This window comes from Bacillus rossius, chromosome 7 (assembly GCF_032445375.1).
Source record: "Bacillus rossius redtenbacheri isolate Brsri chromosome 7, Brsri_v3, whole genome shotgun sequence".
Classification (NCBI taxonomy): Eukaryota; Metazoa; Arthropoda; class Insecta; order Phasmatodea; family Bacillidae; genus Bacillus; species Bacillus rossius.
This window is the reverse complement of record NC_086335.1, coordinates 71,787,393-71,859,481: the sequence shown is the minus strand read 5'-3', so window position 1 is coordinate 71,859,481 and position 72,089 is coordinate 71,787,393. Positions and strand designations below refer to the sequence as shown.

The window sequence follows — 72,089 nt, the reverse complement described above, 5'->3', positions numbered from 1 at the left end:
GCCGGCAGAGTGGGGCCTCAGCGCCAAGCCTCGCCTGCTGGAGATGTCTGCGGAGGAGAACAGCGAGGTGAGTCCCCCTTCTCCCTTCTACAGGCTTCCTCGGGCTTACTTAGCTGCTTTGGGCTGTTCGTTTAAGGTCCAGACACACAGCATGAACCTTGTTGAGATCTAATGAGACCGACCAACTTGCGGTAGTTGTAACTTTGGGAATAAATAATTCCTTTTTTTCACTAATGTGTTCAAAAACTACCTAGAACTCCTTATCTAGGAGCTCACCTCGGCGGACATCTTGCTGAGCAAGTTTTATTTTATAACAAAAGTAGGTGAAGTCAAATAAAAACAAACATCGAACGCCCTTTTGCCGTTAGAAGCTCACCTCCTGTCTGGAACTGACCGCTATGCAGCAGCATAAACATATTTACAAAAATAAATTCCTATTTTCTTATATTTCACCCAAAGTAGGTTATTTATTATTTTTAATTCTTTTAGTGAGTACTCCTCTGTATCTCCTCTGTTTTAAAACAGAACACAAAAAATTAGAAGGCTAAATTATTATCTTGTGGTCTATGGCGCTCTTGTTACATTGTCAGATTGTATCAAGTGTCCGTAGCTACACAGTTTTCAGCTGCTTTCTCGTGGGATTCCTCACACCTCACGGGAAGCTTCTACGTTGTACGTGGCACAGTATTGCATCTGGAATTGTGAGAATCTCTGTGTGGCTGTTACGGAAGCACCAAGCGAAACAGCGGCTCAGTTCTGAACCACTTTGGGCCCAGCTGAGTAGTCGCATTGAACTTGATTCATCTGCGCCAGGCGTGCGGCCCACATCAAGCATTACACCTCATCTGAACCAGACATTTATTTGTATAATAATGTTATAATTTTTACTTTATTTGGTTTTCGACTGAACACACGCGTGTTTTAAATCACTCTCACCCACACATTGCTGAGAGTGTTCCACTGATGCTTGGTTTAGATACCGCTGTCGGTGTGTGGCTGAGCTGGTCTCTCCTCCACTCTGACCGAGCAGCAAGAGGCTCGGGACGTCCTCGTAGCCAGAGAGTCTGCAGGTTTATATAATTGCGATTATACGTGTTTCACTGTCTAGACTCGCAGGTAACCGCAGCAGATGTGACTGATGTTCCAGCGGCTTGGCCAGTGTGTGGTAGTTGCTTGCTGCTCTCCAGTAGACGTAGTCGCCTGACAACTTGCTAGATCCTCCCAGTAGCACCCACGAGCAGCTTAGCGACGCGTTTGTACTCAGTTTGAAGGTACACAGCGAGCCCACGCGCCTGGACTGTACAGAAGCGATGACGTTCATGTGGTTAGTGATGGATCTGTGCGCGACTACAATGTCTTGCAGACCTGGGACTGAGGGACTGAGGGCGCCCCTCTTCACGCTTTGCGGTAGAGGGTGTAGAGGCGTTCCTTGGTTCGATCCTTGCTTGATGCAATAAAAGATAATTTAATTAAAATTACCAGAAAATGCCAGGTTCGAGAAAAATAACAATACAATTACAAATAAAAAATGTATTACAGAAATTTTGCAAGTACAAAAAACAAACAAAGTTCTCGATGTCTAAAGTCTTCTTAGAAGGCGAAGCGAGTCCTCTGCATGCCTTGACATGTGTTTTCAGCGCATTCCCACATGTAAGTCGATTAACCAGCTACGTCCAGTCGGTGACCATGAACAGCTGTCAGTTGGCCAGTCACGCACGACCAGGTGGTGGCAAGGTACGCCCAGTCGGTGGCCAGACTCATCTGTTCAGTAGCAGCATTTCCAGTAGGTGGACCGCCACGTCCAGTTGGTTGTCTAGGAACGTCAGATAGGTTCGTCAGACGCACGTCCAGTCGGTTGGTCAGGCTAACACCTCTAGTCGGTGGCAATTAGCCCAGTCGGTATCCACACACATCCACTCAATGGTCAGGAATGAATGTCCAATGGGCGGCCAGCCACATCTATTTGGTCGCCAGGTGCATCCAGTAGGTGGTCAAAAACATCCAAGATCCAATCCCAACAATCCATCCTCTCTGATTTTGAATAGATTGGATTAAATTAAAACATTAATCTGTCTACAATCTTTGGTTCGTTTGCTTAGTTTTACAACACAATTATCTATTTATTTTTATATTCATACCTTTATTAACTCTTTGCAACTTTATTTCCCCTCATTTCCACTTAGACCATTATGAAGTGTCGCCACTCAACATGTGTGTATATGAGTACTGAATGAAGCGGGCAGCGGACGATTCCTGCCCTAACTCTACCTTTTATATTTAAATATTAATGGAGTTGATATTGTGTTTTGTAAAGTTATGTATGTTTGCATATTTTCCCGAGACACGTCGTTGGGTTTTCTGCACACACTTGTAAGCGCACTAGCTGCAAGGCTGGCAGCTTGCTGGTGTCGCCATCTAGCCGTGGAAGCAGGCGAGCATGTCCCACTACCCTCGTCATTCCGGACTGTGAGCGTGTTCGCATTTGTTTCGCAACAATTCCGACATCGTATCGCTTCGTGTTTTATTTAGCAGCATTTGTTTTATGGGCGAGTTAGAGACGCTACTTGTACTTCCTTATTTGCTCGGAATGTGTTGCGTATGCAATACTGTAACTTCTAGCTCGATATTTGAACATATACGTGTTAAATATGTTAGATTTAGTTTCGCGAGCAACAATGAGACGCATTAGAAAAGCATATGGTTTCTCTAAATACGCAATATGTCTGTCTTCAGCGCTTGTGTTTCTGACGGGCTACAGAGCAGCTTCCTTCTTGAACATCACTTCAGGCAGTCCCAGTTCTCTACAGCTGAGAGTTGTGTCCCTTTACAAAAATGTCCGTCAAACAAATGTCTTTTGTGCCAAAACCAAAGTTCCCACAACATGAGTCGACCTTTCCCTCGTTTTCTACTGTGAGCTGGTGCATGGCTTTTTTCCTATTTAACTCACAGAATATCTTTATAACTCCATTTTCCCATTTCTACAAACTTCAACACCATTCCGACCCTAAATCCACATCCACCTGCCCCGGGCTGGTGGCGCGACAAACTATGTTCAAGTCGCCATTTTAGTTGTATGCCTAGAAACTTTTTACTAAAATAGTATTGCTGTTTTCTCTTTTTACTGTTTCATATCATGTTTCACCTTTGTTTAACCGCACGAAATTAGCATAGGTTTTCGCTTAGAATCTATTTTATTCTACTAGAAATATTGTAGTTTTATACTTACTACTAGTTTCCTTAAATCACAATACTTCTAAATAGTTCGCAGTATGGTAGTTATGAAATTTTATAAATAGTATAATCAATATTATCTATGGTTAGCAGTGCTAAGATATTGAAAAATTTTCATTGAACAAAATGTGTATGCTAAAATAAATTACAACGATATTGAAACTTCATAGTTATTTATGCAATAAATGACATGTGTTTGTCTCGCTGTGGAAGGATGCACACAGCGGTGGTCTCCATGAGGTGCTGTGCCGCGGTGAGCTGCCCAAGCCAGTCAGGAGCACGGGCCGGCTGCGGGCCATCGGGCACCAGATCAGGTGCGTGCCAGGCAGCTGTCCAGCACTGCCTCGTGCCTTATTGCATGCTCCAGTATAACACCATGCACACAGCGGTAGTCTCCATGAGGTGCTGTGCCGCGGTGAGCTGCCCAAGCCAGTCAGGAGCACGGGCCGGCTGCGGGCCATCGGGCACCAGATCAGGTGCGTGCCAGGCAGCTGTCCAGCACTGCCTCGTGCCTTATTGCATGCTCCAGTATAACACCATGCACACAGCGGTAGTCTCCATGAGGTGCTGTGCCGCGGTGATCTGCCCAAGCCAGTCAGGAGCACGGGCCGCCTGCGGGCCATCGGGCACCAGATCAGGTGCGTACCAGGCAGCTGTCCAGCACTGCCTCGTGCCTTATTGGGGACAGATCCTTAGGCACACCATGACATCCAAGATGGAGTACTTAATCCATCATGGCAGGTGAACTTCTTGTGCATGAGAAGGAATCAGCCCCAGCATATGAGAAACACATTTAAGATGCCGGAGATACTGAATCCCATATGGCGGGGATGTTTTAGACTTTGCTTTTAATTTAAGTGTCCCGTAACCTCTAGCATATGACTCTTGAACAAAATTGGTGGCTCTATATGCTAACTAATTTTGAAATTAAAACTTGGCACTCTTTGGTTGAATTGCTTTGAACTAAATATGGTCGACAGTGGCATCCTATATGAAATTGAACAGGAATTAAAAATTGCGCCCTTAAATGTCCTTTTAATGTATCACCTGTCAGTATTTTTATCTCTGGTATTAAAATTTCATGCCCACCGAGATAAAACTTCTTTGAATCCATATATACTTTATTTTCTCACTTCACAGCTGTCCTGTTGGTCTAGGGAATTGTGGTGCATGATTCCTAACCTTATGATGCCTACTGCTGCATCCCTCTGTTCGGGACTTAGCCACTTCTTACCAGATATTTTTTGTACAATATAAAATAAAATACTACCAGCGATACCAACTTCTAAGCTTTGGATATATGAAGCCCTTCACCAGCAGACAAAAAACAAGATGGATGCAGACCAAATCAAATTGATGAGCAGAATTAGATAATAATTAAATACAGTTTTTTTATTAGATTGTTAAAGAGGTAATTCATTAATTTGCGGAAAGCTTGTAATCACCAATTAGCATATTATCTACCTATTTTGCATTTTTATTACACATTGTGCATTCTATAATTCCAATGTCCCTACTGCTATATGCAATTATAATAATCTAATTATGTCATTGTTCCATATATAGGTTACAAAGCAATACAAAAGTAACTTTCGTGGTTGTCAGTTGAAATATATTGTAGGTGAAAGAGTCTAAATGTTTTAGTTATTGAATTATCCTATATAGTTCGCAATTTGTTTATTTGCCAGTGGGTCATATATTCGGCTCTCCACCCATGTCACTAGCATAAGAACAGGAGGTGCTCCCAACTCATCAATCCAGCTTTTCGCTTGCTCACTTCCAGCTAGCAACCTTTCCTGTAAGCATCATACACAAGTGTCATTTTTTACGTCACTGATGCCAGAGTATTATTATTCCCACTCATTAGTGCTGCTGGTCATGTGCCTGCCTGCTGCTATCAACCTTTCCTTTGTGAATAGTGTTAACACTACCTGATGGTTTATCTCAAGTTACTTTCATTACCGTAACATTGAAGTAAGTTTTTGTTTAACAAGTCTGGTTTTATTTTCCAGCCAGGGGTAATATTAGAACCTCTGGGTCCTATATGATACATATGATACAACACTACCCTTTGGTGCAGCCCTACTTGGTAATTCTTTATCCATCCGCAACCGCAGGTTCCTGAGACGGCTGCAGCAGGGTCTGCGGCAGCGAGAAGCGTTGGCGAGTCCCTCCGACAGCGTGGACAGCTGCGCCGACGAAGAAGACGACGACGAGGAAGGTTCATCACCCGTGCTCTCGCCGCTGCTGCCCCAGGTGACCAAGAGTCAGTCGAGGCTGCGAGGCCCCACGCGGCACCGCGTCCCCCAGGGCTGGCAGGTTCTGCCCCAGGAGGACCACTACGTGTAGGCGCCACGCCACGTGGCTCTAGCCATCACAGTGTGCCATGCTGGCTGATACCCGTGCATCTTGCTGGCTGCCCCAGGTGACCAAGAGTCAGTCGAGGCTGCGAGGCCCCACGCGGCACCGCGCCCCCCAGGGCTGGCAGGTTCTGCCCCAGGAGGACCACTACGTGTAGGCGCCACGCCACGTGGCTCTGGCCATAACAGTGTGCCATGCTGGCTGATACCCGTGCATCTTGCTGGCTGCCCCAGGTGATCAAGAGTCAGTCGAGGCTGCGAGGCCCCATGCGGCACCGCGCCCCCCAGGGCTGCCAGGTTCTGCCCCAGGAGGACCACTACGTGTAGGCGCCACGCCACGTGGCTCTGGCCAGCACAGTGTGCCATGCTGGCTGATACCCGTGCATCTTGCTGGCTGCCCCAGGTGACCAAGAGTCAGTCGAGGCTGCGAGGCCCCATGCGGCACCGCACCCCCCAGGGCTGGCAGGTCCTGCCCTAGGAGGACCACTACGTGTAGGCGCCACGCCACGTGGCTCTGGCCAGCACAGCGTGCCATGCTGGCTGATACCCGTGCATCTTGCTGGCTGCCCCAGGTGACCAAGAGTCAGTCGAGGCTGCGAGGCCCCACGCGGCACCGCGCCCCCCAGGGCTGGCAGGTCCTGCCCCAGGAGGACCACTACGTGTAGGCGCCACGCCACGTGGCTCTGGCCAGCACAGTGTGCCATGCTGGCTGATACCCGTGCATCTTGCTGGCTGCCCCAGGTGACCAAGAGTCAGTCGAGGCTGCGAGGCCCCATGCGGCACCGCGCCCCCCAGGGCTGGCAGGTTCTGCCCCAGGAGGACCACTACGTGTAGGCGCCACGCCACGTGGCTCTGGCCATAACAGTGTGCCATGCTGGCTGATACCCGTGCATCTTGCTGGCTGCCCCAGGTGACCAAGAGTCAGTCGAGGCTGCGAGGCCCCACGCGGCACCGCGCCCCCCAGGGCTGCCAGGTTCTGCCCCAGGAGGACCACTACGTGTAGGCGCCACGCCACGTGGCTCTGGCCATAACAGTGTGCCATGCTGGCTGATACCCGTGCATCTTGCTGGCTGCCCCAGGTGACCAAGAGTCAGTCGAGGCTGCGAGGCCCCATGCGGCACCGCGCCCCCCAGGGCTGGCAGGTTCTGCCCCAGGAGGACCACTACGTGTAGGCGCCACGCCACGTGGCTCTGGCCATAACAGTGTGCCATGCTGGCTGATACCCGTGCATCTTGCTGGCTGCCCCAGGTGACCAAGAGTCAGTCGAGGCTGCGAGGCCCCACGCGGCACCGCGCCCCCCAGGGCTGCCAGGTTCTGCCCCAGGAGGACCACTACGTGTAGGCGCCACGCCACGTGGCTCTGGCCAGCACAGTGTGCCATGCTGGCTGATACCCGTGCATCTTGCTGGCTCCCTGGGGCATGTTGGCTGCCCCATCAAGACCACATGGTTGATATCCATGTGAAGTCTAGCGTGCTCGCTGATGGACCGACTGTTCTGCGTGAGCTCTGCACACTCTGTCCTGGTTGACTGGCAACCCTGAGGTCTTCTTGAGCTCAACTCTGCTCATTTGGCCGTTGTTCTTCGAATAGTGTTTTGTTATTTGCTGTCCAATCATTAAAGTACGCCAAATAATGTATTCGGTTTTTAGTGAATATTATAAAGTTATTTTATGAATACAATTTTAGCACAGAAGTCTCGTCCATGAACTAGTTAAAGTAACCTAAACAGGAATAATGTTTTGGCTTGGTGCTTTATAACGATGATCCAAAGATTAAAATATTTTTAATGTGTTCAAGTGTAGAATGTACAAGATATATTTTAAAATCTTACTAAATAGCACTGATTTCATCATGGTTTATGGAAATCTCGTAAGGAATGATATTCAACTTTTTTTCATTATATAGTGCAGTTGAATGGCTTGCCATTTTATAAAAAAAAATAGAGCTGTCTTTACATTATGAATATCAGAAACATTCCCTTACATTCAGAGAAGAATACTGGCACAGTGAGTCTTATCCCGTTCAGGAAGAATACTGACACAGTGGATCTTATCCAGCTCAGGAAGAGTCCAGGCCACCCTGCAGTGGAACTGCAAGTTCATGTATCTTCAAGCTACCAACATAACAGCAATCTCCATCAAACAGTGGCAAATACACAATACTCTTATTCTAGCTTTTCTGATAAAAATTTGATGATCTTCATTGTTGTGTTCACGAAAGGCCGTGGTACATTATATTGTACGTAATAGTGACTTGTTTTTCTTTAAATATGAATGTTTTATATTTGTTCTTGGGCATAACATTCTAAAAATAGTGAAGTACATAATAAGAATATTAATCACATGTAGAGGAATCTGAGCAATAACAGGGGGAGAGTAGTGCAGTGTCCATCTAGAAGTAGAGTGATCACAGGAGTAGCGAGTGGGTATGGGATGTCAGATGCTATGTAAAACTGTCGTTCATAATACAACAGTCCAAACAATTTCACACATTGTATGGCGATGAACGTATAACTACAGACTCGTCACAAGAGATAACTATGTTGTTTTTTTATTAGATAATTAGACACTGGCTAGATTCAATCTCTTCCTATTTGTATTCAAACAAGTCATTGATAGTCTCCTATTAAACTCCAACTGCATTCATATATCAACTAAATTAAGGTATAAATGTAAATCATAAACGAAAAAAAATCTATGTTTTGGATTCATTACTAGGTTTTGATTCCCATGTAATGCCTTTCACAGTTACACAAGTCATCGATTATGCCATCTTCAGTCATGCCTGTTGTTAAAAGTGAGAATTGTTGATTGAATAATTGAAAATTGTTGTAGCTATACTGAGATGTGTTATTCAAAATAAAATGAGCATCCCAATATAGTTAACTTGTAAATGTATTGTAGGAGATTAGATTGTTTCATTTAATATAAATTGTTTTTTATTGCCAAGGCTTACGGCGTCCATCTAATTGAAACAATTTGTTCTTGAAATCGTTGACTCTTGAAGTGGTTTGCTCTTGAAGCAGTTGGCTTTTGAGGAAGTTGGCTCTCGAAGCTACTATCTATACAGCTGTACAGCTACCTACTCGTATACACGAGTTTTATTTTCTATCATGTTTATTGGCTTAGAAAAATAAAAGTTGACAGAAAGATACTGTGAAAATATATATATATCGGTCATCTGTGTATTAAATTCATGAGAAGATTAACTGAAAAGACAGTTCATATGACACCCTTGTATCTATTTCCAACCATTTACAAACATTCACCTATTCAGTGGACGGAGCTGAGTTGTACATTACAGGAAGTTTATCAGTTTTGCTGTGAGATGATTTTTTTTTTAAATTCTATATGTTGTTATCATTTCTAGCAAAGTTATTATTTTATTGTTTTAATTATTATATTTGTACCTATAAATATGCACAGCCCGTAGAAGCAAATATCATGCAAGTTACCAATTTTCAACTCACAATCATAACTATGTGTATTCAGCGTTTTCTGAATAATGCAAATATTTTAGATAGCAGATTTCAACTATTTAGTGCCAAGAATTTATCATGTAAATGTTATTGCATAAACTATGTAGATCAGCTTGTGCAATTAAGTTTATAAAGTGTTTAAATCTTTTTGTTACCATTAATGTATTTCATAATTCATAAAACATTAAAATGTATATAAATTGTTTATAATGTTGTTCACTGGCAATTTTGTCATACGTTATGTGTTGTGACGTAAAAGAACCGACCGGAAATTGATGTTTGAGCACTTTGCACGTGTATGTAAATCTTGATCCATGGAATAATTATTTGTATGTAATGTGCTTCTCCAATTGCCAATCGCTATTTTATTGATGGTGCCTTTATCGAACATTTTAACTAATCATGCCTACCATTCCTGAAAAAATAATAAAACATTTATTAGAGGCAGATTATTATTTCAATTTCATCAAGATTCCGCTTTCTCTTTACACACTAAATTATCACTGGCTAGTTTAAAATCTTTCTTTTTTTTGCGCAAAAGACCGATCACTAGAAGACAAAGGACTACTGTCAAACTATGAGGGGGTCTGTCTGCTCAATGTGAGATGGGCCTGTCTGCTCACTGTGAGAGGGCCTGTCTGCTCACTGGAGAGGGTCTGTCTTCTCACTGTGAGAGGGGTCTGTCTGCTCACTGTGAGAGGGCCTGTCTGCTCACTGAAAAGGGTCTGTCTGCTCACTGTTAGAGGGTTTGTCTGCTCATTGTGAGAGGGTCTGCTCACTGTGAGAGGGTCTGTCTGCTCACTGTGAGAAGGTCTGTCTGCTCACTGTGAGAGGGGTCTGTCTGCTCACTGTGAGAGAGGTCTGTCTGCTCACTGTGAGAGGGCCTGTCTGCTCACTGTGAGATGAGTCTGTCTGCTCACTGTGAGAGGAGTCTGTCTGCTCACTGTGAGAGGGCCTGTCTGCTCACTGTGAGAGGGGTCTGTCTGCTCACTGTGAGAGGGGTCTGTCTGCTCACTGTGAGAGGGCCTGTCTGCTCACTGTGAGAGGGGTCTGTCTGCTCACTGTGAGAGGGGTCTGTCTACTCACTGTGAGAGGGGTCTGTTTGCTCACTGTGAGAGGGGTCTGTCTGCTCACTGTGAGAGGGGTCTGTCTGCTCACTGTGAGAGGGGTCTGTCTGCTCACTGTGAGAGGGGTCTGTCTGCTCACTGTGAGAGGAGTCTGTCTGCTCACTGTGAGAGGGCCTGTCTGCTCACTGTGAGAGGGGTCTGTCTGCTCACTGTGAGAGGGCCTGTCTGCTCACTGTGAGAGGGGTCTGTCTGCTCACTGTGAGAGGGGTCTGTCTGCTCACTGTGAGAGGGGTCTGTCTACTCACTGTGAGAGGGGTCTGTCTGCTCACTGTGAGAGGGGTCTGTCTGCTCACTGTGAGATGAGTCTGTCTGCTCACTGTGAGAGGGGTCTGTCTTCTCACTGTTCGAGGGTCTGTCTGCTCACTGTGAGAGGGCCTGTCTGCTCACTGTGAGAGGAGTCTGTCTGCTCACTGTGAGAGGGGTCTGTCTTCTCACTGTTCGAGGGTCTGTCTGCTCACTGTGAGAGGGCCTGTCTGCTCACTGTGAGAGGGGTCTGTCTGCTCACTGTGAGAGAGGTCTGTCTGCTCACTGTGAGAGGGTCTGTCTGCTCACTGTGAGAGGGTCTGTCTGCTCACTGTGAGAGGGCCTGTCTGCTCACTGTGAGAGGGCCTGTCTGCTCACTATGAGAGGGCCTGTCTGCTCACTGTGATTGTACCTGATACAAAGTGTTAATTAAACTTATTTGGCGGGGAGCCTTAATCTTCCGCAGTCGAGAAGTTACAAACGTTTTAAAAGCTTAAAATTATAATATTTCAGTGAAAAATATGTGTATGTAATGTTTGATTATGATTTAATTTATAGTAAGTGAAAGTGTAAATCTTTAAAAACTGAGCATTGAAGTTTGCTCAGAGTATTTTGGATTGATGGCTGCCCACACAATACTGACTCTTGTAACGACCTGTGCAAGCCAAAATGAACTGTAGCTTGTTTTCCTGCACGCCTTGGAGGGAACGTGGCACAGAATCACAGCAGTAACTCTGTCGGCCGGACACAGAGGCGACCATCTGGACTGTGTGACTGTCGCAGTTACGTCCAAGTGTGCTCGCGACTATAGTCTGTCTTACGCTTGAATTGTAGCACAGAGTAAATGGCTAACACTGTTCCCAGATCGATAATACCCGCTTGTTAATGTTAACAACACGTATTTTTAATCATAATAAGTTTAAAATTTTACTGTTTTCTGATATTTCTAAGACCATAAAATAATGTATACTGCTAATATTATTATAGTTGTAATTATTCTGACAAAAAATAATTAAATGCAAAATACCAATTAATATTTCACTGGAAAAACTATTGGTATTTTTGGTAGCAGTAATTCACTATTAATAACATGGCATTCCACGAGAGTATGTGCACTCAGGCAATACAGGCAACACAGGCCACTCAGGGCACTCAGGCCACTCAGGGCACTCAGGGCACTCAGGCAACACAGGCCACTCAGGGCACTCAGGCCACTCAGGCAACACAGGCCACTCAGGGCACTCAGGCCACTCAGGGCACTCAGGGCACTCAGGCAACACAGGCCACTCAGGGCACTCAGGCCACTCAGGGCACTCAGGCAACACAGGCCACTCAGGCAACACAGACAACACAGGTCACACACCACACAGGCCAATCAGACCACTCAGGCCACTCAGGCAACACAGACAACACAGGTCACACACCACACAGGCCACACAGGCCACTCAGGCAACACAGGCCACTCAGGCAACACAGGCCACACAGGCCACACAGGCCACACAGGCCACACAGGCCACTCAGGGCACTCAGGCCACTCAGGGCACTCAGGGCACTCAGGGCACTCAGGCAACACAGGCCACACAGGCCACACAGGCCACACAGGCCACACAGGCCACACAGGCCACTCAGGGCACTCAGGCCACTCAGGGCACTCAGGGCACTCAGGCAACACAGGCCATTCAGGCAACACAGACAACACAGGTCACACAGGCCACACAGGCCACTCAGGGCACTCAGGCCACTCAGGCCACTCAGGGCACTCAGGGCACTCAGGCAACACAGGCCACTCAGGCAACACAGACAACACAGGTCACACAGGCCACACAGGCCACTCAGGGCACTCAGGGCACTCAGGGCACTCAGGGCACTCAGGCAACACAGGCCACTCAGGCAACACAGACAACACAGGTCACACAGGCCACACAGGTCACACAGGCCACACAGGCCACACAAGCCACACAGGCCACTCAGGGCACTCAGGCCACTCAGGGCACTCAGGGCACTCAGGCAACACAGGCCACTCAGGCAACACAGACAACACAGGTCACACAGGCCACACAGGCCACTCAGGGCACTCAGGGCACTCAGGCAACACAGGCCACTCAGGCAACACAGACAACACAGGTCACACACCACACAGGCCACTCAGACCACTCAGGCCACACAGGCCACACATGCCACTCAGGGCACTCAGGCCACTCAGGGCACTCAGGGCACTCAGGCAACACAGGCCACTCAGGCAACACAGACAACACAGGTCACACACCACACAGGCCACTCAGACCACTCAGGCCACACAGACCACTCAGGCCACACAGACCACTCAGGGCACTCAGGCCACTCAGGGCACTCAGGCAACACAGGCCACTCAGGCAACACAGACAACACAGGTCACACACCACACAGGCCACTCAGACCACTCAGGCCACTCAGGCAACACAGGCAACACAGGCCACACAGACCACTCAGACAACTAAGGCCACTCAGGCCACACAGGGCACTCAGGCCACTCAGGCAACACAGACAACACAGGTCACACACCACACAGGCCACTCAGACCACTCAGGCCACTCAGGCAACACATGCCACACAGGCCACTCAGGGCACTCAGGGCACTCAGGGCACTCAGGCAACACAGGCCACTCAGGCAACACAGGCCACTCAGGGCACTCAGGGCACTCAGGCCACTCAGGCAACACATGCCACACAGGCCACTCAGGGCACTCAGGGCACTCAGGGCACTCAGGGCACTCAGGCCACACAGGGCACTCAGGCCACTCAGGCAACACAGACAACACAGGTCACACACCACACAGGCCACTCAGACCACTCAGGCCACTCAGGCAACACATGCCACACAGGCCACTCAGGGCACTCAGGGCACTCAGGGCACTCAGGCAACACAGGCCACTCAGGGCACTCAGGGCACTCAGGCAACACAGGCCACTCAGGCAACACAGACAACACAGGTCACACACCACACAGGCCACTCAGACCACTCAGGCCACTCAGGCAACACAGGCCACACAGACCACTCAGACAACTAAGGCCACTCAGGCCACACAGGGCACTCAGGCCACTCAGGCAACACAGACAACACAGGTCACACACCACACAGGCCACTCAGACCACTCAGGCCACTCAGGCAACACAGGCCACACAGACCACTCAGACAACTAAGGCCACTCAGGCCACACAGGGCACTCAGGCCACACAGGCCACTCAGGCAACACAGGCCACTCAGGCAACACAGACAACACAGGTCACTCACACCACACAGGCCACTCAGACCACTCAGGCCACTCAGGCAACACAGGCCACACAGACCACTCAGACAACTAAGGCCACTCAGGCCACACAGTGCGCCTCGGGTATGGTCACAGCATGCCTTGGGAAGGTCACAGCCCACCTCAGGGAAAGTCACAATCGATATCGTTCCATCATATGCTTGCAGTCACAAGTTTTGCTTAAAGTAGCTTTCACATGCATGCTTAGCTAGCTTCTTGCAAGGTTATTTTTACGTCTCGGTGACATATAAACCTCTTGGTAACCTCGATTCACTTCAAGGATTGCTGTTACACCCACACCCTAACTAAACTGCCTTAAATCTGTTTTTTTTTATTAATTGCGTTAGTAATTGGTATGATGTTACAAAGTACCGGAAACCCATTAATATATTATTGTTTTTTGTTTATTTTGCCTAGTTGAAAAGAACCAGAATTTTGTGTCACGTTAACTTCAATGCGTAGAGTTAGTTCCATGAGATAAATTCTTCAATAGTTTGGATTTGTACATTTCTTTTTTTTTAATATTATTCTGTTAATTATTTCGGTGTTTCGTTGGGGGAGATGTATTCACCTGAAAAATTCTATATGTAATGTTATGTTACTGACCATAATATTATGAATTATATTGAGTAAATCAATTGAGTTATATCCAAATTTACGATTTGAAAGAAAGTTTTATGCCATCACTTATGTTTGTATTCAGAATAATTTTTAAATATTTTTTATTTACAGAAATATTTTCTTTAAATAAAATTTCCCCTTATATTCGGGATGTATTATCTGAAGTTCATTTATATATGCCAGTGCCATGAACAAAGTATATTTTTGTGAATATGTATATATAATATTAAATAATTTATGTGGCTTGCTATGTGTAATGGTTCAGCTATTTGTCAGAAGTTTTGTGATGTCTTCGAAGTTTTTCTAAAGCAATATTAAGTGCACTATAGAAAATTCCTGGACCAATCTGTTTTCTTATACGCCTGTATACTATAGAGTTTTCTACACTATAATAAATTAGGTTTAATTTGAATGGCATGGAAACTCGTTAAATGTGTGGTGTTGCGGTAGGGATACAATGCTGCATATTAGATAGTGCGTAATATTATAGGACATAGTTTACTCTTGGTCAAATATTTTCTTCTCTACTTGAAAAAATACGGGTATGGTTGAGCAATGACTTGTAAACTTCGTAAAGATAATCAATTATTATTTACTCTGATGAATAATTCCAAGCTTCAAATCTGTACAATCATGCGCTGAATCACTTCGACATTCAGCACATTCATGGGGTCTGTGATAAAAGCACAAATAAGAATATGTAAAAAAAAAAAAAAAACTTTTGCCATACTTTTAAGTCTTCGTAAATTTTTGTAATTACTGTATTTACACATAATGTAAGTAATTAGTTACACTGTCCCTTCAGTATGTTTCATAGTTTTGAATTACATTTACTTTGAAATTCAAATTAAAAATATGGATCTTACTTCCTCGCATATCTATTGACTAAAAATTCCCTTTATTTCTAATTAAAAGCTTTTCCATTGCTGACAAAAATGTCTCGATAAATTTATACGTAAATTCCTATTATTAGTAATGTTAAAAAAAACTTTTATTGTACTTTTTACTGTTTAAAATATCTGACACTGTCACAGGAAACTGCATAAGTCCTGTAATTTAGAGGTTTTTTTACGGAAACATGTTCAGAATTGGCTAGCCTGCACGTTGGCACAGACTGAGCCGCCATTTTGTTGCGATCTGATTGTTGGCGAAGCTGGTTCCGTTAGAATTTTCTTTGAGAAAAATTGATGAAGTATTTCAGTGTATACAGTCATGTGCGTTATTGTTTGATGTAATTTTGATATGTATTTTTGTTCAACGTTTAAAAAATAAAGTTATATTTGCACTGCAATAACAGGTGTGTGTTTGTTACAACCCACATTCATCCCCATTGGTGCTCGCGCGTGATGGGTGGCGACCCTGGAGTTACGTCACGTCAGCTGGCCAGTGGCTGGGCTCGGTGTTTGGGGTGAAGACCCACGTGGTCATAAGGAAGACCGGACACTTCCCATGTGGTGAACCCAGACTCCTGTGGTGAATGGTCGCGCAGAGCCGGCGTCCAAATGGCTGAGTCACAAGAAGCTATCCCGAGATGGAGTGGAACTGGTAGGACTGCGATGGTATTCGTGGCAATAAAGTATTCTCGAGTTGTTAGTTGTACCAGCAGAAAGTATGAGTTTCCCTTCCAAGTGAATACTGCCTTGGAGGCTGCCAATTCGTAGACTCTTCGTCAGTCGCTCTTCCACTTGATGGAGGAGACTGCGTGACAAAAAAATTCTCACGAATATGGTTGTCACTTCCATGTGTGAGTGATATAGAAAATAATTCTAAGACGAAAGTTCATATTGGTGAAATGTGAGTAAAATGCATTGTTTGATCGGATATACCTTAATTTAAGATATCATTTATTTTAGGTTTTTGTGATATTAACATCTGGGCATTAATCTATGGTGCATCCCTGATTCCTTCACCGGTCATATAGTAAGGTGGTCAGGGTCCAATATGTTCAGTCACCTTTCTCCACACAACTCCCCAAACATCTGACTTAACAAATTGGTGATTATTTCTATTCGAAGAAGGGTAGAGTTTTGAAATATCCTAAATGCCACTACTTTCGTGATTTAGTTATTAGTCCTTGTTCTTTTTAGGATTGAAAACATCATTTGGTGATCTATGTGGAATCTGGGTTCTTTGAAGTCATTCAACATCAGATTAACCGAAACTAATGACTAGGCAGTCAGTGATTAAGTGTGTTCGTGCTGGGAGACAGAAAGCATTTGTTGGTGGATAAACGGTAGACCCAACTTCAAATTCTTTGCATGCTGAAGAATTTGTTTTATTCTGTGATTGCTTTCATAGTGATGGGCCAATCCCACACTGCGCGGTTTGTCTTGGAACCAGCACTCTGTCCTGCGGGGCAACAGAAGGCCATACTGGGCCCTGGACTCTACTGCTCCTACAGTTGTAGGATTCCCGCAGATAATGAGGGGAAGATGAGATAAGTTGAATGAGACTACGAATAAATGCCGACGACATATTTAGAAATATAGCACAAAATTAACTTTATTCTGCCTTGAAATATATAATACATGTATATATGTATAAATAATAAAAACACAACACAAATCATAAGAAAACATTAATTACTCCTATTTTATGTTAAGACACTTGTCTACCTGGAATAAGTAAATCACTACAATATAAACAGTTCAGGTTTTCAGAGTAAACTATTACACATTTTCACTCTTTTGACTCCTTGGAAAGACAATATACTAACTATATCGCATGTTTGACATTCAAAAATGTGAAACATTGTATTTTAGACTAGTTTTTATTAAATTATTTTAAGTGTCCACGAAAATTTCAAATAGAACTTTACTGAAATTCACTCTATTCTAAAACAAAACCACAGGACCACTACGCAACATCCAAATGATGGCATGTCATTCCAGTGCCTTGAATGTGGTTATTTAATTGATACCGTCATCCTTGCCGAATTCTTCTTATTTTGTTTCTTCATTAGAACTCACAAAATAGATGCAGGTGGGCACCTTAATAAAATAATAGTAATTTAAAGTCTTATTCATACAGCTACAATGTTTTGTACTTTCGTTTTTTTTTTATTAGTTGCGTGATTACTTTATTCTATAGATATGCTTTAAAGTTCAAGTGCATTGAAATATATTTTTAAGGAGACAGCTCTTATTCTTGCGCTCAAAATTAAATTATTTTTAGTCATGAAAATATCACACTCCTGAATTCTCCCCAACACCCTTTTTTTCCCGAGCCCCAACGCTTCCATATTCATTCGTTGTACTTGGTAACATTGAGACAATATTAATGGAATCTAAATTTTTAAAAAAATACTGAGAAAATGTTATTGTGGTTTGACGAACAATAATTGAATCAACTAACATATAACAAACCTCAAAAATCAGTATAGCTGCTGTTGGCACCCTCAAACAATCGTTCGTATTGCCCTATTCATTAAGTGGATAAACTAACACAAGTAGTCAAATAAACCAATGTCTCATTTGTAATGTTCCTGTTATTCACAGGCTACATTAGTAAAGGGGGAGCCAACTATTTGTAACAGATAGTTAAACATTGCTGAAGTAGCTGTAAACGCTATGAGACGATGGAATGCTTTTCCGGCCAGGGGCCTCTAGGTGAGTTCATTCACATGATTATGTGAAAACTTCAGGGAGCAAACCTGACAATGGTTTCACTCCAAAATAACTCACTGCAAAATGTACCATAAACAAATAGTAGGCTTGTATATTATGCTATGAAGCCATCCAGGGTCTTCTAAATGAGTCCTGCATAAGCATTATGTTATAAATATTTTCCTCAGTTCCTTGGTGGGCTGCGACACTAACAAGAAAGTGTCATTTAAAACTATGCCAGGAGCAGTGAGTATTGCCCTGCAAAGCACACTTCGTTTTGACTCACGGCACTTTATAAAAGTGTGTAAACTACACTTACTTTGAAAATTTAATTAACTTTATCTTGATTATCATTGTTCATTGCAGGACTTGCCATGTGGTGTAGCTAGTAGTGTGCACATGGTCGCCCCTGAGCTGCTCCGTGGGCAATCTGCTGGGCTTATCTCTCCCGCCACAAGGGGCTCGGCTGCCAGTCGCACGCTAGCTCGACTACAATGATGAACTTGCACTCGAGACAACCCCAACCCCCCGGCTGAGTTGCCACGATGGAACATGACTTTCCCTATAAGATACCATTTATCCTTTGCCGAAATGAAAATATCGCATGTAGCTCGTGGTCGCCACGGCAGTTTTGTTGTCATATTGTGGCTAAGCCATTCTACCATGAGGCGGCCAATGAGAGACTTGCCCGCTTGTTGCCCGCTGGTGTTGCTCAGCACATGGCCCTGCATGTTCACTGCTACCATGCTCTTCTTATGCAAGAAATGTGATTGTAATGTTCTTAGAATTCTCGCTGCAAATCAAATAAAAGTCAATCAAACTATCAAGGTTTCGAAACCAGATTCGTTAAACATATTCAGAGAGGGAAAAGTGCTGAAGCGACAGAGAGTATTTACGCTACTAGCCATATTTCAATTTATTCCTTTGCAGGTTAGTTCAGGGACATTCAATATTGCTGTGAGAATGAGCATGCGAGGAGCTAGGCTGGAGGCAGGTCTTTAGCCCTCGGGTGTAGAGGGTGATGCGCGGCCACTGACATCACGCATACCTCTTGTGATTACCAAGGTCCTTCACACCCCCTCTCCCCGCGGGCTACCGACCTACAGGTGCCTGGAGTGGAGTGGTGCAGACTGGGTCCACTGTTCTAGGGGCTTCGGGCATTTCTATTAATTTGGCTTTAATCAGCAGCATTAGTGCACGATACCTCATGCCAGATGGTAAACCCGACTGGAGCAGACAAGTGGAATTTCATTACGAATGCTCATCGCACACAACTCGACTATAATGGTTACAGCAACCCAAAACTGTTTTCCATTCGAGATGATACCACCTGAGTTCCGACTGCATGCGTTAAACTCAAACGTAGGGCCCTTGGTCGTGTGTGAGGTAAGTAGCCCCTGGAGTAGTGGTTGTTCTGTCTGAGCCGATGTGTGGGAAATGCAGGTGCTTGCATGAGGGAGGAGGAGGGAAAGAAACAGGTCCTCACGCCTGGTCGTGAGTGAGGCTAATGGTCTCCATGAGGTCGCCCCTGGAGCGACGGTGGTTCTGCCCCGTGACTGCACTGAGCAGTCGCTCGGTGACGCTCCGTGGTCGGGGCTCCGTGGGCGTCTGTGGCTGGCTGCCTCCAGCACTTGTCTCCAAGATCGTCGGCAGCCCCAGCGCCTGCTGGTTACTCTCGGAGCCGATGGTACTCTGTGGTTCACCACCTGCAACGTTTCGTCCCTTAACGTTCCAAACCACCACGCCCACGGGGATCTTGCTAAGGTATGGAGTTCACTCTTATGGCACGATTAATACCCACTAAATGTTTCCAGTTATTTAGGCAATAATCGTGTAAACCTGTAAGGCCAGAACCTGTGAAATCATTTTCTAATAATTAACATAAATAGAGTACAAGGTAGATATTCACCAGCTCACTGCAACATTTAAAATGATATCCACATACAGATACATTTATTATAATTAACTGGGATTGGAACCTGGATAGCCTTTGTAAGAACGAAATGACCTAATCACTACAACACAGTAACTCCTTGGTCGATTCAATAATAACTTGAGATCCATCAGAGATATTACTGAAAAGTTAATCTATCAGTTGAGACACAGGATTGTTGTAACCCAGGTTCAAAACATTTTGACTAGACTATGTGTTTTCGTCATTAGAGTATATTTAAAATACCATTATCCATTATGGAGAACCAAAGAAATCTGAAACAATACACACAGTTCAGTTTAATAAATACTAAGCAAAACTCTAATATTTTTAGGTACCTAATGGTTTTAAGTGCTGGATGCAAGGCCGGTAATATGGGGGTCAGACCACTACACATCATCCATGTTGCTTTGGGCTCTATCCCCGCTGGAGTGAGATTCGGGCTTCCATGCATAGTAAACAAGGTGGTTGTGTCTATGTGCTGTGAGGTTCATCGGGACGATCCCATTCCTACACCCAAATGTGTCATGCCTGCTACACTGTAAGGTGTTAATGCAAAGACTGTGGTCATCTAACATGCCCAGACAAGGTTTGTACCCTAAGGGATAGTGAGTGCCCCACACTATGGACATGGGAGAGCTACCTCACCTCGGCAGCCAGGAGTTCCTGGCGGACCGGGTAGATCCATGACGCGTGTATCATGGCGGACAAGGAAGCGCTCCTGTGCTACAGACCTGAGAGAGAGGCAGGCAGATGGGCAATGTGCGTGTGCCTCACCCTGGTTGTCCTCCCCCTTGATGTCGGCGAGGTGCGGCAGCCAGGAGTTCCTGGCGGACCGGGTAGATCCATGACGCGTGTATCATGGCGGACAAGGAAGCGCTCCTGTGCTACAGACCTGAGAGAGAGGCAGGCAGATGGGCAATGTGCGTGTGCCTCACCCTGGTTGTCCTCCCCCTTGATGTCGGCGAGGTGCGGCAGCCAGGAGTTCCTGGCGGACCGGGTAGATCCATGACGCGTGTATCATGGCGGACAAGGAAGCGCTCCTGTGCTACAGACCTGAGAGAGAGGCAGGCAGATGGGCAATGTGCGTGTGCCTCACCCTGGTTGTCCTCCCCCTTGATGTCGGCGAGGTGTGGCAGCCAGGAGTTCCTGGCGGACCGGGTGGATCCATGACGCGCGGACCGGGTAGATCCTTGACGCGTGGACCGCGACAGCGGGTGCAGGCGGCTGAGTCGGGAGGAAGGCTTGCGCTGTAGCGCGGCCTGCTGCTGCTTCTGGAAGCCCATGAGTGCCTGGATCACCTGGTCCAGCGCGCTGGGGTCTGCGAGGGGCGCGAGCACGGCCTCGGGCCCCGCTGGCTTGCTAGGCCCGGCGCCCAGGCCCAGCGTGTGCAGCACCTGCAGTGAGAACACGTGTTAGGTGCGAATACATCTGGCCACAGGTACGGCAGTCACTAGCGACCAAACATGTCTGGAAGTAGTTCATCGTCGTTTCTAAAACACGACATCACTATGCCTAAAAGTTATGACCTCCCTCAATGAGAAACAAAAATTACAAATATTGAATTAGTGTTGTTTATCTACATAAATATTGCCAGACAACAAATCCCTAGTGTTCTTAAGTGAACGTGGAGTTGTGCTCACGACCTTGCAGAATATGTAGCAGAATAATGTGAGATACTTATGTCTGTGGAGTTGAGCGTGTAGGTTATGGAAGACATGGGCTGCTCACGTCTGTGGAGTTGTGCGCGTAGCTGCACCTCTTGACCTTGCGGAAGGTATCGTCGTCCACGGCCTCTCTGACGGCGGCCTCCAGGGTCTCCCCCAGGTCCTCGGGGGGAATCTGCCGCAGCTCCTGCATCATCCTGCGACAAACACACCAACACTGGCACACAATTCCCATTAGCCTTCTTCCCCGTTATATTTCTCGCTATGTAATCAATACATCCCATAATATACTCAGATATCTGCTTTTATTTTAAACTTCATACATCCTCTGCCTGACTTATGTGTATATGCTGGATCACACCTAATACCTATGAACACCAGGGCCACAACACTATATGCTGACAAAGCTCCGTGAAACTGAGGTCAGCATGCTAACCTGATACCACGATCATGTAAACTCAGGTGATGCTCAGACCCTTGTACAATGATGTGAGAAACCTGCCGACAGTGGCTTTGGGCAGTTGGTTTTCTTGTAGTTATCCTGTTTTGCAACAATACATTCCAAAACTGCTGCAAGGCAGAAGCTCGTATAATGTGACATCTGTGACAGACAGGCATCTGGAGAGTCCACCGTTAGCAGGCCAATATTTTTATGTAAAAAATGTCAGTAATAAATAATAATATATTAATTTTTTTAGATATATTGACCAAACTTAATTGGGTTAATATGTAGAAGAAACAAACACTGCATGTTCCCCAATAGTATAAATTGTGACAAATGGAATCAAAGTTATTCTTGGGCTTTTTATCAAAGTAATAAAATATATAATGTTCTATGCTCTTTCTTTTATATCTAAATTAAGGCAAGAACAATGCCACAGTAAGAATGTTGTGGTATCGCCCACTCGGCGGGCCACTCTGGCAGAGGGTGAGTGTGGCCCTGGTGCCCTACTTACTAAATAGCATTTCGGTAATATTTTTATCTAGCGGCTTTTCCGTAAAATAATAATAAAACTCCGAAATAAAAACTAAAGATGTTTCTGTATTCACAATGAAAACAGCACCTTTTATATTTCTTCTTGTTTCTGATAAATCACCATTTATAGCTTACAATACAATACCTACCGGTAACTATGCAGTGACTCAAACATCGCCAAATTTTTTTTAACGTTCTTATATATGTAGAAATACAAGATAAGCAAACCTAACATTCACAAAATGCCATTCCGAGGCCGCATTTGTGCATGTTAGGTATAAATATTACAAATTTGTTACATAGTGAGAATGGTCATTTAGATTAGGTTAGCTCATATAAAATTACTTTCAAGTATTGTATATGGTTGGTTTCATTAGTAAAGCTACAATAAAAAACTGTAAAATATTTTTAATGGTTGCTTAGGAATTTGCAACGCAGCATAGCAACCAGTTCACACAAGTCCATTCCGAGTCACGAACTGTTCCGAAGTTCACCTAAGGTTACCGCAATTCGCACTTCGCACGAGCAAATTTAGTAATGGATAGAAGAGTGCATAAAGATGTTCATATCGTCTTCCATATACTTATGTGATGGATAAATTATAGAATTGTTGAGCTACAGTTAAAATACTTTTAAAAATGTAGACGGTTGATTAGATTAGGTTAGCTACCTACATTAAAAATACTGTGAAACTGTGTGAACTGTTGGTTGGATCATGAAAGCTACATCTTAAATTGGTAATTCATAAGCAATCATTAAAAATATTCAACAGTATATTTTATATAGCTTTACTAAACTAACCAACATTCCACAATGATTCAAAGTATTTGTAACTTAGCAAACCTAGCCTAATCAACCATTTTCACGAGCATTCTCCAAAACATAAACACACAAAAATACACAGGAAAGCAAAAAATGGCAGCACAAATATATAGGTATTGTAATGAAAACTATAGTTATTTCTTGGAAACCAATAGGAATTTATCAATGCTGTACACAGTGTAAATACATTAATGTATTTAGTTTCAAAAAATATATTTTTGGAATTTTAATCATTTTCGGAAAAGCCGCGATGTAAGAATAATACCCACAAGTCTCCAACCTGGAGAGACATTACGTCCCTCTGTGAGACAAAAAACCAGTGGTCGACTAGTTGCCGACAGAGAGTTTCTGTTGACATTCCCGAGCGCCATAAGCTCCTGCCCACCACTGAGTCCAGCACCTCCAGTGACTGTTCAGGAGCTCCGGCCACCACTGAGTCCAGCACCTCCAGGGCCACAGTGCACGGCAGAGGGGAGGTACTCACGCCTTGCTGGTGCGACCACCCACGCCCTGCAGAGTGCTCCTGTTGTCGTCGCGGGCCACCCGGATGTCGTACTCCCAGAAGCGGCGCAGGTCGGGGCTGGACGTGTAGGGCGCCGCCACTTCCTTGATCTGCAACAAGCCACCCTCTTGCAGGAGTTCCTTAGCACAATCAAGCATGATGATTCTGTGTCTTTACCAGTCATTGAGTGCGATCTACATGGTTGGCTTCTTAAACGACCAGCAATCTCGATGATTGTTTGTAAAGCGCAGCGGAATAATCGGACAATCTTTTTGCAGAACATTTTCGAGGGTACTATAAACTTTCTGTGCCTTTTTACCAACATATATTAATGTTTTGCTGGAATTAATCTTGGATTGACGTAGCGCCAACTGTTTGCGGGAAAATACCACTTTAAAATAACGGAGTTAGTTGATCGTTTGAGATGGACTTAGGGTTCAAGTTTAAATCCAGTTGATATCGCATGAAAGGCCCACCTTGAGCACGACGATGGCTGTGATGAAGATGCAGCAGATGTTGACCAGCGTGAGGCAGAAGCTGATGATGCCCATTGCAGCCAGCTCGTTGGGCAGGTGGTCCGAGTACATCATCTTGAAGGACGATGTGGCATTCAAGGGCTCGCCCTTGACGTAGGGTAGCTTGTAGTCCGGGTAGATGTGCACGATGGTGGCCAGCCCCCACATCATGCCCTGCGCCATTACAACAGATACTAGCACCTCCTCACCAGCTAGCCACCGCTGTCACCTCCAGAGCTGCTACACCCCATTTCAGTATTATCTCATTCTTGCTCGTTATCCAAGATTAAATTAAACATAGTTATAAAATCGCATTTAACTTTTTAATGACTATTAATAATTTTACATTTTTCATTTTTTTAATAACCTTCATCGGGTGTGAAGCCTGGAGTATAAATTAATGAATATGTAGACTTTTTAAATATTTTATATAAGCTTAACATCTCATTAAGGCTTGGGGCGTTTGAGATGGTTACAGCTATCTGGTTGGTCCGGAAGAGTACTTATGTTAAGGATACATTCAAGCATTTGCCATGAATGGTTTTGTAGATGTCTGGAATATTTAAATCATGAAAGTAGTATTGTGAATTGTACTCGGTTTTTTCTGTATAGCAAGTTGTCTATTTCACTACTGTGTCAGTTAGCTCTGTTTGGTAGTGTGAAACTATTTCTAGAAACATTTCTGCAGTTACATTTTTGACGCTTAGTTGCATTTTTATGACCATTCAAGTAAATGAGAAATATTATAATACCACATTTTAGTTTCTTGATTCTTACAGAAAGACTTTTCCTATAGTTAAGAATTTAAGATGTTCTGTTAAAAGGATGACGTGTCTTAATTATTCAAAATTTATTTTATAGGTTATTACAATAGGATTTTTTCTATGGTAAGGTAATTATAATAAATTAATATTTTAATGAGTGCTGAAGGAGTTTGCAACTAGGACATGAGAACTGCCATGCCATAGACCGGTGTATTTGCTCCCTACAAGCCGTTTGTTCAGATGAGTTGGCTGATGTTTCCATCAGCATTGCAGTGCCCATCTTCAGGGCTGGTATATTGGGGTTGGTTCATCTTCTTTCATGTTAAGTATGCTTGTATGAGAGTGATGCCCCCGAACTGAGCATCTGTGTTCAATTGCTCTCAAGGGATTATAACAGTTTACCATTTTAGTAACATATAAGGTGAATAACGTTTCGAAAGGCCTAAGATATGGAAAAGGAAGGTAACATATAAGGAAAGAGGAAAGACAGCTAGGAGGAATAGCCATGTAATGACGAGGAGATAGTACTAGGGACACAGGAGGTGAGGACTGCAGTGACTCACGCAGTTGACGGCAGGCGGCAGCAGCGACGCGGAGATGGCGACGCCGATGAGGGGACCCGCGGAACCCTGGAGGAGCGCCAGGGCCACGCCCGTGCCCGAGGGTAGCGCCCACAAGATCCCGATCCACAGTGAGCGAGCCTGTCCCCTGCAACACCCTGCCCTTCAGTCCCGGAGCCGGCTATCCCCTACAACACCCTGCCCTTCAGTCCCGGAGCCGGCTATCCCCTGCAACACCCTGCCCTTCAGTCCCGGAGCCGGCTATCCCCTGCAACACCCTGCCCTTCAGTCCCGGAGCCGGCTATCCCCTGCAACACCCTGCCCTTCAGTCCCGGAGCCGGCTATCCCCTGCAACACCCTGCCCTTCAGTCCCGGAGCCGGCTATCCTCTGCAACACCCTGCCCTTCAGTCCCGGAGCCGGCTATCCCCTGCAACACCCTGCCCTTCAGTCCCGGAGCCGGCTATCCCCTGCAACACCCTGCCCTTCAGTCCCGGAGCCGGCTATCCCCTGCAACACCCTGCCCTTCAGTCCCGGAGCCGGCTATCCCCTGCAACACCCTGCCCTTCAGTCCCGGAGCCGGCTATCCCCTGCAACACCCTGCCCTTCAGTCCCGGAGCCGGCTATCCTCTGCAACACCCTGCCCTTCAGTCCCGGAGCCGGCTATCCCCTGCAGCACCCTGCCCTTCAGTCCCGGAGCCGGCTATCCCCTGCAACACCCTGCCCTTCAGTCCCGGAGCCGGCTATCCCCTGCAACACCCTGCCCTTCAGTCCCGGAGCCGGCTATCCCCTGCAACACCCTGCCCTTCAGTCCCGGAGCCGGCTATCCCCTGCAACACCCTGCCCTTCAGTCCCGGAGCCGGCTATCCCCTGCAACACCCTGTCCTTCAGTCCCGGAGCCGGCTATCCCCTGCAACACCCTGCTTGTGGCCCGTTTGTGTACATGCACCTTCAGTCCTATGGGTGAGGACTTCCACATAATGTTAGCGAGTGTTTGATGTTGTGCCGCCAATTAGCATTTTTGGCACAGTTCTAAATTTGAATTTTGAAAAATAATTTTACCAGTCATTCTTGCTGCTAAAACTTAAACTTTTTCCGCTCTCTGTACACTCCCATTTAATCTATGTCAGGCCAGTCTCCCCAATCCTGTTCCCAGCACCAGATCTGATTTTTGCGAGTCAGCAGGTGAGCTCATTTTATCCTGCTTTGTCGCACGGCCGTCGCCTGTATTTCTCCTCCGAGCCGTGACAAGAACTGCTAGTCCTGTAAGCTCTCAGAATGTGTAATATCTCTACTCTCTGCATGTGTAATTAATTGAAAATGGAACAGAAGTCGCAAGAAGCTGAGTTGTGTCTTCACGGTGGCCACCGCTGGCAGATGGCACAGCATTCTCACAATAATGGAGAATCTGCGTGATATAACAGTTTATATTGATATCGTTAAATTCGGACCATTTACACAGCGCAGAGAAATTAAAAATAAAAATTTATAATATTACAGCGGTACTTTAATGCTTTATGTTATAGTATATAATCAAAAAATATTGACAACTTAAAAAAAAGATGTCAGAATTTTGGTATTACAACATTAAGTTGGCATTGTACTGTGTAAACAGCACAACGTTCATCATACTGAATAGACACTAAAAAATTTAACCTACATAATTCGATGCCATGATATATAAAACAATTTTGTGTTAAAAATTGTCCTTTTAAATATTTAACATTGAACCAGCCCAAAACAGTTAAGGTTTCATTTTAGGTAGGTAGTATTTAGTACTTTCTGATTTAAGTCTTTTAATCAAAAACAAGTATTCATACACATATTAATGTTATAACATGTGTTTTAAAACGTTTAATGTTCATATTTTAGTAATGACATAGATTTTATCTTTTAATGTGTGTATCAATACAGACTCTCTCTTTCTTTAAAGAAATTTTACATTAAATTTCGTGTCTGAGTTTCGTATTATAAGTGTATTTGCAACATGAGAACACATGAATTTGCTAGTTAGCGAGTTTAGGTGTAACACATCTCTGGCGAGAACTGAAAGACTTGTTTGTTGCTGATCTTATTTAGTGACACGAGTTCCCCGGGAGGCGGTGCTAGGGACAGACCTGCCCTTCATCTCCTCCGTGGGCCAGTCGCCATTGCCCCACGGGTCCTCAGTGCAGCCAACCAGGCAGCCGAAAATGTACCCGAAAACCAAAGAGATCATCAAGCCAATGAACTCGCTGCGCAAGCCAATCTTCTGCAGCTTCCTGTCGGAGATTATCGTTCCAAATGTTACTGCCATTATGGGACCCTGGAAAAACAGAGGGAATGCTTAAATAACTATCAAACAACGTAACTAAGACAACATTACAAATAAAAAAACTGAAAATAAATTAAACAAGTGTGATGTGAATACGAGTGCCACTGATCTTCATAATTTCTCCAGTGAGTAGTTAATAGTTAAGACCTTGCTGATTGATGCTGTCCTCCAGTGAATCGCACTGCTCTGGGCTCAGATACGTCTCAGTGCCAGGCACCAGTGGCTGGCCTGTCTTGTTCGTTCCGCACGGGCGTCCACGCTAGGTCAGCCCCCCTTTCCTGACCTTGCAGCCGGCATCTGGTCGCTGGGTTATCTCGGGGTTCTCCTCACGACACTGGCTGGCTTCAAGGTGTGTTCATTCAAAACCATCGAACCTTTAAATTAATGAGGTCGATGTTTTGAAAATGACAACCTGGTCACCCACGCCTGACCGTACAGCATATCTTTACATTAGTAATAACGTTTTTTTTTTCATTAACAAAGCATCATGGGTACACCAATAGCTTATGTGACCAGTGTTTGATAATGTTTATTGTATTGTCTTCCGAGTATGGTAAATTATGTTAACTATCATGGCCAGCATTCACATAGCTAGCAATTTAGTTCCTAATTTACCATACTCTAAAAGCTTACTAAATTCCATTACATCACAATAAAGACGTCTGATTTTTTTTCCTCCTTCGACTTTGACTCTCTGTCGAGTAGTCACTTCGAGCAGTTCAGTGAGACTGACACAATGTCGACTGGTAACGAATAAGCTGCAAACATCATCAGCAAATACAGTAAACATTTAGACCAATTTAAACAGAATTGAGAACTTTCTCATCGCACATTTGGATAGCACTGTAAAAATTATATTAGACCAAACTATATTTTGTTATGGTAAATAAAATTTCATAGTTTAGGCCTATTGTTTTAAATTTTCGATGTTTGTAATTATAAAAGTGTAAACTAAGAAACGTTTGTGAAAACTGAATTTAATTAAAATTATTGTTCATTCTTAGACCACATCTACTCTGAATCCACTAATATTGTGTGTTTCAATTCACTTCCTCAAGGGACGCAGCTTGCAGTGACAAGCATGAGACATGAGCTGTCACTGCTAGTGAGCAGGCTATGCAACTGCAAGGATGAGAGTCTTACCATGAGAGGCGATATAAGCATAGCAGCGACGATGTTCACCGAGTTGTTCTCGACCAGGCCCACTGCTGCCACCATGCTGCAAAGCATTTGGAACACAACACTTCACTGTGATTCGACAACATAATCCAATTAAGAGTCCAAACTCGGGCTACGATTGGTCTAATTTCTCATTAATGAACAGTACCCCAATCAGACTATTATTTGTCTAATTCACCACAATCTTGGAGGAGTGGTCAAACAGAATTATAGATGTCATGCATTCATCATAATAAACAACGACAAAAGAAAAATAAAATTACTTTTAAAACATTTTTTTATTAATAGTTGGTGAGAATAAATTATAAATTTTCTCAAGCATTTTCTAGCTCCTTCTTTAGTTTTATTTTTTCCACTTCAGAAGGGGCGCAGCTGTCTCCCTTGCAACCCCCCTCCCCCTCCTTCTCCTTGTATACCCTCTTCACTAGGGACTAACATAAGTTTCGCGATATATTTTATCGTCAAGCTCGACTTTGCTATTCTACAAGTATCTTGGAACCTGTCAGAGCGTCACTACGTCACTACGTCACTACGTCACTACGTCACTGCTGTCTCCTCTGTCGCTCGACAGGCGGTATGGGACAGCTCTAATGCTACATGTCTCTCATTGGCTCGGGCTATCAGGATATCGATGGTTCAATCACGCACTGGAAGAACATGCAATGTTTTGAGTATAGCCTTCAGGTAAAATATACCACGCTTGTATATATTTATATCAATAACCTGTAATTAAAACTTTAATGAGTACCTGCACACTGCTTTGAAATAAAGTTTGCTAATGTTTGTTCCTAAAAACTAACTCGTCTTCTAATCAGTTGCGAAATTAATACATGTTGCGAATCCTCAGTCAATGCAAGTCGATTTTGTTCTAGTTCAAAACTGTTCCAGCCTTTCTGATGCAGGTTTACCATGATTTTCCTAAATCTCCCTGACAAAAAAAAATATGGTTCCTGGAGCTTACAAAGAATTTCATTTCGGATGGAGGGGGGTTGGGGAGGGGAAGAGCGAGTGGAACCCCTTTGCCCACTGTTTACTTTCAAATAATTTTTTTTAATGGGAATGGTAGATTTTTATAATTTTTTTTTTTAGGATTATGGTTTTTATAGGGGGGGAGAGGTTGATATATCCTCGAATCCTTGGGTTTGACCCTCAATGGTTCCTCACTACACGCCGTCGTGAGCGACTGTTTCCCGATCACCTACTCGGTCTCAGTGCATGTGTCCGTCTGCGACTATCTGCATGTCGACGAGATGTGCACTATGCACTATAGTGTTCAGCAAGTACACCATTATATGTGCTTGCCAAGTACAGAGCCACCAGGGGTCATTCCATACTATGAATGGGACAACTCTGACATACACTGATGAACAGTCCAGTCCAGTCCACAGTGTTATCAATGATGGTCCAGATCCATAGTTCTCCATTTTGCTCTCGGTAGTACTATCACACTATGCACTCAATGGTTACACCCCAACTAGAATACCACTTCGGGGGGTGCCGGCAGCATTCATCAGTCTAGCTGCAACCACCAGAGATCCACAAACTAATTTTAACGAGATTGCTGAAGTCTGCGCAAGAGCTTTCAAGTAACAACCCCAGAGAAGTGTATACCTTGCACTTTGAATTTCTGACCATGACCTCGAGTATGCCCCTGCGACCTTGCCCAACTAGCCACCCCGCCATGCCTCGGTGTTTCCGGCCCATGCCCGGTGGAGGGGGGAGGGGGGGGGGACTCTGCTGCTGCCTACAGCAGACTACCGCAGCGATGGTAACAGCTGCAGCAGAGAAGACAGTTCCACCGGGTCGCTCGGAGCATGCACGTGTACTGCCTCGAGTCCACTTCTTCAGTCTGGTTGTGAGCGACCACCATTCTAGCCCTAGACCTTGTTCCTGGATGGCGATCAGAACAGCGCCTCGCATCCCTCTGAAACCGTGCCCGTGGTACAGCCGGGAGTGGCTCCCAGGGATGCTGTGGGGCCTAGTGCTCCCCCTGCTGAAGGTACCCCTGTCCCCTGGGACCACTCACTCGGCCGTCAGCACCAGGGTGAGGTAGTCGAAGCTGCACTCTGCACCGTTCCTCACGCCGTCCACCACCTGCTTCACCGTCAGCTTGGACCTGATGGACTGCACGAAGTTGTTCCAGGCCTTCTTCTCGGCCGGGTCCCTGCAACACCCACACAGTCGCCAGCACCTGCTGTAACATGGCTGGGACCACGTCCACTGCGTCCGTGGTCCTAGAGTTGAGATGGTGGGCCACTCTACCCACTTGCAGATCTTTGCCTGCTTATTCAAACAAACAGTTTGCACAAAGCTACCTAATTAGATGCTGGTGAATCATCTGTCATATTCTTCTTAAGAAACATATTGTTGTAAAGTAAAAAAAAGTAACCTTACTCTTCTGCAAAAGGATCCTTGGCATCGTCGTCATATCCTTGAAAGAAGACACTGCAGGGAACGACGCTGCAACAGAAAGAGGAAACAGTCACACTTGTGAAGCCGATACGTGCAACTCAATCACAACAGTATATTCGTTCTTGGCGTTAGTTTGAGCCGATGTCATTTTGACGTAGGGTGTGACTTTTTCATGATAACAGAAATAGTTTTGTTCTCTATGCGCAGTACTGATGAAAAGAAGAAATACATAATTGTATTGATATAGCAAACAGCTATTATAATATCGGCCATCATATACGAAACTGTAATAATGTCCAGCAAAATTATTTAAATTTACAATAAATGAAAAATAACATAGGCGGCAGAAATGAGGAAGATTTGTAGAGAGAAACATTTTCGATTTTCCATTGCCTGTATGGATTCCTACTGAACCTGCAGTTCTCTGACATTATTTAAAAGTATTTAAACTTGTAAAATAATTTAAAGAACTGGTACATAATACTGCATCCGTTACTGGGGGAATAATACAGGTGAAATCTAGTAAATTATCATAAGTATATTTTTGCGCTACAAATTGAATGAACTGATTTAATTGCAGTTTTATATTTGTGGATTTTTGAGGCAGGTAATGAAATATATTTTATAGACAAATACTATCTTGTAAATCTAGTTAGAGCTGTGTTTGTTCAAGTTCAATAGATCTAGTTTAGTTGTGCTATCACCATTGCTGTGGCTGTTTGTAAACAACTCGCACATTTATTTGGTTTATAAAAACATGAAACTCTTGTAATAGTTTATTGGCAGTCATTTATTCGTGGACCTTATTCATGGCATTGCAAAACGATAATCGCCTAATGGTTAGGTTTGGGCCCGTTCCAGAATGACTCGTAAACGGAGACAGATCTTCCAGAACATTTCACTGTCGTTCTGCCATTTCCGCCAAGCACGTAAACGTAACAAATGGTAACCAATGAGACTGAATTTCACGGTTACGAAATATTAATTTAATTCTTTTATTTAATTTAGCTTCGAGATGATAACACTTACGGCCTTTATACAGAATAACACATACAATTATACATACTATATATATACTATATATACATATATATATATACACACATAAGTAACCACGGGGAAATGGTAGAGCACTAGATATTCTTACACTTGAACCTATTTTTAAAAAAATTAGAGCATTTACAAATTTTGAGCATTAACAAATGTGGCTACCACCACAGCTAAATACTCGGCTTCTATTGGTCGCACGAAGAAATGTAAATGGAAGAGCTCAGGTAATCCGTGCGAGACTTTGTCCTCATGTAGATACTCCGTTCCTTGATTTTAAAACATTAAAGCTCTAATAATGTCACGTGGTCTATTAAGTGCGTGCACAGCTCCAGGTGTTGATACCAATAGCACAGCTCCAGGTGTTGATACCAATAGCACAGCTCCAGGTGTTGATACCAATAGGAAAACTTCTCATTAGTATACGTAGGTTGGCACGAGTTTGTAAAAATCAATTAGAAGAATTCTTGATGTCATAATGCTAACATTATCCTCACTTTCCGTATTGGAATTGAATTTTTGGAACTTGGTAAAGTCTGCTGAAACCAGTCACAACCTCGTGTAGCACGGAGCCATGGATGCCACAACGAGGTCCGTGGCAGCATGCAGACAACTGGAGGTCCGTAGAGGCGAGATTGACCTGTTCCTCCAGCCAGGGCCGCCCTTATCGCCAGCAGCTCTCACCTGACCACGGAGTTGTACTTCTTGCCGATGCCGAGCTCCGTGAGGCAGTGGATGCAGTTCTCGCACGGGTCGCCCGCCCCCACGGGGAAGAACACCTGCAATTATTCGATAATCCGTCAGCTCTCCCCGAGCCTTGCAGTCACCTGCCCGTCAGCTCTCCCCGAGCCTTGCAGTCACCTGCCCGTCAGCTCTCACAGAGTCTAACGGTCGGTTCTCACTGGCCATTTCCTCTCTCAGAGGCCGTGTGCCAGCTAACCACACATCACTGTAACTTCTTTTGTGGCTAATTTAATATTTTTTGAGACTATGTTTATAATAATATCCCGACAGTTACATTTTCTTTGCTGAATATTTATAGCTCAACCTTTAACCAAACTACAGTGAAGTGTATTTTTGAAGTTGGCCACATTCTGCAATTCGGCACCAATGGAGCAACTCGCACTCAGATTTTTTTCTGATGGATACCTGCAGTTTTCCTGGGGCGACTGAATTGTTGCCCATTGGAAGGGCAGCTCTTCAGGATTTTTCTGGCAGTGGTTTATTTGTACAGAGACTGGAAGGGCAGCCAATCCTATTTCTGAAAACACGTTCCTTTAAGAGTTTAAATAATCCTGAAAACTTGCCCCTTGGATGGGCAGCCCATCAGGATTTTTCTAACAGTAGTATTTTGAAAGGTTGTCTGAACTGTTGCCCCTTGGAAGGGCAGCCCATCAGATTTTTCTAACAGTAGTGTTTTTGAAAGGTTGTTTGAATTGTTGCCCATTGGATGGGCAGCCCATCAGGATTTTTCTGACAGTTGGTTTTCGTTTCTTTTTGTTTGAGTTTCCTGTTTACTAGCGGGTTACCTTTACTTTCACCTCTCACGTGTGGTATGTCTGTAAAAAAAACTTTATTTACATTCGATAATCCTACAATATAGTTTTTTCGGCATTGCCATTTTCCCGAACATGGCGGATTAAGGACCTTTTACTGTAGTCGGATGAATTTTTAGATGAAGTATTTTTGTCTGCAGACATAATAAATAATAGCTTCCACTCGAACCTGATTACTAGACTATCCGGGCTGGTCATGGTTGATCGCCGAGCAAGCTAGCTCGCGTACAGAACAGCAAAAGCTCACCTGGAAGTAGTTCCCGTTCCTGTCGTTGCACCACACCGAATGCTCTATTCCGAGTTTCTTGAGCAGTTCATCTAGGATCTGAAACAGATGTTCCCGCTGGCTGTACAATCCTATCTCTCCCAAAACTGTTTGTTTCACACGCGTGTCACGTGGTCCAAGCATCTGTGATCTCGCTAAAGGCTATTACGTCTGGATACTAGACCCCCCCCCCCCCATGCGTCTGTTTATTACAAGCGCTCCAACCCTTGTCACGTGGAGGTGGGTAGCTGCTCACGCAGAGATGGGAAGTCATGGTGGAACAGATGGTGCTGTCACCTTCTCCATGGGCACGGGCTCTCCGGGCAGCGGGGGCGGCGCCCTGGGGCGCACAGTCACCGGGATGGGGGGCGGCCGCCGCCTCGCCTGCGCCGCCGCCGGCACGCCGAACATGTCCGGGGGCGGCAGGGTGGCGGGTATGCCACTAGCCAGCTGGCGCTCGAAGTCCGCGGTCGGCACGCACACCGAGAACAAGTTCCCTGGCATGGCTGGGCTGCGCCGTCGGCTGTCTCATCCACTGCAGCACAGGGGAGACACTGTCACACAATCCTCTACGGAACAATCAAGCTATCTCATCCACTGCAGCACAGGGGAGACACTGTCACACAATCCTCTACGGCACAATCCAGCTCTCTCATCCACTGCAGCACAGGGGAGACACTGTCACACAGTCCTCTACGGCACAATCCAGCTCTCTCATCCACTGCAGAACAGGGGAGACACTGTCACACAATCCTCTACGGCACAATCAAGCTCTCTCATCCACTGCAGCACAGGGGAGACACTGTCACACAATCCTCTACGGCACAATCCAGCTCTCTCATCCACTGCAGCACAGGGGAGACACTGTCACACAATCCTCTACGGCACAATCCAGCTCTCTCATCCACTGCAGCACAGGAGAGACACTGTCACACAATCCTCTACGGCACAATCCAGCTCTCTCATCCACTGCAGCACAGGGGAGACACTGTCACACAATCCTTTACGGCACAATCCAGCTCTCTCATCCACTGCAGCACAGGGGAGACACTGGCTCACAATCCTCTACGGCACAATCCAGCTCTCTCATCCACTGCAGCACAGGGGAGACACTGGCTCACAATCCTCTACGGCACAATCCAGCTATCTCATCCACTGCAGCACAGGGGAGAAACTGTCTCACAATCCTCTACGGCACAATCCAGCTATCTCATCCACTGCAGCACAGGGGAGACACTGGCTCACAATCCTCTACGGCACAATCCAGCTCTCTCATCCACTGCAGCACAGGGGAGACACTGTCACACAATCCTCTACGGCACAATCCAGCTCTCTCATCCACTGCAGCACAGGGGAGACACTGTCACACAATCCTCTATGGAACAATCCAGCTCTCTCATCCACTGCAGCACAGGGGAGACACTGTCACACAATCCTCTACGGCACAATCCAGCTATCTCATCCACTGCAGCACAGGTGAGACACTGTCTCAGAATCCTCTATGGCACAATCCAGCTCTCTCATCCACTGCAGCACAGGGGAGACACTGTCACACAATCCTCTACGGCACAATCCAGCTCTCTCATCCACTGCAGCACAGGGGAGACACTGTCACACAATCCTCTACGGCACAATCCAGCTCTCTCATCCACTGCAGCACAGGGGAGACACTGGCTCACAATCCTCTACGGCACAATCAAGCTCTCTTATCCACTGCAGCACAGGGGAGACACTGTCACACAATCCTCTACGGAACAATCCAGCTCTCTCATCCACTGCAGCACAGGGGAGACACTGGCTCACAATCCTCTACGGCACAATCCAGCTATCTCATCCACTGCAGCACAGGGGAGACACTGTCTCACAATCCTCTACGGCACAATCCAGCTATCTCATCCACTGAAGCACAGGGGAGACACTGTCACACAATCCTCTACGGCACAATCCAGCTCTCTCATCCACTGCAGCACAGGGGAGACACTGTCACACAATCCTCTACGGCACAATCCAGCTCTCTCATCCACTGCAGCACAGGGGAGACACTGGCTCACAATCCTCTACGGCACAATCCAGCTATCTCATCCACTGCAGCACAGGGGAGACACTGTCACAAAATCCTCTACGGCACAATCCAGCTCTCTCATCCACTGCAGCACAGGGGAGACACTGGCTCACAATCCTCTACGGCACAATCCAGCTATCTCATCCACTGCAGCACAGGGGAGACACTGTCTCACAATCCTCTATGGCACAATCCAGCTATCTCATCCACTGCAGCACAGGGGAGACACTGTCACTCAATCCTCTACGGCACAATCCAGCTATCTCATCCACTGCAGCACAGGGGAGACACTGTCACACAATCCTCTACGGCACAATCCAGCTCTCTCATCCACTGCAGCACAGGGGAGACACTGCCACACAATCCTCTACGGCACAATCCAGCTCTCTCATCCACTGCAGCACAGGGGAGACACTGTCACACAATCCTCTACGGCACAATCCAGCTCTCTCATCCACTGCAGCACAGGGGAGACACTGCCACACAATCCTCTACGGCACAATCCAGCTCTCTCATCCACTGCAGCACAGGGGAGACACTGTCGCACAATCCCTGCCTGCACTGCAGCAGGCTTCTGTGGAAGCTAGCGCTATCTCACCACATCTGCACAGTGCACATCTGCGGATTCCTTATGATATACTGACACAATTATAGCTGCCATCTAAAGTGAGACCAATTTTATGAGTACTATTCTTGTTTTAGTTCCCGCATGAAATATCATATTTCGAGTGTTAAAAATTTATTAATACCGTTATTATTAACACAGCCTTCCAACCAAGGACACTTGCAAGTGCTACCGAGGTCCTCGTTTTCTCCTGTGTTGACAGCCTCCTTGGTCCCAGGGTCTCTAGTCTGCCTCGCCCTGAGATCGGGGTACAAGAGTGCAGGGGTGTGCAGGTGTGTGCAGGTGTGTTGCAGGTGGGTGCAGGTACAAGGGAACATGCTCGGAAGCCCGTTCATGGAGTCGGAAACATGTTTCCATCCTCGAAATACTCTGGCGTTGCCACAGAAAAAAGGTTATTGCATGTCGAGCGCCATCCCACAAATGCATCTCCCAAAGGTCTGGATTGCAATATTTTTACAAAGACAGTGCATCATTCAGTACGTAGCGTGTAAATGTTATGCCGTTAAGTATCAGCAAGTGTTGAAGTCATTGACAAGTTATTACAGTTTGAACTGACATCCTCAAGTCCTGGCAGAGACTGCAGACGGCTCACTAGAGCGACGGAGACCTACCCCCACAGAAGAAGCGGTCCTGCGGTCTGCACTCGAGGCTCGCTGCACAAGGCCAGCTGCACAGACCTGTGACACGCGCCGGCCAACTGCTACTGGCCGAAGACACGCCGCCGCAGACTGCGACGCACCACTAATTGCCCTCTAAGGCGCTAACTCAGTTGGCGGCCCGCTAAGGCGGATGCGCAGACAAGGATGCGCGCTGGGCTGCTGACAGCACAACACAGGTAGAGGGTTCTGGCGACTAAGTTAACCGTAACTGTTGAATAATTAATTAGTGCTGCAGAGATCAGAGGGGAGGGACATCGAGCCAAAGCGATCCAGCGTTCGGGCGGCAGTACACACCCTTGTGTGTACTCTGTTATACCGCATATCGTAAAACATATTTTGGTATTGAAACAACATAACAGTGTGTTTTTGTATTCCCTTTGGGTTGCAGAAACAAAGATAGGTTTTACACAATGTCTATGTCTCGTTTCAAAATTATATTATAATAATTTAGATTATTTACAACAAATCATAAAATTGAAGGTAAACGAGCCTAGTTTTTCTTAAAATTGTTCAATAGGTGCACCTTCAGTTATACGGCACACATCCAACTTATAGTCCAATTCTTCCCATACTTTGGTTAACAAATCCGGAGTAATTGAAGAAATACTCTTAAATTCTGTGTCTAAACTCTAGCAAATTGTTAGGTAGTGGAGGAACATAGACACGATAATTTATAAGGCCCCCCAAGTAAAAAAAAATTTCATAGCGTTATAGCAGGTGAATGTGGCGGCCAGCGAAAAAAAAAACTCTGTCGTCTCGCATCGCCAAACATCGGCTGATGTTTCTGCCACATGGGGGATCACAATGAAACGCTGAATGAAACTCACATTGAACTGAAACCTGAAACTACTTATTCGCTCTTAGCAAATTTCACGATACACGCTCAGGAGTGGCCTAGGTGGCGCTGCAAACGAGGAAGAAACATAGTAGTACTCGCGCATGCGATTATCTACAACTGTGACCTTAAACCAACTCTACCAAGCTTAGTTGATACTTTTAAATTTTATAACTAGGCCATTCTCTTATTTTAAAAATTGAAGATATTTTATTGATTAAATTTATTTATATGGCAATTTCTTTTATTAAAATGTACCAATAGACACTGTTATAAGCAAGCATATGTTACTGTTTTTCTTTTGTCGTAATTACCATTGCAGTTAATCAATTTTCTGCGTTAGAACTTATTATGGGGTATATTAAAGTTATACTTGGAATACATTAAAAATTTGACTATACCATTTTCTTCGGCATCTCTTTCTTGCTGTCGAGCTTTTATTACATTTTTTTTTTCTAATGCTTCTCCGCACACACCATACAAACATTTTCAGAATAATAAATAATTTTCTCAAAAGTATCACAACTAAGGCAGTTTATATTTCACTCTAACTCTTTGCTGCAACACAAAATCCATGGTGTATTAATTTATGTACATATATTTTATTTTCCTTTATAATCTTCAGGTTCATGATTGATTTGCCCTGCACAGTATTAACTTCATATCTGGAAGAGATTTTGTGAGGATTTGCCGCGAGTTCGTGAGGGAACAGTAATTATGTTTACTTACTTGTTGGAAGTGCAAAAACAAAGTTGTTGAATCTCTCTTTCTTGTGACCACGATCATTTACAGTGTAAAGGAGTGATATTTCACCTTTTTAATTGATTGTCATCTAGGATTGGGAAATACCTGTATTGTTAGCGTACATTTGAATATCGTGCAGTAGTGCTTTGCTGGCTGACATGTAAGCTGCTGTGATTCAGCTGGAAGCTACAGTGGACTCGTCAGTGCGAGGCTAACTGCTCCTTGTCTGTTGTCTGTCCTCTTCACTCGGTCTTCAGCTCCGGGAAACGGGAAGCCTTCTTTTCACAGACGAGAGAGACAAAACCCGAAGTTCATGCTTTTTTCCGTATCTTTAATGTAGCGATCCTAACCAAATCAACCGTCCACAATGTTTTAGAGTATTTATAATGTAGCTAACCTAACCTAATTGACCATTAGTATCCTTTTATCAACACCGCCATATTTATTTACAATGAACAAAAAAAAGAAGATGCACGATCGGGTGTTCGGCTCTCTCGTCTGTGAAAACAAAGATTCCCCCGGGAAACACTGCAGCTAGTCCGCCAGGGGAACAGGGAAGGGCTCAGAGACTACACATTGCCGCCAGGCACACAGCAGACTTGCTGGCAGCCTAGTCACGACCTGCAAGCCGGCCGTGTACCGGACAGAAGTGACATCTTCAGCCCTCAGACCACTCGTGAAGCGCGCCGGCGAACAGGAAACAAAATGGTGTTAAAAATGTATATATACATATAATCACATTCAAATGTGTGTGTTGTAATTAAAGATGCAAAATCGGTCAATCCTGGAATACTACCTTTCACTGGAAAACTTAGTTTAATATTTTATTTAAATAATTACAATATTCATTACACAAACACTCGCCATATACATGCATATAATACAAAAATATAAAAACTTGTAAAATGATTCTATACATTTGGAGATCGCAAGACAGTTTTAAAAGCGAGCTGGTGACGGGCCATCAGCAGCTACGAGGGGCGTGGCTTGAGCGGGTCCGCGGCGGGCGTGACCGAGAAGCGAGGGTGGAGGGGGGCCGCCTCCACCAGCGGCGCGTAGTCCGGCAAGTGCAAGCCTGCGCACAGCACACGCACAGCAGTGGCACAGCATCTCCACGCACACACGCACAACCACCAGCAAGTATTGCTCACGTGTTCGCATCAAAGACGCAAAGTATAATATTTTTTTGTGAAATTTGTATTGATTTGTTAGTCTATTGTTAGGAGCGCTGGGAGCACGGCTGTGGACCTTCCAGCGGCCATCTGGCCCATAGGCGCAGTGTGCCTCGCCTACTGGCCACACACAGGGACCTCCCGCTACCCCCTTCCTCGGTGTTGCTACTGGCCCTTCTCTGCGGGCTCCCAGGGGCTGCCGCGTGGATCCACATGGGCGGCACTCCACCATTGTGGGTGGTTCGGGCGTCGGGTCGACATGACGTGACATGTCCACGCAGCGACAACCGCCTCCAAGAGAGCGAGGAGTGATACCGGCGATACCCGCGCGATCAGCGAGAGGTGGCGACACCTGAGTGAAGGCCTGGCGAGCCAGTCGGGTGAGGACTGCACCGCGGCGCGGTGTGGGAGAGTGTGCGAAGAGGGAAGACAGAGGCGGACAGTCGAGCCAAGCTCCAGTGGAGAGTGTTCATGTGTCAGTGACCAATAGTTGTGGACAGGGATCTAAAGTGCAGCAATCTGATTGATAGTGTACACATTAGTAATGAATAAAGTGTATTAAAATTAATTGGGTTATCCTTACGATCTTGTTTCCCTCCCCCGCCCATATATATTATATGTATTTTAAAGAAAAAGCACATAGTGAAGCTCCAGAAATGCAGAGTAACAAAGTTCATAATGTAGACTAAAGTATTCCAGTGAGGACAGTGTTTGAAACCAGTGGAGTGTTGGAGTGTGGACCCACCTGGCAGGCGCGCGGGGCACAGGCCGTGCAGGAAGTGCGTGCCTGTGCCGGGAGACCACGTGAGCAGGCTGTCTGCGCGGGCCTGCAGCTGCAACACAGACCAGCCGCGCCCCGAGTGCACAGACAGCATCTGTCAGCCGCCGCCTGGCTCGCCACGTCGCCCGTACAACAGCTCCGAGAAACACTCACTACAATAGGGAAAATACTTGAAAAGAAACTTTGAGTCAAAACAAGGTAAATATGTAGTTGGGCTATGTGTGTTATACTTTTATTCTGTGCTCTTTAACTTCCTCTTTTCATTAAACCCGGCGGAGATAAGAAATTCCAAATTATTTGAAGATTTTATGCATTTGTTTCAAAATTTCTTTATAGATCTTTCATATTATAGTCCAGTCTTGAGACACTTCACAACAGTCATAAATATCAAATATAATTATCTGATTTAAAGAACATAAAAAAATTACAATTTGAAGTTATAACATAACCATATAAAAATAACAAAAAAATAATTAACCTTACCTAAATGAATATATGAACCTAAGGAAGTTCCAAAAGTAGAGCACCCAATAAGAAAAGGTAAGCAAGTCATGTACCAACAGCACCTGGGGGAGAGGTTGGGACCCACCTCGGAGTGCTGGGGGTACTCGCTGTGGCTGTGCAGGCGGTGCCTGAACCCGCCCAGACGACCACTCCGCAGAGCAGACAGCTCTCCTGCCAGCCTCTCATTGGGGTGTTGGTGCTCACTGTTCATGGACCTGTTGTAGTCCCGGGCGATCTTGATGTCGTGGTCCCAGAAGGTTCGCTGGGATCTGGACGCCCGCGGGGTGACTTCCTTTATCTGTTCAGAAACCAACATGGCGACACTCGCCGGCAAACAGACTGTCGCGCGCGATACCAGTTCACTGGAGATATGTCTAACTAGACAAATATTTCCAAATGGTCCGAGTTTTACCATGATGGAATTATGAGACTTTGCCGAAGACTGGAAACTTTTCTAGGTACTCCTGTTACTCAACAGCGAATTTCATGTATATTTGGTCCGACAGATCTTCTGTAGGGTACAGCAATATCTAGTATCCATAACTATGCAATATTTCAAAGTGGCACTAAAACCACTATAGCTGGAATATTTTCATATTCTCGTTTCCATATTCGTACAGCAATTCATACTATATTTGTCATAATCGCAAATTAATTCGTACAATTTTTGCCACATTCGTACTACAAGTCATACAATACTTGCCAACTTCGTACAGCAGCTACGAACTCTGCATAGAGAAAACGTTACTGTTCGTCATTCTACTATCGCAAACTCCTGGTGACATGCCTGGCATGTCTCATCCACTTAAACTCGTGGTGGCCTGCGACTAAGCGGACGGACAACAAAGGGAAGTTGTCAGACATATCTATATGACATAGGCTAAGAAAGCTAAAATAATTGCCCCGAGTATATATTTTTCCAACAGTGTGTCTTGCCAAGAGCTACAATTTCTCTGAAAATAAAACATTTTTCATAAGCAAGTCAATATTCTCGCTTCATCGCTATGGTCGTGTTCCATTTGACACTCTCGCTGGACTGATTTCGTTCAACGAATCCTTAACTTTTGACGATTTTAGTTTTATATTCTGTTCATTCTGAGCTCAACTACGAGAATTACCAAAGAATCATAGCACAAATAAATTAAGGAACAAATATTAACAAATGAAAATTTTACCATTTAAAGTCATTGTATACGATATAATAGCTTTTATGTGCATTCCATTTCATCGATTTTATCAGCTTCCTCCATGTCTAAAATAAAGGGTCCCAAAGATGAAGGGTTTGAGCTGCACCCCTGCACGCGAGAAGAGGCAGGCTGACGTGCCTTGAGGAAGAGGATGCCCGTCAGGAAGATGAACACGATGTTGATGAGCGTGAGGCACAGGCTGACTCCGCCCATCAGCACCAGGTCCTGGGCGCGGTCGTCCGGGTACACGTGTCCGCGCGGGGGGTCCGCCGCCGGCCACACCAGCTCCACACTCGCCAGCGCCCACAGCACGCCCTGCGCACCAGCACCCCGGCACACCAGCACACCACACCACCATACCTGCACACCAGCACACCATGATATCATCGGCCACACCAGCTCCACGCTCGCCAGCGCCCACAGCACCCTCAGCGCACCAGCTCACCTGCACACCAGCTCACCACACCACCATACCTGCACACCAGCACACCATGATATCATCGGCCACACCAGCTCGAAGCTCGACAGCGCCCACAGCACCCTCAGCGCACCAGCTCACCTGCACACCAGCTCACCACACCACCATACCTGCACACCAGCACACCATGATATCATCGGCCACACCAGCTCGAAGCTCGACAGCGCCCACAGCACCCTCAGCGCACCAGCTCACCGGCAACAATATTAGTCCGGGCTAAAAATATATCTTAGCACTTTAGTGTTTTTTTTTTACTTGGCAGCTTAAAAGTTGTATTTTAAATTTGTAATATTATTTCATCAGTTTTTATTAATAAAGCAAAACGTACTCTATACCATGGTATTTAAAAGCAGGATGCGCTATATTACGATTCTCTGAACACCCCATGAACAGGTGACCACTTATAAAAGATTGGGTAGCTGGGAAGGCAGAGGGTGTGATGAGTGGAGGTGTTGGGAACGTGTGTGAGGTAGTGGAGGTAGTGGAGGGAGTGGGAGCAGGAATAGAGGAGCGAGCACTCACTGCATTGACGGCCGTGGGCAGCAGCGACGCCGACATGGCCACGCCGACGAAGGGCGCGGTCTTGTCGCCCAGCAGGGAGATGGACAGGGCGGCTCCAGAGGCCACGGCAACCACGGCGTTCATCCAGAGCGCGCGGAACTCGCCCCTGCAACCCGCGCCCCCGGCCTTGCGTGTCGTGGGTGGACTCTACTGCATACACGCCTCTCCCTGCTCCCCCTCTCCCACCCCTTACCACTATTGCTACCCACAATTCAGTTGTAATAATTCCCCTCGATCTGTCCCTCTCCAACCCCCTCCCCCTATTCTAAAGTGTCCCTAAGGGCCTTCACCCGCTGGTGCGACCAGACGAGTGCAATTCAGCTCGAGACTCGTACATGCGACCACAAGCGACCACATGAGACCACATGAGACCACATGAGACCACATGAGACCACATGAGACCACATGAGACCACATGAGACCACATCTATAGCTCAGGTCAGTAGTAACAAAGGTTTAAGAGGTTTCAGTTGTACTCCCGCAACATACATGTCATTGGTGGGGTATAAACTGGACATCATTGCAGACATGGAGTCTCTGCACTGCCAAATTTCTCATCGCATGGCACGAAATGTCGCAAGAAAAGTACAAGAGATTTATTTGCTTGGTATACAAATGCACCTAATTAGAAATCTGTGTTTATCAACACACCTACAATAAATATGTAATTTGGAACTTGGCAAGCTTTATTTTCTACCATCTCCAGATACTTTGCTGCATTTTTTTTTTCAATCTGCTTACCAAATTATTCCCTATAAATATTTTTCCACGTATTCTTGACAACTGCTGTCCTGTATTGGTGATGGGCCTGTACCCCCGCAACCACATGCTCCTGACATGCCTCCGGCAGTGTCGGGCTCAGCTTGTGGCTGCTGCTCCGTCATGTGGCACTCTGCCACGTGGCACCACAGTTACCAACACAACACATGGACGTGGCTGGTCGCGTCAGTGGGGTGGCGAGGCATTGTAACTGCTTAACAAGTTCAATTCAAATGTACAAGTGTAGTGGGCTCACAAGAACCCCATTAAAACTACAATTCTGGCTTGAAAACACAGGGCTGACATATGAGGTAACCCTTTTCTATCACAGGGATGCATTAAAAGTCTAACCTGTGCAGGAAATACAAATGCAAAAGTATTCGGAAAAACAAATAATTTGTTGCTGAATGTAACTTCAAAGAAAACAAGGAAGAAAGTCTAAAAACTCGCATCTAGCATGCGAAATATGCTCGCAGAGATAGAATGCATTAAACTAAGTAGGTGTTACTCAGGTTTATCACGGAAGTCACGGTGTGACAGGGACTAACTCGCAGGCCCGCAACAGAAGTCATCATCAGAGGCGGCAGCAGCAGCAGCGTGCAGCCACCGAGCAGCAGAGACACTTGCCTGTCCAACATCTCCTGCGTGGGCCACTTGTCCTGGTCCACGCAGCCTGCCGCCAGGCCGTAGATGAAGCCCACCAGCATGCTGATCATCAGGCCGAACAACTCGTTCATGACGCCCATCCTCTGCAGCTGACGATCACCGATCACAGCGCCGAACGTGCCCGCCATCACGGGACCCTGCGGCACCGAACACTGTCCAGTGACCAGCTGGAACACTGTCCAGTGACCAGCTGGAACACTGTCCAGTGACCAGCTGGAACACTGTCCAGTGACCAGCTGGTCTCTCGTGTGCAGGCGACCAGCGCACACCGGCATCTTGCCGTGGTCCTTCACAGGACTCGGGGTATTCCATCCCTGCCCTGTGCAGTCCACAGCGCATCAAGGGCACTGGTCTTGGCGCGAGGAATTGATCTCCCATCCAGTAAGCAACTTTGGGTGCTGTATAATGCTATCCTTTCTCGTTGTCATCTAGGTGTACTACTGTTCCCTCCAGGCTTATTACACCTCTATCCTGCCCTCGAATCGTTTCTTTCTGGCCTAGACTAAATTATAGGTATGTCCCTTAAGTAGGGCTTGGTTAACAGACCCTGTCTCATGTTCTCATCATGTAGATTTTTCATTTAAATGTCTTTCCTTAGCATACAATTTCATTGTAACTCACAAGAGTATATGACTCGCCTCGGTTGTCGTCTTACCATGAGGGGCGAGATGAGCATGCTAGCAACCAGGATGACAGTGCTGTTCTCCGCCAACCCCAGCGCCGACACCAGACTGCACACATCAGACAACTCGTGAAACATACTGCACATACTGACCAGTATTTAAGACTAATGATGGGCTTGAGGAGAGATCCAGGGTGGGAAGAGCTCACCTGGCGATGAGCAGAAGTGTGAGGAAGTCGAAGGTGAGCGCTGCGTCTGCCTTCACGCCCTCCACCACCTGCGCCACCGTGAGGCGAGCACGCACCGAGCCCACGAACCTGCGCCACGCCGTGCCTCCCAGCTCCCGCCGCCTGCAGCACGGTAGCAGCCGCCTGCAGGCCTTGGGCGGGGGTGGGGGAAGTCGAGGAGGTGGGGGAAGTAGAGGAGGTGGGGGAAGTCGAGGAGGTGGGGGAAGTCGAGGAGGTGGGGGAAGTCGAGGAGGTGGGGGAAGTCGAGGAGGTGGGGGAAGTCGAGGAGGTGGGGGAAGTCGAGGAGGTGGGGGAAGTCGAGGAGGTGGGGGAAGTCGAGGAGGTGGGGGAAGTCGAGGAGGTGGGGGAAGTCGAGGAGGTGGGGGAAGTCGAGGTGGTGGGGCAAGTCGAGGTGGTGGATGATGTGGAGTGAACAATAGCACTCACTCCTTGTCGCTTTCCGAGTCGCCTCTCACTTCCTGGGGGTCGCACTGCGAGTCTTCCTCGCCCGCTCTGATGCACAGCGAACACGGCATCACGCTGCAACACACACACCTCACACAGCTCCGACTGCTGGCTGGTTTTCCTTTATTCCGCTGGTAGCTCTCATTTCAAAAAAATTTACCCATAATTTTAATTCTTGCACAAATGTAGCTATATTGTAATTGCCTCGTCATGTTGGAAGTCATTCAATATATTGATGCAGAGTTTCTTAAAATCTGATATCAAATTTTTCTGGTACATTTTACTTATGCGGTCCTGAGTGGTATGTCATCAAGAAATCATACTAGGTCAAGGGGTAGTTCATAATGAAACTCACCCTGGTGTGTGTTGGTTTCACCACCGCGTGAACTGGCGATGGGAGACCTCGATTCTCCTTGATCAGATCGTGCAAAATATTACTCGGGAAATTTTATTAATTAATTATATTTATACTTATATATCCTATACCTACACCTTGCGCAGTAGTGCGTTGAACGGGGTTTGATTAGTTCTGGACGAAAATAAACAAGCCATTTAAAGTCTTTATTAGCTTCACTTGATGTAAGTTTTTGGACATACGCCATTGCTAAGAACTTTTTCTGTTGAAGAAAAACTAATAAATAAAATGCTTGTTTCTGTTTAGGTAAAACTATTGTATTTGTTTGTTTTTTCGTTTTGTCATGTTTTTTGTCTCGCTTCAACTGTTGTGCTGAATTATTTTGGGTTTCAATATTTTTGTGTTGTCATCATTTGTGGGGATTTTTTCGTTCTCTTAGTACATTTTCTTTGTTTTTTCTTTGTTTGCTGACCATATTCCTGTTTCGGAATATTTTGTGGTGTTCATATCCTTGTTGACAACAGCAATTGTTTGCTTAATTTTGTGTGTTTTTTGTATCTTTTTTTGAGTATTTTTATTTTTATTTTTATTTATTTATTTTATTTATTAGTTTTTCTTCAACAGAAAAAGTTCTTAGCAATGGCGTATGTCCAAAAACTTACATCAAGTCATGCACTCCCATTGCACAAATCTTTTAAAGATAACTTTATTAGCTTCGCGGCTCTTAAAACATCAAAGCTAATTGACGAGCTGTTTCCAAGCATAGTCGCCACAGCCCCGGGGGCTACTAACGAACACTCTGGAGACAAGTGTTCTGAGCGCTTGTAGCTGCTACTGCAGCCAGCGCGAGAGTGCGCTTTGTGACGGCGAGTGCAAGCGAGCCCAGTGACATCAAAGGGCAAGTAACCACCGAGTAGTTAATGTTTGTTAAATAAACTATTTTGGGAGCAAAAACACGACTAACATGTTTCACTGGTAACGTGATACTGGTTCATATTTATTTATTTTTTCACCCTCATGTACCAAACATTTCAAGTATTGGTAGATGTGTTTCGATTATTATTTAAATTTAAAGATGCTGTACAAAATATCCGTGTCGTAAATGATGCTAATCGTGTTGCCAAAGAAAATAAATCCCAAAATTAACCAAATAAAACCACCTCTACTATTACATTATCAGATCCAAATCACAATTCATTATTTACCTTGCACTAAAGTTTTGAAAAGTTTGGCTTTCCTACTCACGTCGCTATGTGAAAAGAAAATCTTGGCACTAAAATGTCACGCTGCTTAATATTGAGTATATTTAAATTATATTTTGTTTAACTGATACACATTTGGGGTGTAAAGTAGATCCATTGAAATTTGTGCTCGTACTCAAAAGGTCATGGCTTATAGGCTACTGTAACAACGTCATCAATAGTAGGAGTTAGTCAGTAGTCTCCAAGGTGTTGACAGTGAGGCACCAAAGAAGCCGAACCTGACCACGGAGCGCAGGCGGGAGCCGATGCCACAGCCGGCCAACTGGCGCAGGATGTCCTCACACGGCTCCCCTGGGGGCACCACGAAGCTCGCCTGCGCACAGCACAGAGTAGCACAGCACAGCACAGCACAGCACAGCACAGCACAGCACAGCACAGCACAGCCTTCAGCACCGCCCTGTGCGATCCTCCCTGCTGCGTGTCGGCCATCACAAGCACAAGTACATTTGTCGCTCTGTGTGTTTAACTTAGTGGAATACATTTCAAAACACGTACCTCTAATATCATACCTACAAGCAGACATTTCACCCAACATTTTTCAGCTTGCTTAAATAAACCCTAACGCTCGACAGGCATTCATTGAAGGTCTTAAACGTTCTATAGGACGTGGCACGCCTTCTGCATGTTAGTGCTTACAGGTAATAAAGAACACAACTGACGCTCACGATGAAGTGACTAGATATTCACGACAAGTGGTTTGCCAAACACTCCAGAAGGATCTGTTATTGTCTTGGACATTGCGCACAACTTTCAAGGCACATGACTTGGAATCCTTAATAACACGAAGTTATGACCACGTATGGAAAGAAAACTGGGAAAATTGTCTGAAAAGGTGTAAAACATGGGAGAAGATCTGATGAACTTGAAGAGACGAGCAGTAGTTTATGATAAGTTCAGCTTCATCCGCCATCTCAGTCTTGTTCGTCGCCCAGTCCCATTCTCCTGGACAGCTGAGCTACTCTGCCTGTAGTCAGCGGTAGTCACGGTGACTGAAAGGTATGCGATAGAATTCAAGTTCACGTTACAGTTATCGTATGAATTATTATTAGTTAATGTTTGGAAATGGTTTCTTTTTGCGAGTTTTAAGGAAAAAAAGTGGTGATATATTACAAATGTATAAGCTTCATAGTATTAAATATTATAAATTACGATATGAGTTCTTAAAATCAGAATTCCAAATAAACATATCTCCTAATATTCATAATGGGTTAGAAATGTGGCATTAGTCATGTACTGCAATTTAAGATGTGAGACAGTATGTATAAAATTTAGAACGAAATACGGTTACGCCTGCCAGGTATGCAACACTTACAACACTCAGTTCGAAACAACTGCCTAAAATCTGGGAAGCGATGGTGAATGACGTACACGCCAATGATAGTATTTCGAAGAAAACTTTGAACTAGCAACTAAACTGAAACTGCAAACGTAACCTCAAGCCCATAAACGTAAGTGCTGAACAAACCATACACTTCATCAAACACCACAAGAAATCAACTGTGATCACACCCATACCTTTGATAATCTGATAATTATAAAAAAAAAATTATTTCCATGCCACAATGAAGAAATTTTATTACGTAAAATGTGAGAAAAGCATTTGAATTCTGAGAGTCATTACGCCACAGAAAACAGCCATCGGAAACTGTGTTCCATTTACCGCCGTAAACTTGTACATGACTTGCACAAACTGTTTTATGTTTATGTAGGTACATGCTGTCGGAACATCCATATTTAAAAAGGAATCTTCAGATTTCAGGTGCTACAATTTGTGAACTGCGGTACCGAAAGGAAAACGTCTTTTAATTATTATCACGTTATTGTTTATGTAAAAATAGATCCTCAAGTAGAAGTTTGGCGTTCCGTTACAAATACGTTATTATTTTCAACAAAACGTTCGGTTCAGCTGCAAACTTCAAAAGCATGCGCCAGTCTTGGGAGAACTTTCGACCGTTAGTCGCATGTGTGTTTTCCGTGACGGTAGAATTCAAACTCGCCCGGTATACACCTCACACGCGACACTACACAAGGAGGCAGCAATACCTGTCTGTAGTCGCTGTCTCCGCTCCACACTGCGTTCGTGATGTTCCGTTCCCTGAGGATGGTCGCCAGCGCCTGCAACACGGCACAGAGGTGGCCGAGAGTGGCCGAGAGTGGCCGAGGGTGGCCGGGGGTGGCCGGGGGTGGCCAGAGCATTGGCCACGTGGTGGTCACGTCCCAGAGGAGACACTTCAGGTGCGCGCACACTCAAATGTCAGTTAGGTGTTTGCGTAAACAATTGTTACAATAACGTTCATAGTTACTTAGTCCAGTCCGTTGGTTTGATTATTTGTAACTATGGAGGCATATAACCTAAACATTTTACTTTGTTATGATAAAAAAAAATTGGTTGTCTGTAAAGTCGATTTACGGACGATAGTTTAACGTGACAACGTCATAACAAAACATTGATGAAATGATTGATCCAGAAGAAAAGGAAATATCATATTCGGCCTGAGACTGAGCCGTAATAGGTTTTTGCAACCAAACCATTTAGACGTTAAAAATATTATATTCTTTGAGGAAGAAATTGTTTTTTATTTTTTCTATCTTTTGTATGATAAAATCTACCACTGCATACTTTTATGAATAAAATTGAATCATTTTTATAGAATTATCACTCTTTTGTATGGATACAAAGGAGTGAAATGAAATGTACCATTTAATTAATAAATTTACTTTTATTTGCATTCATTAATTCAAATATATTTATTACTTTTGAAGTGTTGCGTGCGCCGTATTTATTTTTACAAGTAAAAAAATAGTTTTTCACCTGCCGGGATTCGAATCGACAACTTTTGGATTGAAAATTAGCTATGCTGACCAAACGGCCACGAGGACATACTTGAAATACAATAGATTCAGATGTTATATACATATTTATAAAAATTTTGTTCGCGGTAGGGCAATAATATTATTTCGTTTTTATAACACTATTTTATAACAAATACGCATCCCAAATACACCAAACTTATTTATAATGTGTTACAATATTTTTTAAAACATTGTGCAAAAGATCCCGAGTGTAATTTGAATTATGTGTAACTGTAAAACACCATTGTTGGTTCAAAACGTATTTGAATATTCAAAATTACTTTAAAATAACCGTACAGATTGTGCTGAAAATCGGTGGACGATCGTTAAATTACATAATATTAATAATTCTAACGACGAAAATATTATTGGAAAGTCAAATCGATGGTTATTCCAATCGAGTGGAAGAGAGATGCCACGCATGCGTACAATGAGCTAACAGGGCAACATCCGTAGTGGGACATCCGTAGTGGGACACTTTCGTGCGTGCGGCCGGCGTTCATCGATTTATTAGACGTTGTCACGTCAATAAATCTAATAAATCTAATAAACACAATCGAAGCGATATATATAAAGAAGCGTTTTTATTTGTGCGTTTGTTTGCATATGCTTGTTAATTTTTTTATTCAAATCTACAGGTTTGTTTCCAGGTTGAAGAAGTGCACACTCGACAGAAGCCCTGGTTGCTGACCAGGATGTGTAGCGACGCCAGTTTGAAGACGAACACACGCGGCAGACTCCACTAGCACGCGCACATCCGGGTGTTTCGGAGAAGGGAGGTCGCGGTGGTTCACCATAAAACTAACAATTCCATCCTTTCTTCGTGTTGTGTAATTAAGTGTGCGTTTAAACTAACCATGCATAAATAATAAATATGGTTATTAATTTCAAGTTCTCTTTTCCATCAATTAAATGCTGATGTTGAATTAGAAAAGTATATAAAATGGTTGATCTGAAGCTTTATACTATCCGTTGTAAAATTGTATACTTCGAAAATAATATTAATTAATTACGATGTTCAGTTATATTTAAGCTGCACGATTATTTATGACAAGTACAAAGTTGTCTAGTTGTTTTTTTAATTGATATCGTTATCAAATCCTATATATAGTTACGCTCACTAACACCAAAGACATATGATTACCTTGGAGACAAGCGCATCATGAAGCACAAATATAAGCCTACTCCATAGATATATGTATAAAATAGAAAATTAAAGTGTAACAAGAGAGTAATATTTGAAATAAAGCTACATAAATGGAACACGCCTTAATGATTAAATTAAAGTGGTTGTTACATTCAACCTTATATCAATTGGCGCCTTGGGCGCCTTATAACCTTTTAGTTACATTATACTACACACAAAAAAACTGGAATTAGAATCACAAAATCGTTATACATTTTCCAACTCACTGTCCACCACACCTAATTAAAGCCCTTTTAGCAGAGCTATTCGCGGACAATGAACAGTGCTGCGGATATAAACAGCATGCGTACAGCTAATCTCAGGTTTAATCCCGATTTTTTTTTAATCTTTACACCACGACACGCGTAACGTAAAAATACACAAACTGTATGTATATATTAATAAAATTTGTTGTTATTGTATATAGTTAATTATTCCATGAGTGTATAAATATAATATATATGTGAATGTTTGTTTGTCCCGAGTGCGTTCCTAAACTGTTTATCCGATTGAGTTGAAACGTTGCACTCTTGACATTCGAAACACTGGGAATGTCACTGTTTACATTAGATTTCAAAAAACCACCTCCAGCCGCCATTACCACCCCTTAAAACCGCATTTCAACACTACGTCATTAGATTTTGTTCACTTAGGGCGGTATTCCAAGATGTTTCAGTAAGGTAGCGAATATGCACTGCCTTGTTGGGCATGTATCATACCCCAGAAATGGGGTCAAAGGATATGAAAATAAATAAATAAAAAAAAAAATAAACTGCCATACCCTAACTCTCGGGTCATATTCCAAAACGTGTCCTAACTGAACCCCTGTAAATTATCAGATCGGCAGCCGTTTTAATAAACGAGGACTTATGCGAGGCTATAAACAGTTGTACTTCGTGGAATCCATCGTAATTTTAGCTTATTTTTTAAAACTATGGAATTATAATGTGAAATGAAATATTTAATTTTGGTTGTAAACGATGAATTTTTGGCCTATTTATGTTTGCTGGTTTTTAAAATATTAAGGGGGAAATTGTAATCGTAAAAGTTCCGTTAAAGTTCATTAAAATGGAAAAAATATATATACAGTTATGGATCAAATCGGCAATAGATAGGACACCAAAAATCAGTGCCCTAAAAATAAGGGACTGGCCATGTCCTATCGTGCACTTGGAATATGGTTAGGGTACAGGTATTGCATATTCAACACCTAAACCCTTATTTTTGTGTCTTGGAATATGGCCCTTAGCGATCAAAATAAGGGTAGAGTTACGGTCTATAATTGATTTCTAAACAAGAGGAAAAACCACATACTCTTGTGAAATCTAGCGGCGGGCGCGGAAACTACGTCCAGAAATATAGTTGAAAAACAATTTGTAAATATCACGCTCATCATTTTTAAGAATGCTATATTAAATTTCGTGTCCGAGTGTATTAGTGTACTTGTAACATAAGAACAAATGAATTTGCTGGTTACCGAGGTTAGATGTTACACATCTAACGAGAGTACTAAAAAACTAGCTCACTATTTTTCCCCTTCAAGTTTATGCACAGAAGAGGTGTGTAACGTATTTTATTTATGTAAAATCACTTTTATATATGTAACCAAGTCAAAATTACTCACTTTTTAGTTGCTCAAATGTTATTTGTAACAGGAGAAATTGTAGCTAAATTTTGTTTGTGAGTAAAGTTATGTTTATGTATTGGCTGTTTGTGATGCAAGTAAAATCAACTAAACAGAATAAGAATTATCTAAGACTTGGAAGGATCGCCCAGGTAAATGTCTCGAGGTAATGTAACGAATGTTACTGCTGTCGCTAACCAGCGATAGTTAATCATTAAGAGTGATGTTGAGATTCGATATAAGACCCCCTCGAGTCTTCTTAGCTACCTAGTTAGATATTTTAATTTTATGTTTTATATTCTTTATTTTATATCCGCTGTATATTTTATTTTCATGTTTTTGAGTCATATCTTACTGACATTCAAGATTTCTATCACTAATACCAGAATTAAAATTGGTCATTAACTTAGTTGAAATTATAATTAAATGTTGAATACATGTATCTTTTCGCGGATGTGTTTACGGCAAATTATGAACGCACTATTAAAATTGATCTCAGTAAGCTATTGAAGCTTCACAGTCTTTTATATGACTTTAATGTGGTATTCGAATAACATATTACTCGAGATCTTTGAATGAAAATATAATAAATTTGTTTAATAGTTATATTATTATATGTGGTAATATTTTGGTTGTATATAGTTATTTCAGTCGAAGACAATTCTCCGGAAACTAACAGTAAACCTGCAATACTAAATAAGTTTGATAGTGTTACCACAGTGAGATAATGTTAAGTGCTGCTCAATTTATTGTGAGAGTAAAATAGCGAACTTTTACTTTACTAGTATTTACTATTGGAGCAACGACTTGAACGAAAACAAATGGTGCATGTGTGCACATTCACAGTTCAGTACTTTATTCGCTCCCCAACAGTGCACGCACGAATAAAGTTTAACGAGACAGTGGTTTCATTTGACCGTCGCGCCGTGGCGGACTGTACACACGCCGCGGCCGTGTTATCGCGAGCAAACAGCACAGAGTGACACAGAGTGACACAGAGGGCTGTGCTCCCTTTGACTGCGCGTCTGGCCGTCTGCAGCCACTCCACAGACACGTCTGTCATCGCTACACAGCTTGCAGCTGTCTCCAGTGGGCTAGGACGGCCAACAATGCATTTTTAACTGAAGGGAATGCGGGCTGGGTTTTCCAATTTTTCCCAGCATCTTATACCTTTGCTGATACTACCTTATTTTCATTCTTTGCTTTATTTCCCCCGCTCGTAGCAGTGTTTACGAAAGAGCTCCATGAGCTGGAGCGTGTGAACCCAACTGTTGGTGGTGGGATTGTGTAATTTACACGAGTATCTTGCTCAATAGGTGATACTTGACTTGTCAAAACTATATAAAAAAAAACTGAAAGGAAACGTCATTACGTTCATTTCCATTCCCTTCCAAAAATTATTTTCCCTGCATTATTACTGAAACTGCAAAACAGTTCGCTCACTCGCTCGCCCGACTCGCCGGCGACGCTAGAGGACTCGCCAAGCGAGGCCTAGTTTACAAGCAAGAACCTAGAGAACAGCGTGAACGTGCGCAAGGAATGGTACCACTGTAACACTGCGAACTACGCACTCGGGAAGTGGCGCGGCTGTCCACAGACCTGCTCCATGGAGGGGCGAGGCGACGCGAACACGTCAGAGCTGCAGCTGTCCACCAGACGCCCCGTCACCTGCTGCTCGTGTCTGGCCGAGGGCACACACACCACCAGCTGCAACCCCGTCATCGCGGCCAGTGCGAGCCGTTACTGCGCACGACCCCGGCGCAGGCCTGCCAACCCCGCCCCGTGCCATAGAGTAGTCGTGGCTGTGGAGACACCCTTGTGTTCTGCCAACCTTTCCCCGCCGCCATAGAGCAGTCGTAGTTGTATACCAACCCGCCCCACTGCCATCAGTGATGCATGTTGAGAATAAGGGCGCGGTTACACGGGACCCTGAACTACTTCAGGTGAACATGTTTAAGTAAACACGTTTACAAACGCGAATGTGTACGGTTACACTGTAGTTGCTGAAAAGTGTGTTTAGCTCTAATACCGATTGTCTACTGTCAACGAATGACTGTGTTGTTGATCTCTATTTTGTAATTATTGTATCCAGAAAACGCGTGATATTCTCACTTGTTTATACAGCATTATCAGCACAAATGGAATGTGTTTTATATTGCTCAATATTTTTTTTTACAAATCGGGAATTCAAACAACATGCACAGTAAAGTTTTTAAACTTATTTATTATTATTTTTTGAGCGAGAGTACCTATCTCAGTTTTAAGAAAATTAGGATCAATTTATATATATATATATATATACACATTGATTTTTTTTGTTGCATTCGGTAAAATATTACTCGAACTTGTGCCAGAAACACTTTCCAGCTTGAATTTCTGCAAAAGACTGTTTATATTCTAAACAGCCAATCAGAGGCTAATGTAGAAGATATGTCGATCTGAACTACTTTGCCAACCTGTTTAAGTTAAATGGGAAATGGCCTCGAACGAAACATGTTCAGACTGTGTGTAACCGCACTCAACAGCTGAACATGTTCACCTGAAGTAGTTCAGACTCCCGTGCAGGGATGTTAGACAGTGGCTCAACGAACCTGGTACAGATGTCACTAAAAGCTGGTATCTGAAGAAAAAAAACTGGTACACTCCAAGATCTTACACTGACAAAGATCCTGTAGATTTTGTTTCATAGATTTTATATATATATAATGATATATATATATAAATATATATATAATGATATTTATATAAACTGCTTTAATACGATATATACTATGGAAACATAAAAGGTTTCACAATTGTCAACAAATAAAGTATGATAAGGTTGGTAACCTATTTTTTATTCAATCCGCACGCCATGACGGCAATACGGCATGGCGCTGTGATCAATTTCTACAGAACTAGCTTCTGAAATTATAAGATGGCCATAAAAACTTTAGCACCTAGTATGAATGGTTTCAATTAAATTATCACTTAAAAATTTCTCTTAAAATGCAGTTTTATTAAACGTATACAGATGGAATTATTAAAACGTAACTATTCGAATCATTCGTCCACGCCTAATGTTAATTGGTAATGCATGGTGCATCGCGTATGGTCGATGTTCAAAGTTGGTATTTCTGCATACCAGCACAATTTATACTTGGTACATGGTACAAGACCCTGAAAAATGGTATGTGTACCAACAAGTTGGTACGTCTAACATCCCTGCTCCCGTGTAACCGCGCCCTAATACATGTAGTTACGCTCATCACTCACTCGCTAACTCGGTAACACCAAAGATATATGTATACCTTGGAGACAAGCTTATCATGAAGTAAAATGATTTGCCTATACCATAGATGTGTATATAAAATAGAAAATGGAATTGTATTAGAGTAACATTTGAAATTCAGCTACATACTAGGAACACACCTTAATTATTAAATTAAGGTGTTTGTTATATTCATCACTATGTGCTTTATGAATAATTATGCTTACAAATACAAAAAAAAAGCTTATATCTCTGAAAGTTTAATTGTAAACAAAAAATTATTAAATTTTTCCTTTTTTTGGAAATCTAAGTGTGTGCATTGGGAATTTGATGATATCTGAATTTATTATGTATGCCCTTTCAAAAATCTTTTTAATTTTTTAAATATGATTATATATTTTAGGATTTTAACTTTATTCAAAATATACTAATTTTTTTTGTCTATTATGCATATAAATAAATATAGATACATGTGTGTGTGTGTGTGTGTGTGTGTATATATATATATATATATATATATATATATATATATATATATATATATATATATATGCGCAAAAGTTTTTTTTTTGACAATTTTACATTTTTGCAGCTATACCCTTTAGAACTTTTATATTATATTCTTTTGTGGTAACTTAATTTCTTGTTGCTAAAATTATCAATTAATAGCACATTTATGTACTTTATACATATATATTTTTATCATATATAGTATAGAATATACATCAGAAATTATTTTCATATGCACAATATTAAAATAATTAAAATTTTTTAATATATTTTTGTACCCATTCATTTAAGTTTTTGTTGTATTCATCATTTTTCAACGGACATGTTAGCCACCTTACACCCTAATAGTGATAATATGAAAGTAGAACCCCATTATTGTTTTCTTTTTTCAAATTTTCCCTAACCCTCCCCCTCGTCTAGTAAAAAAATTCATGAATACACTGCTGACAATGTTATGCCATATGAGTCATGATTTTTATGTATTTTTAATTCTTTCAATACATTTGGAAGATTAGCTTCAAATACATATATAGGTAGGTAAATGTACAAATGAAAATAATTATTACTTAATTTTTTTGTTAAAAATATAATAAAATGATTAATGGTACCCAAGAAGATTCCATTACTGGTAAGGAAACCCAACACAAAAAATGCTTCTAAAGCAATTTACATCTTTGTAAATACCAAGCATATACTGGCTTGGAGATAGTGTACCAGTCTCGCTTGCCTAAAGCAAAAATTCTAAAAATTACAAGGAAAGACATGAATTAGATAATAATTTAAGTTGTAGGTACTTGATATAAAAAATAAATTCATCTGGGATACATTCAGGGCCATTGAGTATAACCAAGTGCCCGGGGGCAACATATATTGTCAGGTTCCATCCATGCCTGCCTGATTAGCAGTTCATAATTAATGCAACAGCCATATGATAGCCACAAATCAGTGAAAATGTAAGAGAGGAAATATTATTACTTAATGGTGAGATGCTAGCACATTTTTAATTGCATTCAAAAAGTTGTTTGCACATTGTCTACCACCAGAGTGTAGACTACTCACAACAAGTAAGGTGAGTGCAGTAGCGTAGTCAGGATTTGTGTATGGGAGGGGTTCAGAAGCATGGTCCCCCCCCCCCCTTATTAAAGGAGGGGGGGGTCGGTTCTCCCCCGGAAAAATTTGGATTTTAAGGTGTAAAATAGTGCTATTTGAGCATTTTTCGGTACTTAACTTTAAATATTGTAATGGTAATAATATTATTAATTATTTATAAAAAAATTGTTTGAGTGGTGAAGTAAGAAATTAATTAAAGATATTTCAATCAATCCAAGTGCCTTGTCTACGTCCACTCAAAATCATAAATCATGCTCGAAGCTCGACAATACAAAAAAAAAGGAATAAAAATGGTTGGGTTTCAGCAGAACTGGCCTATTCCTGGAAACCATTAGCTTTAGCTTGAAGAGTTACCCAGTCACCACCTGCTTATAATTACCGCGCTGGTTAAATACAATAGGTGTAAGATATTTGAAAACTTGGGACCCGTCACGGCGTCACAACCTTATAACTTCTGCTCGTGACAGGGGTAGGGGAAGGGAAGGAGAATCGGTAGGGCTCACTTACTCTTCCCCTCCAGTGCAGTGGCCGGTGATAGCAGTAAGACACCCAGGCTAACCAGCTTTCAGATAAGAAAAAAAAAAGGTGACTAAGGGGGGGGGGGAGAGGTTAGAACCCCTTAACCCCCCCCCCCCCCCCCCTGGCTTCGCCCCTGGGTGAGTGGCAACTGAGGTCTACAAAATGCTGCTCCAACAAGAATCATAGACTGACTATATTCCAGGCACTATACCCTTCTAGTCTACAATCCCCCATTTTTAAAATCTATCTATCACTGCACTACTGTTAACTAGAGCTGTTAATCTTCTCTTTGTCAGGCTTACCATCAACCATGTGTTTAACTGGTGATTTGTAACAAATTATACTTCTGAGTTGGTTTTATTCACTGGAAGCATTCTCAGCAATAAAGGTTGAGATGAAACTCAAACGCGATGGCGATGGGTTAACGACACGTCAAGTGCTGATGAAGAAGTAACAAGTCACTTGCATTCTCTTGCAACTAGTTCTTTGCCACGTCAAGGTGACCTCCCCTGACGTTACTCAACCCCATCAGTGTTCCAAGTCTAGACCAGGAAAGAGTGCTTTGTTGCTAATGGTGTTACCAATAAAACATGTTTATCTTCGTTAAGCACTAAACTGGATTCACTCTTTCACACGAGTCTTCATGTTCTCCTGTGTCTACGTCTACCGGCCAGTCCCACAGACACAAGTATCCACTCAGACTTCTCGCACGGACAGTCGGTTTGGTGCAATTTCCAATCTCTCCACGTTGTCTGGACACAAGGTGGAGTTCTCTGGGTGCCTCCAAACTCAATGAATTTCAAACAAGCGTAAATATAATACCATCCAAATCCATTTAAATTACAGTAGTTTCTTTCAACCAATAACAATAAGAACCAATGAAGAGATTAATCATGTTCCGAATAAAAGTGGGAAAAACAGGTATATTGTGTACTTGGTTCAGTGCAGTAAAATATAAATACTTTAATGTTTACTTTTAAGTACTAATTTAAAAATATTCTATTTGTATAATTTGATTAACTTACGATGACCAAAGGTATAATGTATACTATGAATTCACTATTTTATGCACAAAACATTCACTTCATGAAACATTCAATTGGAACTACATATGTACCATTTAATTTTTTCACTACCTTTCCCTACTTAACCACCACAATCACTGCTTGAACACATTTATTGTCACAAATTAAAGCAACTTGCATGTTACAAATGATTGTAAAATACTAAAATTTTTAAAACAGGCACATTACAGTAAATATACAAAAACAGATTCATACACTTCACCTATTCCAAAAATCTTATTAACAAGTTAATATGCTTGTAGCCACACCCTTTCAAATCTCAACTCGTACATATAAAAATAAATTTCCATTATTTTACAGCTCTTTGTATAAAAATATATAAAAATAGTAATGCTTGGTAAAAACCGGGACAGGCACAGATACACACAATTCAACACAAATCAGTAATCACTACGAACTGGAATACTCTTCGTTTATGGTCCTTCCAATCACGAGTCTTCGAATTTCGCTGGTGCCGGCTCCGATCTCGTACAACTTTGCGTCTCGCAACAACCGGCCGGTGGGGTAGTCGTTGATGAAGCCGTTGCCCCCTGCAACAGGCAATACCATGAGCTGAATTGTCACTTTCTGACCAACAAACATACCTTCACGCAATAGCGACACAGCTCTGTCCTAATTAACTTGGTCAGCCCTGCAGCGGCATCCTATATCCACGAATTGTGTACTCATGTGATATTCTGGTTTTTTTGTATTATCATGTATGTAATTTTTGATGTTGGATTCAATATGTGTCTAGGTTCTTGCTTGGTAATCTGACAACAACATGTTGTTTTGAGGAGACTTTGACTTAGTGTTTATCCTGGTGATGCAAGCTTTGTCAGACCTCGTGCTGTGCCTCAGCTTGTAAGTATCTTGTTTGTTTACGAGATCCGTCCACACAAGTTTTGTTTTCATCTTTCACGTTATGTTTGTATTTTGGATGTATGAATTCATTGGATAAGAGTTTTTGATTTGATGTAAAATTCTTAAGGTAAGATTCTTTTTATCGTGGAATTTGACTCCTTTATTTATGATCCTGTGAAAGTTGTTTGTTAAATAAATATAGTTGTATCGCATGCATTTCCTAGTCTATTGCTTCACGCGTCCTACTGCTTTCAGATTTCCCTTTCAGAAAGGAAGACTTTTACAAATCCAAAATTTACTGTATCTTTGTTATCTTCGTTAGCAGGTTTGACATCTCCTCCGTTGAAGGTACCATCACTGTACGTTTCAATCGTTAAAACAATTTCACCAATCACCTGCTATAAAAATGAAAACCATCTAAAAAATAAAACCATTAATCTTGTCTCTGGACACAACATAAAACATTGTAACTGCAGAATAAACTGAATCAGTAAACGGTCATGTATTCCTATGAAATACAATACACTGAAATAAACAAGCAACATGCTTCACTGACATGGTTCTACACTGCAAGAATGCACAGAGGATTGAGTGCGCTCCAGACAGTCTCGGTGCTCATGACCTCGAGTCACGGCGCGGTGCGGAGTGTAACCCACAACCCCGCCACGGGCGTGACGGGTGACCGATACAGCCCCCGAGCACACCAACTGCGGTAGAGCCGGGGCGGAGAGGCGAGTCACGGAGAAGCACGCCGACTCACCGAGGCACTGGATGGCGTCCAGCGCGACCTGCGTGGCCTGCTCCGCGCAGTACAGGATGACGCCCGCGCAGTCCTTCCTGTTGGCACTGCCGGCATCACACGCCCGGGCCACGCAGTACAGGTAGCTGCGACACGCACTCAGCCGGGTGTACATGTCCGCCATCTTGCCCTGCACGGCCGAACAAGCACGTCACGCGCTGCCACGCCACCTTCTGCCCGCGTCCCCGTGTCTCTCGCCCGCCTCGTCCAGTGTTCCGCGCTCCTCGTGCTGAGCGGACGCCCGTGGCCGTGTGTTACGCTGCTCTCACAAAGACTTCACAAAGTTCTTAAAAACAAGAACTGACCTGAAATTGCAACCAAGTGAATGACTATCGACATTTTAACTTGCTTCAAATCATTAAATCAATACACAGTTGTAACCGGTTGATTCATTGGCTGTGGTACTTACGTTTAACTAATGATAGTTGGGTCTTCAACCACACATGAAATTTTGATTAAAATAAAGGCTGGTTTTAGGACATCAAAGAAACACACTAGTATCAAAAATTTCTAATTCAGTTTGTTAATTAACATTGCATCGATTTCCCTTCTTTCCAATTTCATTAAGACACCTTATAAAGGTAATTTCTACACTTTATAGAAATCGGTTAATTTATTTTATTCACACTTAACATTTTCATCAGTTTAAAATATGGTTCGCTTATTCTATGCAATTGTGTGTGATTTGAAAAGTATTTTTCTTTGTCTATGATTATGATTTTTATCTTTAGTCATAAACCTTAAATTTTATTTTAATTCATTTTTTTCTCTGCATTTGTAAAGAATAGGAGTTTTCATTACTTAATTTCTGGACAAACAGTTCATGTTTTGTCAAAATTTAGAGAATCGCGTTGTTATTAACAAGATAGAGAAGAATGTTCTTTTAGAATGTTCGTCAGTAAGCACGTTTTTAAGTTGGATTCTCCAAATATCTACTACAAGAAATATGACGATATTAAATATTTCAAGCTGGATTGCTGAAAATTAGAGAAGATTTATTGATATTTGCAAGAAATGAAGTGGATTTATATAAAATTATTTACGAAGAATTACCAGTTATTATCAACGAGTCCTGAACCATTAGCTGCGGATATCGACGTGCAGAAAAGAACTTACCAGGAATATATAATTTTGAGGATAATCTAAAATTGACCTGCGAAAGAATAATCGACAAATCCAATGAAGGTTTGATGTCCGAGTCTACTTCTGTCCTGTCCAACGACTGACTGAAGGAAGGTGTGGAAGAACGTTTCAACTCGACGATGGAGTATCCAGAGAAGGACGATCCGTGAGCCAGTCCGACGACCAGCCCCAGGAGACCGTTCGAGAGGAGTACCCGGAGGACTGCTTCTACCAGTAACGAGAGTGATGAAGGTCGCTGTCCGTTGATCGCGCAGTGCAGTGGTCACAGAGTATTGCCTATTTTCCCTGGTGTGGTTTGCTGAAACCGAGGCTGGTTTGTCCCAGTCCCGTCACGTCGCTGTATAAACTTTCGTCGTTACGTTCAAGATTTATATCCACGTTAATAAACAATCATTCATTCAAAGAGACTTGAAGAATTGAAAGTTTAAATTAAAATTGTAACTCCTATTCTGCATACATACAAGCTTGGCTAATTTAATTTATCGTATATTATACCGGGATCCCAGTATTAGTTTTAGACATAGTACATGATTGGAATTCATTTTGGAGTGAGTCACTATTGAGTAGGATGTTTACTCTGGTGTAGTATGTTTTCACTGAAACCCAGAGGTTTGCTCACCGTCTGATTACTAAACGGCACACACTCATATATAATTGATTTTAGCTTATTGTAACTTTCAACATGAACTAAACTTAAAAGGATAGATAATTTTTAGTTTTTTTGATCTGAAGTAACTGATTTACATATTTGCCTAAATATAAATTTTAGGAACTTGATTACTACTTTGCACTTGGATTGATGAGTAACTAAAACCCCTGAAAGAATTCCAATTATCTTAGATTAGCAAATAATTTTACTTATACTATAGTGTGACTTATTAATTCTGTGAATCAAATATGTTGTATGATTGTTATGTCAACGATACAACAACACTTTGATAATACACTACCATTTGTTACCGATATCACATACTATTATTTACCACAGATAAAATAGTTACACTAAGAAATATTTTCAGTTTGGAATCTTGTAGGGTTAATTTACAGTCTTCAATTCGTTCATCCTGGCAGGACACCACAGATGTTAGGAAAATGATAATAAATAATTAATAATTTCTGTTTGACACATTAATGGGTTCCGCGCAACCTTTTCAATTTTCTGGGTTTTCCCTGTTTTCTGTATGTCCCCTGTCTGTGGGAGTCCTGCCATTATACAAAAAAATAATATTCATTCCAATTCAATTTCAGAATTTTTTCTTTTCCTAAAATCTTTACTAAATTAATTTATATTGCTAAACTACATAAAATTTCTCAACATAACATGTATTAAGGGGAAACACAATCTTGTCCAAATGTAGTTGCCACAGTTAAACAAGGTAGTAAGTGTGTGCAGTAATTGTACGGTGGACCTGAAAGTCTGAAACGCACATAATCAACCGTCATGATACAGTATTCACAACACTATACCTACCTGAACAAGCTGGAATTCAGAGATTCTTCTCTCAAACTGCTTCCTCAGGTTCACGTACTCGAACGTGATGTCGCAACAGGCCTGCATGATTCTGAGGGGAGGCACACATGTCAAATGCAAACACAAACAGCCATTCACATGAGAGGGTTACATTTTGATCACGTTTCGTACATCACTTTTCTTTACTTGAAATAAAACCACATTTTAAACCATTTGTATCTTCAAACGTAAAATTTGCAGATTGCAAAGGCCCCAATGCTGTACCTCCTATGAGAGTGAAGCCTGGTCTCCACCCCGCTGGCGGAACCCTTGCATCACGCCCGGACGAGTCAAGTTAGCGATTGTGTCTGCACGGGACCACTGGGCGGTGGCACTACTAACTTCCTGCACTGACGTCCTTTCAGTGACATGTTCAGAGACGACACTGAAGTCGTCCAGGCACGCCCAGCTGAGCCCTACCCCCCTCACCCACAAGCTCGCTCGCTCCACTCCCGTGTGCACCAGTGCTTCTGTCTGCACAGCCCGGACGATGGGGGAAGTCATACTCACTGACCATTAAATAAAAGACTTAAATAATCCCGGTGGACAAAACCATCCTGAACACACCCCTGAGCTGCAATTCAGATTTCAAAAATATCAATTAAAATACCTACAGTCATTATAAAGGGTTTTTTATAACAACTTTGTTTTAATTATGAAAAGTGTTTTATGTATTGTTGGCTTTAATGTATCACGTAACGGTCAACGAGGCGGGAGGGGCCCAGGTCGGTGGCCAGTCTGAAGTCACAACCACCTGAGGTGGGACGTGTCAACACCCCGAGGACTTCATACTAGCCATCACTGACTACTCGTACTTTCAATAGTATTATTCAAGTTCTTTATACACTCGGGTTTGCCTCAGGAGGCAGACTGCTTACCTAAATATTCTTTAACCCTTTTAACGTAATTTGTCACCAATGCTGCGAGGGTTGGCCACAAGGTGACCGACCACAACGTGTGCTAATTCGTGCCGCAAGTAGTTTTAACCATTAATTATCACAGCGTACAAGCGGTGTGTAGGTTATCCCGATCAATAAATCATGTCGATCGGGAGTTATAAGTTCTTTACCACATGTTGACGGGTACTGGTACCAGGCTGTGGGACGCCCTAAAGAGCTCACTGAGTAGGTTCTGCGAGTAAGCATGCCCGATGCTCAGTACAGGCCAGGTCAATAAGTATTGAGGAAGCTGTTAAGGGGCAATTCGAGTCTTGCCTCCACACGGGCCATGTCTCGCCTCGGGAAGGAGACTGGCGTTACCAGAGGTCCGTATGCCCTTGAAACATACAGTGGCACCCATCACTTCCTTCTTGATTGCTGAATAACATTCCAGCATACCCTCGCTTGCATCAAACGTAAGTCGTAACCAACTATGCCGTTGCCGTAACTGAGCAGAGCTGGCAAACAAAATGGATCCAAAACTCAGCCAAACATGGCATGCCCAGTAAAGCTATTTTAACAGTTTACAATAAGATCAAACTTTGTTTAACCAGAAAAAAAAGCAACCTTTAAACGTTCCAATTCATACCGAAGGTACCCAAATACCTTAGAAGTGCAGAACCACATGTGAAAGTAAAGCGTTAAACAAGCTGGGCTCACCCGACGGGCCCCGCGGCCAGCACCAGTCGCTCCAGGTCCAGCCCGCTGAACAGCACGTACACGCCCTGGTTCTCGCGCCCCAGCAGGTTGGAGCACGGCACCGCGCAGTCCTCGAACACCAGCTCCGACGTGTTGGAGCCGCGCATGCCCAGCTTGTCCAGCTTCTGCGCGGCGGAGAAGCCCTCGGTGCCGCGCTCCACGATGAACGCCGAGATGCCGTGCTGTGGTTTGGGCGCAGAGGGGTCTGTGCGCGCGTACACCTGGGCAGCACGCCTCGGTGCAGACTACCAGGACACTCCTCGCCGAGCACCTGCTGGTTCGTGTGGGGATCCCCGACTAGCTCTCGCACAACACTCCCTCCAGCTCGGAATCATCTCTCTTCATCAGATTACAGTACATGGATCAACTCAAGACTCGGGACAGTACAAAGTACATTTTTGAAAGCTGATCATTTCTACTTTTGTATTTTGTAACTAAAGTAGAACCCTAATACAACCCTAACTTTCCTGTTAACTCTCTTAAGAATTTATGTCATAATTAAGCTGTACGTATATAATTTTTAAATATTAATAATTACATACCAGCAGTTAAATATAATATTTTAAAGGTAGACAGATCAAGTAAAGATATAGCCTATATGTATATCATACACAGCTACCATTTGAAGTCGCGTTTAACAGCTAAGAGTGGTTTCAAGTCATAATAATTACACAAGCTTTCATAGCAGATCTATAATATTTGTGAGTGATTGACAGGTTATGAAGTAAAATTAGCTTATTTGTTACGTCACCAGGAGGTTGATTTTCCACATTTGGCCATAACTTACACATTGGTAAAAAAAAAGTGTACACATTTATAGCTGAATGAAGCATTTTTTCATAAAATTTTACTGTGTTCATGCACATTGCTGTCAAAGAAAACCAGACAAAATGACATTAATGATTTTACCATTCATTGCTTTTAAGAAATATATTTACAAACCATTGTGGAATGGTTGTTGAGCCACTCTGTATTAATGATAAACATGCTGTCTGGAACACACACACAATTACTAACCACAAGAACATCTGCGTCCGGTCCATTTGTGATCCAGAATTTATTTCCGTTCAAAACAAAATGGTCGCCTTTCTTCTCTGCTCTGAGCTTCATGGAGACCACGTCAGAGCCCGCAGATGGCTCGGACATCGCCAGAGCGCCCATGTGTTCCCCAGAGCACAGCTGGAAGCACGAGACACGTGTGACCCTGTGCCACTGTACAACAGTGCCATCTGGAAAACTGCTCACGTCTACAAAGGTACTGACTGCCCAACTGCACAGTACTGCCACCAGACTGCCACATGACTGCCAGCAGAATTGCCAAAGGACTCTAGCAAGTGAGCCAAACCTACTTTCGGGAGGAACTTCCTCTTCTGCTCCTCCGTGCCGTTGCGATGGATCTGGTTGAGGCACAGGTTGGAGTGAGCCCCGTAGCTGAGCGCTATTGCTGCCGATGCCCTGGACAGCTCCTCCATTATGAGGACGTGGTTCAGGTAGCCGAGGTTGGAGCCCCCGTAGCTGGGGTCGGCCGTGGCCCCCAGCATCCCGAGGCTGCCCAAGGTGCGCCAGAACTCCTGCAACTCGCTCACGCCACGCAGCAGTCGGTCAGGTCTCGTGTGCGTGGTTTAGCAGAGAGTCTCACCGTGCTGGAAACCACCTGGTACCAGCGGTGCAGCTCTCCTTCCACAACACTGCCCTCATTTGACTGCTGACAAGACAACCTGGACCCAGCGACAATGAGTTGGTACAGTCACGTGATGGGTGCAGAGCTATTCGTAACAGTACTAGTACAACGCTGATACACCACATTTTTATTCTTAAATATTTTTTTTTTATGGAAAAATATCCATCTCTGTACCTACACATGCTAACATATTTTGCTTGCTAAATAGTTGACCATAATAATTAGATTAAAAAAAGTTTGGTCAAAAAAATGTTGTTTGATTAAAATAATACCACATAATTGACCATGTTCACAACAACAACTAGCCATTCCTGATAAACCTTCAACAGGTCCTTTAAATGGTAGGTCTACAACTCTTTTTGGATTCCAAAAAAAATTAATCCACAACTACTGTGACTTACCTCCTGCTCAAACACATTTTAGAGAATCTGGATAAATTGGGCATTTTTTTGTGATCAATCAAAGGCCTTTGATTGTGAACCATAATATTGAAAATTAAGGTATAAGAGGTATTGCCATTAAATTTCTTTCTTCATACTTAAAACATCGAAATCCATGGGTTTATCTAAAAGATGATACTAGGGAAGTAACACCTAATTGGGATATAATTATAACCGGAGTTTCTCATGGAAGTATACTTGGGCCGCTACTTTTTCTAATCTACATAAATGACCCACTTCAAAAAAATGAATGGAAGATGATACTCTTTGCCAATTATACAAACATTGTTGTAACAGTCCAAAATAGCAATCAATTAAATGCATTTGCCATAAACACCCTAGACAGCATGGAAATTTTGTTTAGAGAAAACAAGCTAAACCTAAATTGAAATAAGACAAATTTTCTATGCTTCAAGAGAAATACAGTAATTAACCCTACACCCATTGTTCACTCATACAAGGGACAATTAATAAGGAAAAAAAATTCTACAAAATTTTTAGGTTTAGAAATAGATACCCACCTAAACTGGCACATGCATATTCACATAATGTTAAAAAACTAACCAGTGCTTTATGGTTTAAGGGTAATAAGAATGTTAGTAGGTATCTTAAGACCACTTACATTCAGCTTATTTTGCTTATTTCCATTCCCTTATGTGCTGCGGTATAGAACTTAGGGGACTCACAACAGAAGGAAATAGAATATTTAAGCTTCATAAGAAAAAGCTATAATGCTAATTTAATTTTCGAAACCATCTTCATCTTGTAGAAATTTATTGAAAAATCTCAAAATTTTACCTTTTTACAGCCAAAATTTTGTTAAACTATTGATTTTAATGAAAGCTACTTAATACTCTCCTCCACAAAACAAATAGTGTCATACACCCGTATAAAACAAGAAATACACTATAATACCCTCTCACTCTACCAACTACTGTAACTGCCAAATATTGTAACTATGTGGGCATCGACCTGAACAACAGTTTACCACATGTTAAATATATAAACAACAAATAAATCTTTGCAAAAACTAGCACAAAAATTGTTTTTCTATTCTTTCAAAGTCATTGAAAATTTTATGAAGATAATAAAAAAATATTGTAAGATTGTAGAATATAGTTTCTTATAGTTTCACATACTTAATGTTATGATTTTATTGTAAGTGCAAGCATAATGTAATATTGTATTTTGTGTTCCTTATTAGGTATACTTTCTACTTATTATATATATTTGACGTGTATCATACACCAGAAATGTGGTCGAACAATATGTAAAATAAAATAAACAAATAAAATTACACTGCACTAGTGGCATGAGTGACAAGATCTCTGGGACACTCACACCAGCTGATTCTTCGTGGTTACTCACCCTCAGTCCTGGAAAATTATTTGTTCTGTCGATTTCAGCTGCTTTGGGTGCCAACTCATTCTGCGCGACTTCGAAAACAGTCTGGCGAAGCTGAAAACAACAATGAAAATAAGAACCTGCAACTGCATCGCATGCATTACCTATCTTAGGGGGTACGTTCCGGTCCAGGTCATTATTTATATTTATATTTAACACGGATAAAATTGTCAACTTTTTGAGTGGATGAACTTCAACAAAATAAAAAAAATACACGGTACATACTTTTTGCATGATTAGTTGGCAAAGTTGTGCAGTACGGCTAGGGAGAACCAAATGAAATAAATAACTGAAAGTTTTTGGGTTTAAGGGAATGCTGATGGGTACTGAAAGATGTTGTTTTAATTCTCCTACAAATAATTATTTAATTTTATTTAGCCTTTTAAAACCATAAAAATTCTTAGGATGTTAAAAGGTTTAGAAGAAGAAATTTTTTTTTTCTGAAAGAAATAAAACTTTATCACATACTAGCCAGAAAAAATTGACGTTCCAGTTGTATATTCAGTTTCGTTCTCCTTATCCATACTCCACAAAACGTTAAAACTGCAACTTTGGCAGCTAATTATGCAAAAGTATGCAATACATGCATAAAGTATGCAATATATGGAAAAAGTATGCAAAATAATTTTTTTTTTTATTTTATGAAAGTTAAGCCACTCAAAAAGTCTGCCAGTTTAACTGTGTGGAACGTAAATATATAATAATTGTCTGGAATGGGACAATTCCTCTTAAGTATTGTTATGTTTAATTTAAAAATCCTTAGACCTTAATTATTCTTGTGAAGGTTTTTATGAACTAGGCCCTACTATAATTTACAATTTTTACCATTTTGAAAAGTTGGTTAAAAGACTGTCAAATGGATAATTCTGAAGTAAACCTGCGATACCTACCGTCCTTATTTTACGCAGTTGCTCAAACGCGACGTATTGGGCAGAACGCGGTAAATCTCACCGTGAAACGGATGGTTGTATTCTGATATCTAGAACTAGTAATTTTGCAGAAGAGCGGCTTCTGGGACGTAACAACTAACTTAGAGAAAATTGGTTATGTCAGCTACATTAAAAATAGGAACCTATTTGATACATTAGTATAAAATTAAAAAAAAAAAAAACTCTTTTTTGTAATTAAATGAACATACCAAACCAAGGTTTTCGGATTGTTGTAAGAGTTTGGTCGCTTAGTTTCATTTCTTGTTGCATCAGAATGTGAAAACCTAACGGCGTACAATTTAATACATCTTCAAACTAGCAAATACGTAAACAGGGGCGTTATATTATGTACCTTTAACAACTGCAAGCATATTTTTTTTATTTATTTTTATTTATTTATTTATTCAATTTTTGTTCTGTAGATCCCATATGGAGGTAAGGGCTCCGGGATATAGAACAAGTCAATTAATACAAATATATACAAACAATTCATGTAATTCTTAAAAGTAAAGAACAAATGAGTTTTCTTTACCTGTCTTTGTTCCTGTGACAATCCATAAATATCATCATTAATTGCGTAGTATTGGCTGAGAAACCTCGGTATTAGAGTATATTTCGGTAATTTAAAGCTATTTACGACCTTTCCTAACGTCGCCATTTATTTATGCTGCAGAAATGATGAAAATGTTTTTTTGTTCGTCACGTCGTCAGTGACATAATGTTATAATGGTACGGGCCATCAAAATAATGGTACAGCGGTACCAAATAATGGCACTGGTAATCAAGCTCAAGTTGATTTTTTCCCCCTAACTGTTCGATAGGGAGAGTACTTTATTTACTTTATGGGGATATGTTCGAGTTCGGGAGGTCTATCTCATGTCGAAGCCTATACGCCTGATCACACGTAGTTTCAACCACACATAGCAAGGTGGCATGCATTTGGCGTTTATTCGGAATTGTCGAGCAAGTAAAAACTGCGCAAACACAAGGAAAACCCTGGGCAATAAGACTAGGCGCCCAACCAACTCCCAGTAGCACCCAGGGCCGGCGCGTCCATATAGGCGAACTAGGCAACCGCCTAGGGCGCCAAGTAGCTGGGGGCGGCGCAGCACGACACACAACAGCTCATATAATATGTTT

The 72,089-nt window shown here is 43.1% G+C and overlaps 4 protein-coding genes across 6 annotated transcripts in view; 1 reads left to right on the top strand and 3 right to left on the bottom strand.

Annotated features, from left to right (window-relative positions):
- LOC134534631 (nascent polypeptide-associated complex subunit alpha, muscle-specific form-like) overlaps positions 1-5,580 on the top strand; it is a 10,014-nt gene extending 4,434 nt beyond the window's left edge. Inside the window, exons 3-7 of the mRNA XM_063373119.1 lie at positions 1-67; positions 3,445-3,545; positions 3,618-3,707; positions 3,780-3,869; positions 5,349-5,580. The exon at positions 1-67 is cut by the window's left edge and continues 45 nt beyond it. Of these exons, the coding sequence (XP_063229189.1) occupies positions 1-67; positions 3,445-3,545; positions 3,618-3,707; positions 3,780-3,869; positions 5,349-5,580 (580 nt within the window). The remainder of the gene's footprint in view (positions 68-3,444; positions 3,546-3,617; positions 3,708-3,779; positions 3,870-5,348) is intronic.
- A 13,854-nt stretch (positions 5,581-19,434) lies between these two features.
- LOC134534630 (uncharacterized) lies at positions 19,435-34,966 on the bottom strand. The gene is made up of 13 exons (XM_063373118.1): positions 34,760-34,966; positions 34,445-34,522; positions 33,326-33,420; positions 31,577-31,642; positions 31,209-31,346; positions 29,147-29,222; positions 27,807-27,994; positions 25,695-25,839; positions 24,329-24,541; positions 23,835-23,962; positions 21,617-21,749; positions 20,985-21,282; positions 19,435-19,658 (listed from the first exon to the last, which is right to left on the bottom strand). Exons 1-13 carry the CDS (start codon positions 34,964-34,966, stop codon positions 19,435-19,437), a joined length of 1,989 nt encoding a protein of 662 aa, XP_063229188.1.
- A 5,218-nt stretch (positions 34,967-40,184) lies between these two features.
- Positions 40,185-55,836, bottom strand: LOC134534364 (uncharacterized). 3 transcript variants are annotated; one of them, XM_063372801.1, is made up of 12 exons: positions 55,689-55,836; positions 50,470-50,541; positions 48,645-48,739; positions 46,792-46,884; positions 46,327-46,467; positions 46,151-46,226; positions 45,457-45,647; positions 44,032-44,176; positions 43,170-43,346; positions 41,930-42,142; positions 41,305-41,392; positions 40,185-40,462 (listed from the first exon to the last, which is right to left on the bottom strand). In XM_063372801.1, exons 1-12 carry the CDS (start codon positions 55,809-55,811, stop codon positions 40,359-40,361), a joined length of 1,518 nt encoding a protein of 505 aa, XP_063228871.1. In that variant the 5' UTR covers positions 55,812-55,836; the 3' UTR covers positions 40,185-40,358. The 3 variants fall into 3 exon arrangements, with proteins under 3 accessions (XP_063228871.1, XP_063228872.1, XP_063228870.1); XM_063372802.1 differs by having other exon boundaries at positions 45,457-45,632; XM_063372800.1 differs by having other exon boundaries at positions 40,185-41,392; positions 45,457-45,632.
- A 4,801-nt stretch (positions 55,837-60,637) lies between these two features.
- Positions 60,638-71,759, bottom strand: LOC134534363 (isovaleryl-CoA dehydrogenase, mitochondrial). The gene is made up of 8 exons (XM_063372799.1): positions 71,482-71,759; positions 69,985-70,074; positions 67,845-68,066; positions 67,513-67,674; positions 66,457-66,716; positions 64,820-64,910; positions 62,167-62,335; positions 60,638-61,093 (listed from the first exon to the last, which is right to left on the bottom strand). Exons 1-8 carry the CDS (start codon positions 71,605-71,607, stop codon positions 60,954-60,956), a joined length of 1,260 nt encoding a protein of 419 aa, XP_063228869.1. The 5' UTR covers positions 71,608-71,759; the 3' UTR covers positions 60,638-60,953.
- Between the last annotated feature and the right edge of the window lie 330 nt (positions 71,760-72,089).

Bases quoted from the DNA above. Each gene is read 5' to 3' on its own strand.
- LOC134534363 (XM_063372799.1), bottom strand. From the start codon at position 71,607: ATGGCGACGTTAGGAAAGGTCGTAAATAGCTTTAAATTACCGAAATAT. The intron at 67,675-67,844 runs GTAGGTTTGGCT...TCGTGCTTCCAG, and splicing joins AGAGGAAGTTCCTCCCGAAA to CTGTGCTCTGGGGAACACAT. The intron at 62,336-64,819 runs GTAGGTATAGTG...TCGGCCGTGCAG, and splicing joins CTGAATTCCAGCTTGTTCAG to GGCAAGATGGCGGACATGTA.
- LOC134534364 (XM_063372800.1), bottom strand. From the start codon at position 55,811: ATGACGGGGTTGCAGCTGGTGGTGTGTGTGCCCTCGGCCAGACACGAG. The intron at 48,740-50,469 runs GTATTGCTGCCT...TGCTGTGCGCAG, and splicing joins GAGACAGCGACTACAGACAG to GCGAGCTTCGTGGTGCCCCC. The intron at 45,633-46,150 runs GTAAGACGACAA...TCGGTGCCGCAG, and splicing joins TGCTCATCTCGCCCCTCATG to GGTCCCGTGATGGCGGGCAC.
- LOC134534630 (XM_063373118.1), bottom strand. From the start codon at position 34,966: ATGCCAGGGAACTTGTTCTCGGTGTGCGTGCCGACCGCGGACTTCGAG. The intron at 29,223-31,208 runs GTGAGTGGTCCC...AATGCTTTGCAG, and splicing joins ACCCTGGTGCTGACGGCCGA to CATGGTGGCAGCAGTGGGCC. The intron at 25,840-27,806 runs GTCTGTCCCTAG...AGGGTGTTGCAG, and splicing joins ACGGAGGAGATGAAGGGCAG to GGGACAGGCTCGCTCACTGT.